Source organism: Marmota flaviventris, chromosome 18 (genome assembly GCF_047511675.1).
Source record: "Marmota flaviventris isolate mMarFla1 chromosome 18, mMarFla1.hap1, whole genome shotgun sequence".
NCBI lineage: Eukaryota > Metazoa > Chordata > Mammalia > Rodentia > Sciuridae > Marmota > Marmota flaviventris.
In genome coordinates, this window is record NC_092515.1 from 17,251,126 (window position 1) to 17,321,020 (window position 69,895).

At 45.0% G+C, this 69,895-nt stretch overlaps 4 protein-coding genes and 1 pseudogene across 6 annotated transcripts in view; 1 reads left to right on the forward strand and 4 right to left on the reverse strand.

Annotated features, from left to right (window-relative positions):
- Etv2 (ETS variant transcription factor 2) overlaps positions 1-990 on the reverse strand; it is a 2,650-nt gene extending 1,660 nt beyond the window's left edge. The window contains exons 1-4 of the mRNA XM_071604593.1: positions 905-990; positions 571-660; positions 384-473; positions 102-161 (exon numbers count right to left, since the gene is read on the reverse strand). Of these exons, the coding sequence (XP_071460694.1) occupies positions 102-161; positions 384-473; positions 571-640 (220 nt within the window). The 5' untranslated portion in view covers positions 641-660; positions 905-990. The remainder of the gene's footprint in view (positions 1-101; positions 162-383; positions 474-570; positions 661-904) is intronic.
- A 2,941-nt stretch (positions 991-3,931) lies between these two features.
- Positions 3,932-12,585, reverse strand: Rbm42 (RNA binding motif protein 42). 3 transcript variants are annotated; one of them, XM_027941298.2, is made up of 10 exons: positions 12,342-12,585; positions 11,957-12,101; positions 10,247-10,331; positions 10,068-10,142; positions 8,321-8,386; positions 8,066-8,220; positions 7,296-7,628; positions 6,921-7,038; positions 4,257-4,451; positions 3,932-4,164 (listed from the first exon to the last, which is right to left on the reverse strand). In XM_027941298.2, exons 1-10 carry the CDS (start codon positions 12,467-12,469, stop codon positions 4,052-4,054), a joined length of 1,413 nt encoding a protein of 470 aa, XP_027797099.1. In that variant the 5' UTR covers positions 12,470-12,585; the 3' UTR covers positions 3,932-4,051. The 3 variants fall into 3 exon arrangements, with proteins under 3 accessions (XP_027797099.1, XP_027797098.1, XP_027797101.1); XM_027941297.2 differs by having other exon boundaries at positions 8,066-8,241; XM_027941300.2 differs by lacking the exon at positions 8,321-8,386 and having other exon boundaries at positions 12,342-12,584.
- Positions 12,586-22,521: 9,936 nt separating this feature from the next.
- Haus5 (HAUS augmin like complex subunit 5) lies at positions 22,522-31,492 on the reverse strand. The gene is made up of 19 exons (XM_071604296.1): positions 31,349-31,492; positions 30,831-30,893; positions 30,710-30,742; positions 30,550-30,574; positions 29,839-29,944; positions 29,605-29,764; positions 28,481-28,550; positions 28,314-28,390; positions 27,630-27,687; positions 27,356-27,480; positions 27,105-27,168; positions 26,891-27,021; positions 26,512-26,674; positions 26,246-26,326; positions 25,999-26,144; positions 25,668-25,779; positions 25,451-25,583; positions 22,942-23,074; positions 22,522-22,815 (listed from the first exon to the last, which is right to left on the reverse strand). Exons 1-19 carry the CDS (start codon positions 31,444-31,446, stop codon positions 22,698-22,700), a joined length of 1,896 nt encoding a protein of 631 aa, XP_071460397.1. The 5' UTR covers positions 31,447-31,492; the 3' UTR covers positions 22,522-22,697.
- A 4,001-nt stretch (positions 31,493-35,493) lies between these two features.
- LOC139702655 (HAUS augmin-like complex subunit 5) lies at positions 35,494-41,759 on the reverse strand. The gene is made up of 7 exons (XM_071604189.1): positions 41,749-41,759; positions 41,057-41,169; positions 40,668-40,777; positions 39,375-39,436; positions 38,998-39,022; positions 38,326-38,431; positions 35,494-38,251 (listed from the first exon to the last, which is right to left on the reverse strand). The coding sequence occupies exons 1-7, from the start codon at positions 41,757-41,759 to the stop codon at positions 37,947-37,949; spliced, it is 732 nt and encodes a 243-aa protein (XP_071460290.1). The 3' UTR covers positions 35,494-37,946.
- Positions 41,760-57,301: 15,542 nt separating this feature from the next.
- On the forward strand, positions 57,302-58,258 carry LOC114097418 (ferritin heavy chain-like; annotated as a pseudogene).
- The last annotated feature ends 11,637 nt before the right edge of the window (positions 58,259-69,895 follow it).

Genomic DNA, 69,895 nt, shown 5'->3' on the forward strand with positions numbered 1-69,895 from the left:
CCTAGCCCCGATCCGCTTCAAAGAATGGGGAGGGGGATTCTAAACCTCTAGACCCAGCACCTTCGGACCCCTTCTCCCATCGCCCCTCTGCATACACTCACCTGCCCCCCATGAAGCTTCTGGATGTGCTAAGGAGGGGCTCCAGTCCAGCTCTGGAAATCCTGTGAGGGATTAGATCGCAGCTGAGTTCAAGAAAGGGCGGAAGATTTGGAGACCTCTTCAACCACCCACCCATCCACTGGTCTTTACATGTCAGGGGTTGGGAGTTATTCACTCAGGACTCAGGACCCTCTCTTTCTTTGACCTCGGGAGTCCGGGAGTGCCCCCTCTTCCCTTAGTCCTAGGAACCCAGCCTTCCTCCTCCAGGACACAGGGCTCCCAACCCGGGAGCGAACCTTTCCAGCATGTCTCCGCTGTCGGCGCTTCTCCTCGGAGTGCCAGTTCAGGGAAATAGAAGCCAAATTCAGCGCCTTCTGCAGACAAGAAGGATGTCAAGGCCGGTCAGGAGTCAGCAGAGGCCCTTACCCCCGCACCCTTCCCACACACAGTGTCTCAGTCCCAGCCGCCTACCCAACCCTGACAGCTGGTTCCCCGGAGGCACTTCCTGTGGTGATGCTTCATCCCCATTCCACAAGTCCATGGATGCTCCTTCTGAATATTCTGGGTAGGGAAAAGTGCAATGGGCAAAGGAGGACCCTTAGGGACCCTGGAATATGGGCCCCTGCCCTTGCCTCCCTCAGACCCAGGATCCAGCTTTTGTTCCTTCCTTCTATAGGAGTCTTAAGTCCTTTTTGTCACCGAGGCCCAGGAATCCAGGCCCCGTACTTCTCGGGAATCTAGAAACCCGGGTCCCTCCCTAACCCAGACACCCAGGCATCCATCCAGTCCCCAGTTCGTGGCTCACCTCTGGTGGGTTCCTCTGCCCGCAACCGGGGGTCTCAGCTCCATTTCATACCATGCACCCCCTCCCTCGGGAGCCTGGGCAGGGGGGAATTTTCCGAGACGTCAGAGCAGGGGGTCGCAGCTTGGGTCAGGTTGCAGGGGTTGGGGCGGGGCCGAGTGGCGCCCCCGGCCTCAGGGATGCCACTGGCTCTGAAGCTGTTTCATTGCCAGGGTGGGCGTTTTGAGCTTGGACGAGAGCTTTTGGGGGACAGCGGGTTGGGCGAGTCCCATCAGAGAGGTGTTTACGGGGTGATGAGGGCGGGGCGAGGGGCTTAGTGGAGAGGTGCTCAGACTTGGGGATTTGATCCTGCGACATGTGAGGTGGTGGGGGAGGAGGACCTGGGGTCAGCTGGGCTGCACCGGGCTTATCTGCAACAGGAAGAGGGATTTCCGGCCAGATACCCCCTTCCCAGCTGACGTCACAATTGGCAGGGTGAATGTGGGTTGGGGTGGGGTGGAAGGAGGAGAACCTGAATCCGAATCCCCCAAATCCCACCCCCCCAACAGGCTCAGCGGGGGAGGGCATCCTGGAGCTGCTCCCCAGGAGTGTCAATCATAAGAATAGTAACATCAACAACTTGAATGATAATCGCTAGTAATAACAATAGCTAACCTTAAGTGAAGGCCCATTGTATTTTATATGCCAGAGAATCACGTGCAAAGGTCCTTCATTTAATGAAGGTCCATTTTATGAGGTAGATACTGTTCGTCCCTATTTTATGAAGGAGGAAATTGAGGCAGACATCCTCCCACTTCTCTTTCCAAAGCCCATGTACTTCCATGCTCTAAGTTTGAAACTGGAAGATTTTGAGTATAAATTCAATGAGATATCACATGGAGTTATTAGAAGTGAGGATGACATTTTATGAAAGATGTCTCTGTGAAGAAATAAACACAGATATTCAGGGTTGAAGAGCTATAATGCCTGTAACTTGCTTAAAAAAATTAATACACATGAACATGTTTATCTGAAATTCATAAGTAGGTATTTCATATTGCTATTTGCTGTCTGGCAACCCTAAACTCAGGTAACCTGGCCTTAGATACTGTGTTTGTGCCAGACCTCCTATACAAATAAGTAAATATTTACTGCTAGAAAGAATCTTTTTTAATATGGAGTTACCAATATTCATTCAGCTTCATAAAATATTTGCCATTCTGGAGGCAGGAGTTGTGTGGAGAGCACTGCTTTCCTGTTCATTTTACAGAAGGGAAACTGACCTCAAGAGGGAGAGTCACTTGGAACTGGGATTAGAACCCAGTGGGAGCAATCCATTGAGCCCTGGGGTATAACTCCATCCATTCACTCCATGTATCTGAAGGGAGTCCTGGCCTCCTTTCCCTGAATTTTGGCCTCTTTCCTGTCTGTCTCCATGTGCTTCTCCCCTGGTTGGTGTCCTTAGCTGTGGGTCTCTGTTGCACCAGGACTGAATCCAGTGAGGTCTTGTCACTCAGTATCTCAGACAAGTCTTGCTCCCTCCCTTCTCTGAGTGTTCCCATCTTCTCCATCTCTTGGAGTTTTCTCCCCACCTCCCTTCTCATTGCAGTCTCTAATAGTTCTTATCACTCTGCCTGAGCTTTCCCCTCTCCCTCCATCTCTGTATCTTTGCCTGCTCTTCCTCTCCATCTCTGTGCATATCTCTCTGGGTCCTTGACAAGACTCCTGTGCTTACTTTAACAACCCTTCTTTCCGGAATCACTCTCTCTTTCCATGTCCTTCCTGTCCCAGAGGTTGCAGTAAGCAGATCAGGGATAGGAAGGGCTAGTGATAGGGAAAAGGGGTTTGAGGGTCCTGGAACTGGGAGGTCCAGCCCAGGTGGCAGGGGGCTAAGGGCACTTCCTGCCAAGGAGGGAGGCCCTCACCTCTCAGACCAGACTGGAAAATATGACGTCAGAGACGAGGCAGTAAGAGAGGGGAAGACAGGAACAGAAGAAATTTGATACCTCTCCTGGGTGATCTCCTTCCTGAGAGGCCTTCGTATTGCTGCTCCCAGCCCCCAGCCCCAGTCCTTCCCTGAGTTACCCCCTAGCCCAGGACTCTATGGCTGCATCCCTGGGAGATTTTCATTCCTTTCCCGCAGTCTAACCCTGCAAGCCCCTTAGAACCTACCCTAACCTCCTTCCAGACCTCCAGTGCTCAGTGGTGGTCCCTTGGTTTTCTAAACCCATAGTATGTGATGCCAGTCAGTTCCTGCTTGCTGCCTGAACTTTGTCCCAGCTTCTCTGCTGCCTTTAGGGTAAAGCCTAAGCTCTTAGCCTGGTGCTCAAGGTCCTGCTTGGACACCTCTTCAGCAGGTGGAGGCAAGCTCCAAGAAGGAAAAAGACTCAAGAGATACAGATATCTAGAGACAAGAAACAGAGGGCACTGAGAGACCCACGCAAGACAAGTTGGCTGACATATGGCAGAGTGAAGAAACTAAACAGCGAACCAGAGTAAGAATGGCAGGAAGAAAACCTGAGTGGACAGTTCTTTAGGAAGGCCTCCCTGACCCCCAGGTAAACACCCAGGGATCCCCCCTGCTGGCCCTGGCCAGTCTGGGCCTACTCTCTGACACTGAACCATGAACTCTGAGGAAGCAGGATACAGGACTGTTTGTCGTTTGTCACTGCTAATGATGCTGTCACCCAGCATCATCCAGGTCCTCGATGAGAGTTTGCTGACTGCTTAAAGCCTAAAGGCTGTGAGCTCCAGAAGGTAAGGTCTAGGAGACCTCCTATCTTGATGCTGATAACACAGGCTGGTGTGTGGAAACTAATCTGAAATCTGAGCCTCAGCTTGGCTGTTACCTTCCCAAAGCTTTCCTTCCTGCTCTGGAATAGGCGGCACTCAGTATGCACTTAAGAGGTTTTAAGTGGAGGTAATGGGCACATAGTAGGGGCTCAAAATGCTCATCTGGATGTCTGCCTGGGTAAAACTTCAAGGCTACTCACATTCTCAGGTGAGGGAAAAGCCTGGTACCCAAAGAGTTCTTCCAAGCACAGCCAGGGATGGAAATGAACGTAAATTTATTGAAACTGGTTTTGGGGCAAGTGTGTGGATAGTTGAGGGTTCTCCTCTGGGGAGGAGCCAGCGCCCGGCCGGATGGGAGCGGGTGCCCAGCCACAGACCCTATCTCAGTCCCAACTTCTTCTTTTCCTTCTGCTTCTTGCGGACCACATCCAGGTTCCGGTCCTTCCACATGCTCTTACGAAGCTTGATGGGGCGTGAGCCCACGTATTTCCCTGTGGGACAGGAGGACTTAAGGTCAGGCTTGGGGTAAGGCTTAGGCCAGATGCCTGCCATACCCACTGCCCCTAGGGAAAGCCTCACCCACCATTCATCTCACGCATGGCGCGCACATAGTCACTTGGGTCCTTGAAGCTGACAAAGCCATAGCCCTTGGTCTTGCCTGTGCGCTTGTCACGGATCACCTTAGCCTTAAGGAAGGATGGGAAGCGGCTGAAGGCACGTGCCAAGATGTCATCATTCACCTCATTGCCCAAATCCCCGCAGAAGATCCGGAAGTCATCTGGGGTTGGGAGAGAGAAGTCAGAGGAAGCAGATGCTGGCCCCTGTCCACCCTATTTTAATGACCCCATCTTCTCTGATGCATCCTTAAGCTCTCTTTCCTCTATTCCCAAAGTCTCTACTCTGGGATCCTTGGTGATAACAGCCAACATCTTTGCAGTATTTACCCTGTGACAAGTACCCTGGGGGGTTTACATATCTGATGCTCCCAACAGCCCTTTCACACTGAGGCACAGAGAGGTCAAGCGGCTTCAAACTTACACAACTAGAAGGTGGCAGATGGGACATGAGCTCTGGCATCTGGCTCCAGGGTCCTCACTTTTAACCTCTAACTGTATTGCTTTTTCTCACCCAGGACTGTCACACATTCCTATGAAGAAGCCCTGATTTCTGGCCTGGTCCTGGCCTTCCCTCTGAGACCCTGTTGTTCCTTGGTCTTCTGGACACCTCTCCAAGGATGTCCCCTGGGCCCGACACTCACCAGCCTCCCACCATGGCACCTCAGCACCACAGGCTTCACCTTTCTTCAGCTATGCAGAGGCTGCTCTAATTCTACCTTGAAATTAGAAACTGTGTGACTTTCTCCAAAGCTGATCTCAGCTGCCACTCTTGGGACTATCCCTGGGCAATATCCTAGGCCTGAGCCTAGACTGATCATGCTCTACCCCAATGAATCACTATCCCCAGAAAGCACATATCATTATTTTCTTTTTGGAGATAGGAAAATGAGGCTTGAAAGGCTAACTACCAAGGTCTCAGATCTAGGGTCCCAAACCAACACTGGACCCATCTGGGTCAAGGCTGCTTGGCCCTGACCTGGGGCAGGTATATTGTCCCAGGATAGGAGGCAAAAGTCAAGGACTGGGTGGGAGGTAAGTTTATTTTCTTCCTCAGCTATTGCTATGATTGCCCCAGGCTTCTGTGATGGTTAAGGACACTTTGAGAACAAGCTAGGCCATCCCAGGAGGAAACAATCTGACAAACTAAGAGGGTAGGAGCTTCTAAGACATTTGGCCTGGACACTTGAAAAAATTATACATAACACAAGGAGGTGGAGCATGCCTGTGATCCCAACAGCTTGGGAGGCTGAGGCAGGAGCATTACAATTTCAAAGTCAGCCTCAGCAACTCAGCAAGACCCTGTCTCAAAAGACAAAAACAAAAACAAACAAAACCCCAAACCAACCAACCAACCCCCCAAAACCAAACCAAACCAAACCCAAAGAGGTGGGAGGAAGACCATTCGCATTGAAAGTTAATACGTGGCTGCAGAGGTGCCTCCTGAGGCCAGTCAGTATGCAGGCTGGCTTCCCCTCCCAGCCAAAGCATCTCCGTGGACAGGCCTCTTCCCACCACTCTCTAATCACTCTTGCTGCTAAGGGTGACAATCCAGGGAAAGGGAAAGGTTCACAAGGGGCTCAGCAAGCAGAGGTACCCCCTAAAGCTTCACTTGCCCAGCTGGATCTATAGCTACCACCTGGGCCAGTGGGCAGGGTGCTGGTTGAAACCTAGACATGCCACTGACTTCTACCCCACCATGCCTCCCAGGCCTTACTTTATATGAATGAGCACTCATTTCTCCTGGGTTTGAGACTTGGTCAAGTGAATCCCAGGATCTAACTGTGCTTAGCCCAGATTATCTATAATTTATTTATTTAGGGTTGCTGGGGATGGAACACAAGACCCTGTATGACAGGCAATTGCTCTACCACTGAGCTGTGCCCCCTCAGCCCTCTAAGCCCTATTTAAACAGAACAAAACAAAAAAAATATAATGTAGAGACATAAAACTACATGTATCCTGGCTTGGGAGAAATAGCTGTAAGAATGTTTTGAGAAAACTGGGGATATATGAATACAAATTGGCTATAAGATGTCATGAAATTACTGTTACTTTTCTTAGGTAATGGTATTATGATATGAAAGCAAGGGTCTTAGAAGAAGATGAATACTAAGATATTTAGAAATGATGGAATAACTTCACTTATAATTTGCTTCAAATGACTGAGAAAAAGACAAGGGGCTGGGGTAGCTCAGTGGTAGAGCACTTGCCCAGCATGTGTGAGGGTTCCATCCCCAGCACTGCAAATCAACAACAAAAAATATACATACACAGAGGAGTAAAGTGAATGTAGCAAAATGTTAACTGGAATCTAGGTGGTAGATAAATCATTCATGTCATTCTGTACTTAAAATTTTTTTCATAAAAAGTTGGGGAAAAAAGAATGCTCTTTTTTTGTCTTTTAGCATGGCAGGTCTGTCATGAGTAAAAACAGGGGCCAGAAGGCCCTAGGTATCTATCACCCCCACCAAGTTCTGGACCGTGGTTGGGGAGGGACCTGCCCCTCAGAGCACAGTCTGGGTTAACTACAAAGAGCTGTGGAATTATCTGGCTCCCCTTCCCTGCCTATAGCCCAAAGAGGCAGCATGGCCTGTCCCTGGTTGATCAACACTCATGCTTTAGCCACTTACCTGCATCCCACTCCAGCAGGCTGGGGTCCTCCCAGCTACTCCCAGCTGCTGTGCGAATGCAGCGTTTCAATTTCTCTGGCTTCCCTTTCTTCTTGTCTTCACCCAAGGGTTCTGGGACCTGCAGAGGAAAGGGGGTGAGGTACCAAGGGCTTGGTGTTAGAGTGTCCTACTCTGCTTTGCCCCCAGCTGTCCTGCCTCCAGTTACAGGACTGGATATGATTCTAGGTATGGAATACTTGGGTCTACCTCCCTTTTCCCAGAGTCCTCCTACCCTCTGGAGAGAGGACTACGTGTTTTCCTGTGTGTGAAAACTAATGGGCTTCTGCCTATCCTCCTAGCCCTTTCTGTCCCCTTGTTGTTATGCTCCCTGCTTACCTCAAGAGCCATAAGGCCAGGAGGTGGCTCAGGCCGAGGGGGCCTGGGTCGTGGACGCAAGGACAGGAGCTCAGGAATGCGCAGTGGGGGCAGCAGGCCACGTACCACCTCCAGTGGGAGGGGCAGGGGCTCAGGTTCCGGCAATGGCATGGCCAGGGCCAGTGGGAGGCTGGGCCCAATGACTGCAGGGCCAGCTGGAGCACCTCCTGCACCCACAGCCACTGCTGCACTAGCCTCTTCCAGCCCAGCTGCTGCCGCCACCACTGCTTCTTCCTTCTCTTTCAGGCCCAATCCCAGGCCTAGGCCCAGCTCTCTGGGTGCTGCTGGCTCTTCCTGTGAGCAAGAGGAGGGCATGAGGGGGGTCAGATCACAGATCTGTATCTTACTTCCATTCCCATCCCACACAACAAAGTAAGGCCCTAAAGCCAGAGAGCAGGCAAAAAAGGGAAGTCTCTACTCAGACAGAAATGGAGAAAAATAAGCAGAGAGGAAGAGACAGGCAGACATAGGTAAAAACATCGAGACACAAAAACACGGACATCAGAGGAAAAATAGAGACAGAGACAGAAATAGACCCTCAGCCTGTTTCTCTCTACTCTTCAAAAAGGTTTGGCCATGGAAAAAAACCAGAGAAAGACAGAGGCAAACAAAGATTAAGAGAGAAAGTCAAAGAAATGAAGCCAGGCAAACTTAGACCTTTCACATGGGGTCAGGATCGAGGGTATCCCTGCCCACTGCACCTCTGATATTAGTTCCCTGTCCACACTCACCAGGGGAGGCCTCAGAGCAGCCATAGAGCCCAGGGGGGGTCCTGGGGCCCGAGCCATTGGTGGCAGCATCATAGGTGGTCCAGGGGGCCCAGGAAGAGGGGGTCCTACAAGGGCCTGGTGAGGGGGCCGCAGGGCCATTGGACGGGGAGCACCAGCTGCGGGAGAGAGAGCAGAATCTGTCAGGGTGTTAGTGGGGGAGTTGGAGGGCTTGGGGGAAAAGCTGTGTGGCAGGGATGATGACCCTGGCCCCCTCACCTGCTCTCTGTAGCACGTGGGGGACGAAGGCCGGACGCAGGATAGGGGCCCTCTGAGGGGCCACAGCTGTGGGAAAGAGAGATGGGGGTGTGTGTCATGGGGGACAGGGGCAACTGGGGCAAGGTGTGTGTGAGAGTACTCTCAGCATCCAAGAAATCCTGGAGAAGAGTCTGGGGACTCTTCTGGAAGATATGAAGGTTTTTCCATGGGTTCATTCAGCAAAAATGTATCCACAAGGATCTCTTGTGGGCCCCAGCCCTGTGGTGGGCAGTGCTAAGGACCCACTAATAGACCAAGAGTTCTCAGGGAGCTCCTGTTTCAAAGTAGGAGAGAACAGATGCATCACTAGAGACTGACAGCCCAGAATGGTCAGGGCTGAAATGAGGGAATGCTCAGGTGGAGGGATCAGGGATAAGAGAGGGAAGGCCAGGGAGCTGTCAAGAGTCCAGACGAGCCCTTTGAACCAGCCTAGACTAGATTAGAGGTTTCTTGGAGAAAGAGACCTGTGAGTTGAGACTTAAAGGATAATGAAGAGTTAGGCCAAGAGTTGAGTGGAACTGTTACTGGCAGGCAGAACTTTTATAAGCATACCTTTTTCCCTTTTCAGTTTAATAGGATTGTCATAAGGAAGTGGAGGGCCGGAGAGCATCATGACAAGGGTTGAAGGATCAGCAAGCTTTTAAACACAGCCTTCTTGGCTAAGCCACGGATGTCTTTTTGAGGATACGGGGGAGCCACAGTAGCGATGGAAGGAGCGGGAGGTGATTAAGTCAGCCATGCTTTTTTTTTTTTTTGCCAAAACCATAGTAAAGAGTAAGAAATGTCAGCTTTGGACACAGAGGCAGGAAGATTTCAAGTTCAAAGCCAGCCTCAGCAATTTAGTGAGGCCCTAAGCAACTTAGTGAGACCCTGTCTCTAAATAAAATACTAAAAAAGGGGTGGGGATGTAGCTCAGTGGTTGAGTGCCCTGGGTTCAATCCCTGGTACCAAAACAAAAAAGAGTAAGAAATATTAATACTTTTCATGTCATATAAAAAAAGTGTAATAGATTTAGAAAACATTATTAACAAACTTGACTTAACAGAGATCATACCAAAATTTTATATCTAAATGAAAAATAATGTCACAAAAACTGACAATGAACATAGGGGTTACCTGAAAAACAAAAGGTAGAAAATGGTAGAGTGGCCTGTGGAGGGGACAGGTTGGAAGATCACAGCTGAGTTACAAGGGGCAATGGAGAGAAGGGACTGCAACAAAAGCATGGCTGGAACATCTCAGCAATGTTCAGGGATCTTGGGGAAACAGAGGGGATCTCTCTCTGCAAGGAAGCAGGCCACACAGCGTCTGACTACTGGAAGAGGAGCTTGATGTTTGACCTGTTCATCCCCTCAACAGATACTGTGTAATGCTTTCTGTGCCACAGGTACCAAGACTTGTTCCCCTTGTGGAGCTGACATTTTAGAAGAAGCAAAAGATGATGATGATAATCACCAAAATAAGTAAACTGCATAGCTTGTTGTAAGGTGTTAAATGCTGGGGAGTAACAGAGGGGGGTTGGTTTGCAGGGACCAAATTAACTTGAGAAACTCAGAAAGGAAGTACATAGTAAGGTTTGTGCTTTAGAAAGATGATGATGTCAGGTGGGGATGAATGCAGAAGATTTAAAGCAGTGATTCAGGCAAGGGGCTGAACTGCCTAAACAATTATGCCTGGATATATGTGGGCGTCCTGGCTCCTGACTTACCTGCTCGCCGTAGGAACATAGCTTCTCGAGCCTCTGGACTGTCCAGGTGACTCCGATCAGCAGGGCCAAAGCCAACTGTTGGGAGGGAAGAGATGAGGATGGAGGGAGGAGTCATGGGCATCCCTTTTTGCTACCCTGTCTGATCTCCTGACCCCTTTATTTTGCCATTCTTTACTTACCTGGGCCCACAAAAGGAGGGCCACCAACCATGGGAGGAACTACTGTGGCTGCAGCAGCTGCCCGGGCCTCCAGAGTCTGTTGCACCTGTTGGGGAGGAGATTGGAGTGAGAGGCCTGACTTAGTGCTCCCTGGCTGGCCACTCTAGGAGCCAAGGCTTTCATCCTTCATGTTCTGTGTGGGGCTGGCTCTCTGTCAGGTCTCAGTTAAAATGTCACTCCTCAGGGAGGCTCTTAGAATCATGCTAGATAAAGCTGTCTTAAGCTTCTTCTAGCAGCAACTTCTTTCGTCACCCAGCTTCATACTCTCCACAGCACTTGGTACTATCTAAAATTATTTCCAATCTGTCCCCCGCATCTACCATGTCACCACCCTGGTTCCGGCCAACATTATTATCTTGCTTAGATTATACAGTAACCTCTTCCTCAGTTTCCTGCATTCTGCCCTTCTCTCCTACAGTCTATTCTCTAGACATACAGAGCCACCTTGTTATACCTAAGTTGAACGACATCATCTTTCTGTTTAAAATCCTCCAACAGCTCCCCATCTCAGAGTAAAAGCCCAGGTTCTTTTTTTTCCCTTCCTGTGGGGTGGGTGCCAGGGATTGAACTCAGGGACACTCCACCACTGAGCCACACCCCCAGCCCTATTTTGTACTTTATTTAGAGATAGAGTCTCACTGAGTTGCTTAGTGTCTCACTGTTGCTGAGTCTGGCTTTGAACCTGTGATCCTCCAGTCTCAGCCTTCATAGCTGCTGGGATTACAGACATGTACCACCGTGCTAGGCAAAGCCAAGATTCTCATGGTAAACCACGTGGTCCTACAAGATCTGGCATCAATCATCTCTGTCTTTATCTCCTCCCACTTACCTCTCTGCCTATTCCACTTTAGTCACTGATCTCCCTGCTGAACATGATCACTCACTTCACTAGCAGTTCTCTTCCTCCAGATATCTGCATGGTTCCCTCCCTTGTTATCCTTTATATCTTTGATAAATGTCACCTTCTCAGAAAGGCCTTCTCTGGGCTAATAAAATACTACTTTTCTTACCACACTTTGACTTCTCTCTCCCTAGTAAAACAAATTCCAAAAAGGCAATGATTGGTTTTGTTTTGTTCTCTGCTAAATGTCCAAGGCCTAGAATAGTGCCTGGTACACAGAAGACAACCAGTAATTGTTCTTTGATAGAATGGATGACTTTCACAGAATGAATGATGTTTACTTAGTTTTTTATTGTTGTTTTGAGGGTACAGGGGATTGAACTCAGGGCCACTCAACCACTGAGCCAAATCTCCAGCCCTGTTTTGTATTTTACTTAGAGACAGGGTCTCACTTAGTGCCTGACTTTTGCAGAGACAGGTTTTGAACTCTAGATCCTCCTTCCAAGATGATGGGATTACTGTGCCCGCTCAGTTTTAACAGTCCCTTTCCACTAGTCATATTTAGCTAGTTACTGAGCCCTTGAAATTTGACTGAGATTGACAAGAATTAGTTAACTTAAATATAAATTTTAAATAAGTACCGAACATAACCATCATTGCAGAAAGTTCTATTAGCTAACATGCTCTAAATGTAAGCTCCCCCAAAAAACAAATATTGTGCGTCGTGGCACATGAGATATTTGACATGCTAATTAAATTCACAAGCCAAAACGTCAACACCTATCTGTGTTCACACACTTGCTGCCTTACACGCCTTAGCTCAGCCTTACCTGCTGGTATGTGTTGGTCGCGATAATTGGGCGGATCACAGGAGCTGCTGGGACCTGCATCGCTTCGACCGTGGGGACCGTGGGCACCGCAGGCACTGCGGTTGGGATTCCAGTTACTGGAGCCCCCAGAACTTCCTGCTCAAACCTAGGGGAGCAGAACAGACACCAAAGATCAGGTCCTCGCACCAATTCTGGAACGCTGGGTACATCGCGACAGCGCCTTCATCCTTGACAACATCTCCATTTCACTACCCGCCCCTCCGCCCCGAAGATTCCACTTCCCCATGACAGAGTTATATCTCGAGCCTATCGCAGCCTGGAGGCGCCAAGGTTCAGTAGCTCTAGTTCTGGCATGGCTTTTATCACCCCCTCTCGCGGGCCTTACAGGGCCATCTCCGCCTCCATTTCCTTCAAGCGTTCCTCGCCGCTCTTGCCCGGGATGCCGGCACCAGGGCCCGGGACCACGGGTCCTCCTGCACCCGGGAGCCCCGGGGCTGGCATCGCCCCGGCCATTGCTGCAGCCGTCCTTGTCGCTGCTACTACTGTTTCTGCTCAGCGGTCGCAGAGGTTCCTGCCGTCTACTCTCTGGCTTCGTCAGGATGGGCGCCTGCGATGACGGTCAGCGAAAGCGACGAGCGCCAGGACGTGACGCCTCACGTCCGTGAGCAAGGGCCAATGAGATATGGCCACACCCCCAGGAAGGAATATAAGCCAATCAGAGCGCCGAAGGGATGAACTAACGGAAGAATCTGGGTCAATCGTAGAGCTGTGAAGAGAGGCGGCCACCCTTTCCAGGAGGAGCGCGGGCAAATGAGAACCAAGCAAAGTCAGTTGGTCCCGCCCTAATGTGGAATCTGGACCTTTGAGAATACAGGAAAGTTAGGAGGCCCCACCCGTGCCATAACCGAGTCCTACGCCAAGTTTGCAAACACGCTGAGATCCACGTCGGTCCCGGGACTAGGCAAGGCTGGAGGCCTAGCCAGGGACTGAGAACTCGGGCTCTGGATTAGACAGTCACACGTCTGTGACTTCCAGAAAAACTAGTGACGTCATGGGGGGGGGAAGCTCTGGGAAAGCGCCTGACCCGGAGACTTCCTGGAGAAGACATTTGCTAGAGAAAATGGGGAGATATTTTTTTGGGGGGGGTAGAAGGAACAATTTATGCCAAGGCCCAATGATCCAGAGTGTCAACTCAGAAGTGCATCGTGGGTTTGGTCTCTACGCCCTTTCTTGTGACATGGTTGACTTCTTCCTCTTTTAACTCCTCCTTTCCTCAAATCGTTTTATTATTTTCAAACATACACGACATTAGAACAGCATCACGAACCTCTCAAACACTACCAATATTCTACATTTCGGTTTCATTTATAGTTCTATCTTTATTTTTGTGGTACTGTAGATGGAACCCATAGCCTCGTGCATGTTAGTGCAAGCTCTCTACCACTGAGTTACATCCCCAGCCCAATTTAAATTATTTTTGCTAGAGATGTTCAAAGCGAATTCCAGACATCATTCATAAATGCACCAGTATGTCTAACAAATAACTATTTTAAAACAATTACATTAATTATGCTATTATTAGTTAATACCATCAAATTAATTCCTCGGTATCATCTAACATCCCGACCATTTTCAACTTTCCCTGTCTTGAAAATATCTTTGTATAATAATATTGTAAAATCAGGATCCAAATAAGGCCCACACAATGCATTTTTTTTCCTGTCAAAACTATTAGTTGCCTTGGTTTTTAAAGAACATTGTTGTTACAAGTCCATACTTTATTCAGATTTCCTTCGTGTTGACCTATTCTGTTCCAGCACCTTATTCAGGATACCATATTACATTTAGTTGTCATACCTCCTTGGTCTTTTCTTGTCAGTTTCTTGTAGTTTCCTTTTTTTAAAAAATTTTTATTTCTTAGTTGTAGTTGGACACAATACCTTTATTTTATTTATTTATTTTTATGTGGTGCTGAGGATTGAACCCAGGGCTCCACACGATGCTAGATGAGTGCTCCACCACTGAGTTACAACCCCAGCCCCATTGTAGTTTCATTTTTTTGATGATCCTGACAGTTTTTAGGAGTGTTGGCTCGGGTTATTTTGTAGAATGTATTTTAATTTGGAATTTGTCTGATGTTTTTTTCAAAATTAGGCTGGGGTTATGGGTCTCTTGGTGAAGGACCATTAAAAATAAAGTGTAATTATCATATATCAAGGGTGCATACTATCCATGCAACTTACCACTGTGGATGTTAACTCTGATAACTTGGCAGAGATAATGTTTATTATGCTTCTTCACTATAAAGTTAGTTAAAAAAAATGAAAGAAAACAAAACAATAAACTTTTCCATGTTCTTTAGAAAAAAAGTCACCATATGCAGCTGTGCTTAGAGTGGGGAGTTATGCTCCACCTCCTTAAGAGAGGGATAGTTACATAAATTATTTGAAATTCTTCTATAATAGACTACATATTGATATTACACTAGTATATAATAATATAATAATACATTAGTATTACATTAGTATATAAGACTGCAGTTCTTATATATTAGATGAAGAAAAAGACATTTTTTAGTATAAATGAAAGATACAAATATAAGTGGATATCCTGGGGCTGGGGTGTAGCTCAGTGGTAGAACTGAACTTGTTCTGACCTGCACAAGACCCTTGGTTCAACCTCTAGTACCATGAACACACAAAGTAATCACTGTTATTTGAATTGGAAATATCAGAATCAACTTGTGATTTTTCTCTTTCTAAAAAATGTGTTTCCCTATTGAAGATCTTAATATAATGACAACACAGTAATAGTGAGCAACCCTAGTGTTGGGCCATCTCTGACTAAAAGGAACCAGGGTCCCTTGGGACAACAGCCAATTCTAGATCTGGAGGAGGAAATGTGCACAATGTTTAAGGGTGATCTTGTACCAAAAAGAAACAAGTCCTCCAGGACTACTTTGGTAGAGTCAGAAGGAACCAGGAGCCAATCTGAAAGTGCTCTCACTGATAAAAGATAGAACTGGGGGGGGGGTGGGTTCTGGGGATTGAACTCGACCACTGAGCCACATACCCAGCCCTATTTTGTAGTTCATTTAGAGACAAGGTCTCACCGAATTGCTTAGTGCCTTGCTTTTGCTGAGGCTGGTTTTGAACTCCCATCCTCCTGCCTCTGCCTCCCAAGCAACTGGGATTACAGGTGTGTTCCACGCCCAGCAGACAGAATGTTTTGAACAACAAAGAGTATCTGCAGATAAATAAAAAATAACTGCAATAGTTTGAAGCCCATCGAATATACTTGGATGTGTAAATTCATAATGACACAAATATTTCATCAAAGATTCTCCAAAGTGTGATTGTCTGGGCAAAGGTAAATGCTCATGTGCCGCAGTCCGGCTGCAGCAAAATAACCGGGGGGTGGGGGGGTGGGGGGGGTGACGAATAACTTGTGTACCTTGATACAGCAGGAGTAGGAGCCCTTTATTGCAGGACAGGATCAGTATTTATACATTCCACACAGCTTATCTAATTAACATAAACTAGATACATCAGTCAACCAATCAGGAATCTCCACACTTAATGGCTCACTTTTGTTACTTCTCAAACCACTCCCTCTGGCATTTTGCCAGGCACCATCCAGACTTGTTTACAAACTCTAACATTCCCCTGGCAAAATGCCAGGTGTTATTTTGACTTGTTTACAGACTCTAACATTTCCCCCTTTTGTTTAATTTAAATAAGGACCATAGTGGTTTTTACAGAAACACCATAAATAACCTGCTACAAACAGAAAGGGAGGATACAAAATGCCACAATACCAAGCCAATTGATGGCTCCATGCAAGAAGCCCTTGGAAAAATTATACCAGCAATGACACTGTTAGCAAAGATATCGAGTTACAATTTGTTATAGATTACAGTTTGTTGTCTCAGTCCAGGTAAAGCAGTGTCTCAATAGATTAACTCACAGTCCAGGTAAATCACAGTCCAGGTAAGTTCTGCAGGCAGCTAGCTTAAATCACAGTCCAGGTAAGTTCTGCAGGCAACTAGCTTGATCCGAAGTCTCATCCGTTTCTCAGCAGAAGTCTCGACCGGTTTTCAGCAACACTGGAAATTCTTCCACCTTCGTCTTCACCTGCACTGGGAGGAAGGCAGGAACTCCGGATGGCTAAAGAAAATCCTGTAGCATTCCACTAAGAAAACAACCTTCTGAACAATTTAGTACATTATCTCAAGGTTTTTTTGCATTTGAAATAAGCATTAATAGTGCTCATTACTCATCAGCTTCCAGGTGTGGGAGAACCATTGTAGCTTAGTTATTGGCATTGAAAATGACCAAACATCAGGGACACCAGTAGTGTCTTCTGCTGACTGTAGTGCCTGGGCAGCCCCAGATGGCCCTGGGGAGTGTCCCGGACTCAAACTGCTACTGGGCACAGGGAGCAAGAGCCTGCGAGACTGTGCCTCCAGGTCAGGTCTAGATTTGGGTTCGCGGCAGTGGAAGAGCCAGCTCCCCCGCCAGGAGGCGGGGAAGGGCCAGTCGCCGCCGCCTCTTGGAAAATCCTTGCTGCGCTGTGACCGGCTTGCACACTCGGCAGCCGCCTCGCCACTTCACGCACACTCAGGTAACGAAAAGTATTTAGTAATAGCCTTTTGCTGCAACTTTTTTCCTGATAATCTTTCTTCTTCTGAACTTTCTTTTTCTTTCTGACTAGAGTTCCTGGGCTTCCATCAACACATGCCTTAAATATTCTTGGTTCCACTGGGGTGCCTCCTTCCCTTAGTAATTTACTTCTCACCCCTTCCATATTTTCATCATAAAGACAATACAATACACTGAGACAAAACAAGACACAAACATACTGCATCAATCTTCTCCATTTTCTCGAAATGGTCATTTTTCCTCTCGCCCTATCTGCCTAGGGACGAGCAGATTTGCTCCTGTCCTATCTATGGATGGGCAGCTTTTTTTTTCATCACTTACCCCCGAGTGTCCCGGGGCTCCCCGTAACGGGCCACCATCTGCCGCAGTCCGGCTGCAGCAAAATAACCGGGGTGGGGGGGGGGTGGGGGGGGTGACGAATAACTTGTGTACGTTGATACAGCAGGAGTAGGAGCCGTTTATTGCAGGACAGGAGCAGTATTTATACATTCCACACAGCTTATCTAATTAACATAAACTAGATACATCAGTCAACCAATCAAGAATCTCCACACTTAATGGCTCGCTTTTGTTACTTCTCAAACCACTCCCTCTGGCATTTTGCCAGGCACCATCCAGACTTGTTTACAAACTCTAACATTCCCCTGGCAAAATGCCAGGTGTTATTTTGACTTGTTTACAGACTCTAACACTCAAGTAATTTTTTTATGGTGATTACCCAAGAGGTGTTGCATGTTGCCTATGAACTGATGTATCAGTGTCCTTTTTCCCACAGCCTTGTCAACAAAGTTAGCTGTCAAAATTCTGGGTTTCCTGCAGTATGGAGATTCCTTAGAAAACTTGGAATGGAACCACCATTTGACCCAGTTAACCCACTCCTCAATATATAACCAAAGGACTTAAAATCAGCATAGTGTAGTGATGCAGCCACATCAATGTTTATAGCAACTTAATTCACAATAACTAAGCTATGGAAGCAACCTAGGTGCCCTTCAACAGATGAATGGATAAAGAAAATATGTTATATATACACAATGGAATATTACTGAGCCATAAAGAATGAAATCATGGCATTTACTGGAAAATGGATAGAACTGAGATTATCATGCTAAGTGAAATAAGCCAAACCCAAAAAACTAAAGGCTGAAATGTTCTCTCTGATATGTGGATGCTAACAGACAATAAGGGGTTGGGGAGAGAAGAATAGAAGTTCATTAGACGAAGGGAAGGGAGGGGACATGGAAATAGGAAAAACAGCAGAATTAATTGGACATAATTTTCCCATGTTCATATATGAACACACGACCAGTGTAACTCCACATCATGTATAACCACAAGAATGGGAACTTATACTCTACATACCTTTATTTTATTTATTTTTATGTGGTGCTGAGGATCAAACCCAGGGCCTCGAACGTGCTAGGCAAGTGCTCTACCACTGAGCCACGACCCCAGCCCCTTGGGTTGATTTTTTGCTGGTTTGGTAGATGGGAAATATATCAAAGCTTGGTTTCAATTTGCTTTTTAAAAAATATTTTCCTTTCTTTTTAAAAATTATTTATTATTTATATATTTATTTATTCATCTTACAGTAGAATGCATTTTGACATATAGTACACAAATGGAACACAACTTCTCATCGCTCTGACTGTTCATGGTTCAGAATCACCTTAGTAGTGTAACCATACATGTATATAGGATAATAATGTCTGCCTCTTTCTACTGTCCTTCTCACCCCCTCAACTCCACCCCTCCCCTCTACACAAACCAAGTATCCTTCATTTTCCCCTATCTCCTTGTCCCACTATGGCTCAGCATCCATTTATCAGAGAAAACATTTAGCTTTTGTTTTTTTGGGATTGACTTATTTCACTTAGCATGATATTCTCTATTTCCATTCATTTACCTGAAAATGCCATAATTCCATTCTTTTTTAAGGCTGAGTAATAGTTTATTCTGTATATGTACCACATTTTCTTTATCCATTCATCTATTGAAGGGCATCTAGGTTGGTTCTATAGTTTAGCTATTGTGAATTGAGCTGCTATAAACATTGATGTGGCTCTTACTGTAGTATGCTGATTTTAAATCCTTTGGGTATAAACAGAGGAGTGGGATTGTTGAGTCAAATAGTGGATCCATTCCAAGTTTTCTGAGGAATCTCCACACTGTTTTCCATACTAGTCTCACTAATTTGCATTCCCACCACCAATATATGCATGTACCTTTCCCCCCCACATCCTTGCCAACAGTTATTATTGCTTGTTTTCTTGATAATTGCCATTCTGACTAGAGTTGAGATGAAATCTTAGAGTAGTTTTGATTTGCATTTCTCTAATTGCTAGAGATGAACATTTTTTTTCATGTTTGTTGAACAATTGTATTTCTTCTTCTGTAAAATTTCTGTTCAGTTCCTTAGTCCATTTATTGATTGGGATTGTTTGTTTGTTGATGTTAAGTTTTTTGAGTTCTTTATATATCTTGGAGATTAATGCTCTGTTTGAGGTGTGTGTGGTAAAGATTTTTCTCCCATTCTGTAGGCTGTTTCCTTTGCTGAGAAGAAGCTGTTTAGTTGAATCCATCCCATTTATTGATCCTGATTTACTTTTTGTGCTTTAGGAGTCTTGTTAAGGAAGTCAAGTCCTAAGCCAACATGATGAAGATTTGGGCCTACTTTTTCTTCTATTAGGCTCAGGGTCTCTGTTCTACTGTGTATTTGATCCACTTTGAGTTGATTTTTGTACAGGGTGAGAGAGGGAGCGGTTCAATTTCATTCTGCTACATATGGATTTCCAGTTTTCCCAGCACCATTTGTTGAATATACTATCTTTTCTCCAATGTGTGTTTTTGGCATCTTTGTCTACTATGAGATAACCATATTTATGTGGATTTGTCTCTGTGCCTTCTATTTTGTACCATTCATTAGTCTACATGTCTATTTTGGCACCAATACCATGCTGTTTTTGTTACTATTGCTCTGTAATATAGTTTAAGGTCTGGTATCGTGATGCCTTCTGCTTCACTTTTCTAACTAAGGACTGCGTTGGCTATTCTGGGTATCTTATTTTTTTCAAATGAATTTCATGATTGTTTTTTCTAGTTTTGTGAAGAATGTCATTGGGATTTTTATAGGAATTGCATTAAATCTGCATAACAGTTCTGGTAGTATGGCCACTTTGACTATATTAATTGTGCCTATCCAAGACTATAGAAGATCTTTCCATCTTCTGAAGTCTTCTTCAATTTCTTTCTTAGTGTTCTGTAGTTTTCATTGTAGAGGTCTTTCATCTCTTTTTTTAATATTTGTTTTTTTTGGGGGATGTAGATATACATAATACCTTTATTTTACTTATTTATTTTTATGTGGTGCTAAGGACCAAACCCAGGGCTCTGCACATGCTAGGTGAGTGCTCTACCACTGAACCCCAGCCCCAGCCCTCTTTCACCTATTTTATTAGGTTAATTCCTAAGGTTTTTTTTTTTTTTTTTTTTTTTAGGCAATTGTGAATGGGGTAGTTTTTAGAATTTATCTTGCAGTGGATTCATTGCATATGTATAGAAATGCATTTAACTTATGGGTATTGATTTTATATCCTACTTTGCTGAATTCATTTAATGGTTCTATAAGTTTTCTGATGGAATTTTTTGGATCTTCTAAATATAGAATCATGTCATCAGCAAATAGTGGTAGTTTTGAGTTCTTTTCCTTTTAAAAAATTAAAGAGTATCCCTTTAATTTCTTCCGTCTGATTGCTCTAGCTAGAGTTTCAAGGACTATGTAAAATAGAAATGGTGAAAGAGGACATCCCTGTCTTGTTCCAGTTTTTAGAGGGAATGCTTTCAATTTTTCTCCATTTAGAATGATGTTGGCCTTGGGTTTAGTATAGACAGCTCTCACAATGTTGAGGTATATTCCTATTATTTCTAGTTTTTTTAGTGTTTTGAACATGAAGAGATGTTGTATTTTGTCCAGTGCTTTCTCAGCATCTATTGAGATAATCATATGATCCTTGTCTTTAAAGTCTATTGATGTGATTAATTATAAACATAAGTTTATTGATTTCCATATGTTGAACCAACCTTGCATCCCCATCAATTTGCTTTTCCCTTATTACTCTGGGCATCTTTTCTGAGAAATATATTTTGTGCATTTTTCTACAGACTTGGAATTTTCCTTCCTAGTCTGATACTATAGACACACACACACCCGTTTATGATATAAGTTGTAAATAGTTTTTCCAAATTGTCATTTCTTTATTTTCCTCATTTTTTTTGCCATGAAGTTTATAATTTATTTATTTTGGGGGGCACTGGGGATTGAACCCAGGGGAACTCTACCCCTGAACTAGATCCCCTGATCTTCTCATTTTTATTTTTGAGATAGGGTCTCGCTAAGTTATGCAGGCTGGTCTTAAACTTGCAATCCTCCTGTCTCAGCCTCTGAAGTCTCTGGACTACAGGTGTGCACCACTGTGTCTAGCGCAAGTTTATTTTTATGTAATCAATTCTGTTAATATTTTCCTTGATTGTGTCTAGATTTTGTCATATTTAGGAAATTTTGATCAACTTCTAGTTCATAAAGGAATTCACTGTCTTGAAGCTCATATTTCTATCTGAGGGAGAAAAAGGATAAAGTAAAATACATTGTATGTTAGAAGACGTACTAAGGAAAAAAATTAAGTAGGATGGGTGGATAAAGACCCTGGTGTTTAGAGTTCATGAGGGAGGTGGGGGTTGGGACCTGTGATAGGAGGGCGTGCCAAGACCCAGCTGTGGCAGGGGCATGTTAAGGATTGTGAAGAGGAAAGCGACATGTCATGACCAGGAAACAGTAGCCATGGAAAGGAGGAAAATTGGGAATGGGGTTGCTCTGGAGAGGAGTTGTGAGGAGGAAGGTGAGTAGCAAGTTTCAAGATCATAAAGGTGTCAAGTCTCCCTAATTTGTAAATTAGTGCACTACCAATGAAACTACCAGCTGTTTTTGTTTTTCTTCTGGCACTCGACATGTTAAGTATAAAGTTTGTTTTATTTGGAAGAAAAAATTAGCAAGAAGAGACAGGGAAACCTTGAAAAATACAAGCCCAAGAGGACAATCTCTTGTTTCAGAGACTAAAATGTATTACAAAAACTTTATAATGAAAATCCCATGGCAGTGGCACAATAGGGTTAGATACACACAGGTCTGGAAAGAACCCAGACACAATTTGATTAAGTGTGGAAATTTAGTGTATGGAAAGGTGATGTTTCAAGTCAGTGGCAGGAGTTTTACTTTATCAATGGAAGAATAATCCACACAGCAAAATTCCCGGGCTTTAAGAGAGCACAAATCCTGCTACCTAGGAAGTTTCCTCATCTCCACATTTGGTCGCTGCCACCTGCCCCTTTTTCAGAGGCAACTGCTTCTCTGACTGGGAATTTTTAGCAAGTGCTAAAAATATGGGATATATGCAAAATAAGACCATATTGAAGCTGTTTGCCAGGATAAATTCCAAATGGCTCAGATTTAAATGTGAAAAAAAAAAAAAAAAGAAATTTTAAAAACTTAGACTATCTTATCTCCTGACCCCATCCCCACTCCCATGGCACTGGGTTCCTCAGTGGCCCTCACACCAGCACATTCTAGTGGATACTGCAGCCTCCACCTGCAAACCCTTCCTGAGGCTCAAGTGACTCCGCATACCACAGTGCAGTTCCCTAGCACCTAGAGAAGGTGCTCAGTTATATTTTCTTGAGAGGGAAAGTGATGGACGGACTTTAAAGGGTACCTGGAGTATGGTCCATAGTATGCTATTCTCTTAGCTTTGGTTGAATGAAAGGACAAGGACAAGGGAATTGAGAGGAGCAGTGGAGCAGCCTGAGGGGAACTACGGGATAGAGACAAGGGGCTACAAATTCTGGCCATGCTTTCTTTTCAATGTTTTATTGGGGGATGTGAGGTGTTGGGGTGAACAAATGTGAAATTCTTGATTCTGGTTTGAAGCCCCTCTTTTTTTTTTTAATACCTTTATTTTCCGGGCCCCGCTGGTGCTAGGCGAGCACTCTACCGCTGAGCCACAATCCCAGCCCCTTGAGGCCCCTCTTCATCTGCACAGCTGTTGCAAAGCTCCCTGGGCCTGGACCCAGCGCAGCCGCCACTGGGGCAGGGACAGGCCCTGGCAGAGCTCCCCGGAGAGGGTGGCTTGGCCTGGCTGCTCCCACCTGGGAAACGGCATAGTGTCAGAGGGAAGGCCAGCCTTCTGACCCACTCTGGCCTTCCACCATCATGACCTGCGTCTTCACTTTCCACCAGGCTTAGTTCCCTCCCTCTCTGTGCCAGCCTCTCACCAGTCTGACAGGACTCCCTGCAGTTTAGGGACTCGCTCCAGTGCCTGTTTCAGCAAGTTCTCCAGCCTGTTCAGAGCCTGCCCCAGGTTCTCCTTCTGTTCCTTTTCCTGGGATGCCTGGATCTGCAGCAGCTCTGGAGGTTAGAAACCAGGGAGGCAGCTTTGAGGCCTCTGGCTTGCCGGAGCCTTGCAGCCAATAGGTCACCAAGTCTGCAGTCACCCAGTCTTGACCCCAGCATCTCTCCCAAACCTGTCCCTCTTCCTAGGTCCTCATGTCAGGGCAAAACCCCCCATCTCCACCAGGTCTCGTCCTGGATGCCTTCTTCCCTACCTTCATCAGGTCATGGCCACCCATTCAGCTTCCAAAGTTCATGTTTTTTGTCTCTCATTCCGTTTTTTGTTTGTTGTTTTTGCAGTACTGGGCATGGAACCCAGGACCTCGTGCATGCTAGGCAAATGCTCTGCCACTGAACTACAACCTCAGCCCATGTTTACTGAGTTTATTTCTCCTGTCTTCTTACTCCACTCTCAGCCTCCCTCATATTCCAGGCCTCAGTCTCTTACTCTGGTCACATTTCAGAGCACCAACCTGGCACCCATGACCGGGCAGTCATAGTCATCCTTCTGAAGCCTGAACCTGATCCTCTCTTTTTCCTGCTTAGAACGTTTCCCTAGGCCCCCCAAAACAGAGTCCAAGTCTTCAGCCTGGTATTTGAGTCTATATTATGTGGCCCCTGCTCACTATCCTTGGAAAAAAATCTGACCCAATCCCAAGGCCTGTGTGAGATACCATTTTCCCTTAGGCAGCCCTTTTTCTTTAGCATCCCTCATTGCAAGGCTTTCTCCTCAGCCTTCTCCAGTCTTAACTCTTGTGGTATTTCTCCCTAGGACTATGACTGGGCCTAGCCCCTCTTCATGTGCCCAGCTCAGAGCAGTTATAGATTATTAGCATGAGCAGATCTCTTGAGCCTGAATCCTGACTCCATCCTGCCTTACCTATGACCTTGATCATGATTCTTGTCCTTACTTTAGCTATATCTGTTGGTAAGTGGACTTAACTGAGTCATAGGTTTGTGGGGCAGGAAGCAGATTGGAGAGAGCTCTGGCAATTGGACCCACAGGGCTTGTTGACAGGTTTGAGGGCAGGTTGGGATCTGGGAGGAATTAAGGACAACTGCTCTGTTTTTAGCTCAAGCACCTGATGAGGAGGGTGGAATAATATACTGACAGGAGGAAACCAGGAAGAAAAGAAATAGAATTGCTCTTTGGAGTAGAGGGAAGTTATAGATATAAGGTTCAAGATGACCATGAAGTTGGGCATAGTGGCACATGTCTGTAATCCCAGTGGCTTGGGTGGCTGAGGCAGGAGGATCACAAATTCAAAGCCAGCCTCAGCAACTTAGTGAGGCCCTAAGCAACTTAGTGAGACCTTGTCTCTAAATAAAATATAAAAAGTGGTGGGGATGTGGCTCAGTGGTGAAGCACCCCTGGGTTAAATCCCTGGTACCAAAACAAATAAACAAACAAACAACAACAATAAAAAACCCCACAAAAAACAAAACCCCAAAACAACAACAAAAACAATGCTCATGAAGTAGGGACATGCTGTGATGTGTCTTGAACTGTTCTTATTTTTCCTATACACTGTTCCTTTTCCTTGGGGTGAGATGGAAGGCAGGGAGACCCAAACTCAAGGGTCTGAAAATGGTTTCTTCCTACTTGCCTGATGGTGTCCCTAATTCATCTCTCATCAATTCACCTCTTCCACTTATTTATATTTTGATTCCTTGCTCTGTGCTTCTACCATGGGTTTCTTGGGACTGGCCAGCTGTCTCCTTACTCCCCATCAAACTATTTGGGCTGGCATCAGGATATCTGTGAGTTTCTGTTTTCTTATCTGCAAACTGCGGGTCTTAATAATCCCTTCCCTCACAGTGAGGAGTCAAAGAGACGATGTATATACACACCCTACAGACACCAAGTGCTTGCTGCCTGCCAGGTACAGTTCAATGCCGTATTTGGGTCACCTGACTGAATCTTCCCAGCAACTCTCTATGACACTGTTACTTTGCTTACTCCACTGAGGAGGAAACTAAGGCATGGGGAGATCATTCGACAAGGGAAAGGGTTGACAAGAGAATCTTGGTACTTGTAACTCCATAGCCTAGTTTTTAACCACTCTATTTGGGGGTGATGAGTGAGTACTCGGCAAATGGATGGCAGTGTGGTCTAGTGGTCAGGAGCACAGGCTTACGTCAGACTACCTGGGTTCAAATCCCAGCTCTACCACGTAGGCAAACTACTAAGCTCTCTGTACCTCAGTTTCCTTCTCTGTAAAATGGGGAGAACAGCGCATTTACTACACGGGCTTGCCATGCAGCAAACAACTGGATGTGCTTCAGCACACAGGAAGCACTGACTAAGCAGTGGGTGTTGTCTGTTATTACTTGGGAGGCTGACGTGCTGAGAATGCTCAGGGAGGCTGGATGTGGGAAGCAGTGGAGGCCTACCCTGGGGGGATGGTCCCGATGGCAGATGGGTCTTCATGTGGAGCAGATCCCCACAACGGAGACTCTGCTGGTCCTGGAAGAATAGAAGGTCCTGATGAAGAGAGGCAGCCTTTGGGAGGAGCAGCTCTGGTGCCTGGAAGGAGGGGGAGAACAGTCACCTTGGGGTGAAGATTGGAGAGGGCAGGGGGCAGATAAGTCATAGAGGACAGGCACTTACCTTCCCTGTGGGCAGCCCCAGTATGTGGCTCAGCGCTATGAGGCTAGAGCCCTTTGGGCACATGGGGTGCAGCTGGTGGATGGATGGTAGGATCGTGGGCAGGGGCTTCAACCTGGGGTGGGGGAAAGTCCAGATTGGATAGAACACTGAAAGGCAGGTTTGAGTTCTAGAAGTCTGGGGGCCTAAGAACTTGAAGGCAGACTAGATTGGGGCTGGTGACCTAAGGGTGAGGTCTGAGCAGCCTGCAAACATTGAAGCTACATTTTTTTAAGGAGGTGAAGGGAGTGACAGTCACCCATGGCAGGGGAGACAGGGATGGCCTCAGTCTTACCCTTCAGGGCTGTGCCGCAGCAGGGTGCCCAGCAGAATGTGGGGCAGATGTCGGGCTTCCTCCTCCAGACAGCGAAGCAGCTCCTGGCTCTGAGGTACCACGGCCTCAGAGGTGGGGACAATCTTCCGCTGAACCAAAGCCAGTACCTGTTGGGAGGGAGAAAGTGGATGGGCAGCTTGCTTCCACCCAGCCTCACCCCTAGCAGATTTAGTCCCCCATTCTACACCTTCCCCCACACCCATCTCACCTCTCCAGGACTGCGGCATAGGCGTGTCTTGCTGGCTGAGTTGCCCTTGATGAGCAGGCGGATCTGTTCCTGGGTTTCCTCCTGGGGAACCAAGATGCCCTTCAGAATAGCTGTGTATCCTTCCCTCCTCAGACCCTATGCAAAGGGTCCTGCTTCCTCTTGGGAGTTTCACCCTGAGCTTCCTCTCCACTGGCAGGCCCAGTTCCTGTTCACAGGCTCTAAGCCTCCAATCTGGCCCTCCACCAGCTCCAGGCCCTGCCTCTCACCACCAGCTGGCGCCAGTGCAGGATCCGCTGCTGCTTGGCCTGCAGCTCCCTCAGCAGAAGCTGCCTCTGCCCAGCTGCATCCTCCAGTTCCTTAATCTGGGCCCTCAGGGCCTTGAGCTCTGCCCACAGTCCACAGCATCTAAGTCCCAGTATTAGCACTTTCCTGGGGGACAAGCAGAGAAAGCAAAAGAGAGAAAGGGGACTGAGACCCACACTGGGAGGAAGAGATCCGCAGGGATGCACAAGGAACCACAAACACTGGGAGACAAAGTGTGAGGAAAGGGAGGCAGGGGCAGCCACAGAGGTAGGACATATCCCAGGTCTACAGATGCCAGGGAGAGAGATGGTCTAGAGGCCTCTGCTGGAGGAACCCCCTTACCTCTCACTGGATCCCAGGGTACGTCTCTCTATCTCCTCGACCAGGCCCTGGAGGTGGCCAGTCAGGATTTGACGCTCCTTCAGGAGAGCACCCCGCTGGGTAACAAGTGCACCCACAGTCTGCCAGCCCTCCTGGGGTGGGTACAAAGTTTGTGTGGGCATGATCCATGGGGATGAGGGGACTAAATAGGTCTTGGGAAGGTACCTAGGGTTACCTGGATTAGATGCCCCATGGATGGCAAGGCCTGGCTGGAATCTGACTGGTCCGGTGCCTGGGGACTGGGGTGGGAGCAAAGCTGCTCAGGGAACAGCCCTGTATCCTTGCCTTGGTACTTGGAGGGAGCCAGTGACACCCACCTGCCACAATGGCACTGGGCTGCAGTTCTACCCCATGCCTGTTCCTGACCCTGTCCCAACTCACCCACCCACATGCCTGCCCTGAATGTAGGAACATTGTACTCCTTACCTGGACAGCTCCATATCTCTGAGCCCATCCCCTCTGCACAAGGATCGAATCTCTGCTTCTCGCTCTGCGGCCAGGTACTCCAGGGCAGCCAGGACATGGCCTGGAGGGTGGTTTGTCAGTAGGGTCTGGTGGATAAAGGTGAAGTCAGGGCGGGGGCAGGCTTGCATGATGGGACCCCATGGGAATGAGGTAGGGATGAAGACTTATGAGCAGGCACCCGATATTTTCACAGGTCTGGAGGGTGTGGCCTTTCCTGATGGTCCTGCCATCTCACCTCCACTGAGCCAAGCCACTGCTGGTATGAAGTTCCAAAGTGGTCATCCTGAGGGCTTCTGTTGGGGTGGGTTAAAGGGATAGAGAATGTTATAAGACAAATCAAATACCTCTGTGATTATTACCACCCCACACTAAAGTAGGGACTGTCCCCATTTTACATATGAGGAAACTGAGCCCATGTAGGCATGCTAGACTGGAGATCCTTAATTCTACAGTTTACAACCCTTGGGGCTTTTACATGCGTGCTAAACCTGGGATGCTTTTGTGACCCCAGCTAAGCCTCCGTGTCAGAGAACCCCTCACCTCCCTGCTTCCTTAGCTGGGAAAGGGTCTCTTCTGGTTACTTTGAGCCTCCCAGGCTTCCCCAACCCCATAGCTGTGACTATCACTTTCTGCTTCTTTTTCTAAAAATTTTTAAAGTTGTAGATGGACACAATACTTTTCTTTATTTTTATGTGGATCAAACCTAGTACCTCACACATACTAAGCAAGCACTCTAATACTGAGCTGCAAGTGTGACCATTGCTTTCTATAAGGGGTCATGGCTTGGGAACCGTGTCATGGTAGGGCCTGGACTTGATACAGCACAGAATCCCAGCAACCAAAGAATTAATACACAAGTGACTTTCTGCCTTTAAAGCAAAAGTTCTTTGGAGGGTTCCTGGGTCCTGGGAACACTTACAGGATGCTGCCACCCCTGGCTTGGAGAAGATTCTGCAGGAACTGGGCCCGGAGGACGCAGGCTGTTCGGACATCACGCTTTGGAGGAGAGGACAGAACATGATAGGGACCCAGATGCCAGACTGACCCCAGTCTTCTCACACCTTCTTCTATGGCCTAGGGTCTTACCAAGACAAGAGGCTCCAGGGCCACAGATGCTGATGTCAGGGGTCCAAAGGTCACATCCACTGTGGCCTTCCTGGAGGAAGAGTGCAGTTGGGGCAGGTTGTACCTGGGAGAACAGGTGTCTGTGCCCCACCCTTCCTACTGCCAGCCTGGCTAGTCACAGGTTTTGCTGAGCCTGGGTCTTAGGGGCCACCTCCAAGATTAAGCCACGGTTATGTCCTGGCAGGACTACTGCATGAGCCCCCTTCACTGGTCTTTCTGCTTCTCACCCCTGTAGTCTGTTCTCTACCCAGTGGTCAGAAATCATGTTTCATACAACCTGGGGAAGATGAAGTCACTGCTCAAAACCCTCCACGACAGTGGGACCTTTCCCTGACATGTTCAGAACGACAACGTGAATAACAGGCAGTCTTTCTAGCACTATACATAGCTTACCACATATAACTATCATATCTTCCATAAAAGGGTGATATAACTATTATCATATTCCAACAAATCTTAGAAATTGAGGTACAAAAAAGTTAAGTCCCTTGCCCAAGCTCACACAGTTATAAATGGCCAAGGTGGGGCATGAACTCCATCTACCAGTAAAACTCCCATGCCTCCAGGGCCCTCTGACTGCTTCTCCTATCTCACCTCTTCATCTTGTCCCTCCTGTCTTCAAATACTGAGCTGTATTTGCCTCTTGGCAGCTCTTCCTGAAGGCCAAGATTGGAGCCTGGCTGTTCCCTCTCCATGAATATTTGTGCCCCAACCCAGGTTACCTCCTCAGAGAGGCCTGTGCTGAGCACCCTAGCTTAGATAGCAAACACCTTTCCCTCGGTCACACAGTCTTTTCTTCATTGAACTTATTTCTCCCCAAAATGACAGAATCTGTTTCCTAGTTTGCAGTCAGCCTTCTCTGCATCAGAGCATAAGGTCCAGGAGCATAAACAGGGGCCTGTCCTATGTCTATTGTTGTTACCCAAGAGATGGTGCAAAACTAACTGGGCTTATGGGCCTTAGATCCTAGGGTTGGTTGTGCAGAATTCTGGAACCCAGTAAGGATCAGGTAAGAACATTGGGATCTCAGAGGTAAATGTGTGACCACCTGGTGAAAGCTGGTCTCTTGGGCAGATGAGGCCCACCTCTCTATGTCCTGTAGGCGCCTGAGCTGATTCTGCAGCTGCTGTGTGGGGACTCGCAGTCCGTGCTGCTGTCTTCGCAGGTTTCCAGCTTGGGCCCGGAGGAGGAGAGCTCGATACTGGGTGTCCCGTGTGCTCTGCAGCATCTGCTCCACAGCCAGGTCTGTGGGAGACACAGGGGTCAGCACTTTTCCCACCCAGCATTACAATGCCCACCTTCCTGGCTCCATGGGTCACCCTGAGCCTCAGCCTCTCGCTCCATCAGCTCCAGGTTCTGGTCTAACTCTTGGATCTCTGTGCGCAGGCGTGCCACTGCAGCTTCCAGCTCCAACTTCCGGCTGACCTGGTGAGATCAGGTATAGAGTCAGATGCTCGTCTGAGTGTGGCTTAGCCTGGCCTCACTACCTTTTGGGAGGCACCACATTCTTATCTACCAGGGGAGTGGTTAAGGGGTTTTTCTATGCAGATTCCTTGTCTGATATGAAGCACTGGTGTACCCTCTGGCTCCTCTTTTCCTCATGGATTGTTTCACTTATCCTCCCTGCAGGTTTTATTTTATTTTACTTTTTGTTTGTGCTACATTTCTGTCTCAGTGGTGATCTCCTCCCTGAGTCCCACACTGAGGAGTCCTGAGGTCTTCTGAAAGTATCCCCCTGAGTGTCATCTGGGTTCCTTGCACTAACTGGATCACAAACTGGCCTTTGCATCTCTTCCAAATCTGGCCCATGCTACTTCTCCCCTCATCAGTTTGATGCGGAAAACCTTCAACTGTGCCTTTGCACCAGTTCATTTCTGGCTTCCCCTGGACTGTAAGCCTAGGAATGCAGATATTAGGGCTGTTTTGTGACCCAGTGACCCCAACATATCCAGCACCAAGCAGGGCCTAGAGCAGAAGATGTACAAGTTCTTTCTTGGGTGAAAGGGAATCTTACAGCATAGGCTTCTCACCTCTGGACTGTCCTGGTGGCCATACCTGAAGAAACCATGCCAGAATTAGGATATGTGTGGGGCTTACAGAGGGAAGGACAGGAAGTGTGAGGCTGTGGGTGGGGACAAGGCCAGATGGGATTGGAGAAGATAGGATGGGACAGCATTGAGAATCACTTACCACAGTAAGTTTCCCCGGATCTTCTTGACAGTGCTATAGTGGAGAAGTGGAGGAAGAGGAGTTACTGTGAGACTTGCCTGTGCCCTCTTCCTGGCACCCTCCCCTGATCCCACTGGCTCACCTCTGACTATGCACATGCTGCAAGATGTAGGCCCAGATGTCAGCCCCCTGGCCCAGACACAGCCTGTGGGGACAGGGTGTAAGTTATGTCTGGGGCACAACCCAGGTGAAGGATGCTTATAGCTAGGGTGATGGTGAAAGGGAAAGTCTTTGCTAAGGAGTTCTCACTTCTGGGGGAAGGAAGGCCCTTCTTAGTCACAGAAAGGGTGATTTATCACTAAGTATGGGGGCATCCTCATTCCAGTAACTTCCAGAGGAGGATAAATTTGGTCGGCCCTGAAGAGCTCTCATGACTAGACAGGGTCCTCACTCCTACAGATTCAGTCCATTGTGGTGGTTATTGCTAAGGGGTGGGGTGGGAATGTGGGATCACGATCAGGGCCTGTCCCTCATATACAAGATGCTCTACTAGAACTTAACACTGCCACGATAGGAAGGAGCTGGCGGACTCAGCTGTTGGGTCTTCCCCGGTGGCGACTCTCTGAAGAACCGGAAGACCCAACGGCCCGCCCGACTCACCTGCGCAGGGTGGACTCCGGGGCCCGGGACGCCGCGGGCACCCGCATCTCTTCGGCCGCCCAGCAACGGAGTTCCCGCGCTTGCGGAACTAGCTCCATGACAGCGCCCAGCCGCGGCCGCCGCCTCCCGCCCACTCTTTCAAGCGTGGCGCCCTCCTCTGACGTCACGAGTGCGCCGGCAGCTAGGCCCCCGGGGCCGGAAAGCCCTGAGCCGCCGGCTGGAGAGCGGTCCCGCTGGTCCCGCAGCGCCCAGTGCTCCCGCGTGGGCCCCACTGAGGGAGGCACTGGCGCCCATTCATCATAAATAGGGATTTGCTGCCAGGTTGTTATGGTATAGATAGATGTGACGTGTCCCCCGAAACTCATGTGAAAGACGCCGAGGTGAAATGCTCGAGTTATGAGAGCCTTAGCCAACAGTGCGCTGATTAACTGGCTGGTAACTGCAGGCAGGAAGGGTGTGTCTCCAGGAGATAGGTCTCTGGGGTCCCTGGTGAACAGAGCCCTCTCTCTGCTTCCTCTTGCCACACTCTTTTCTGTCACCATGGGCCCAGAGCAATAGATTTGGCCATTTTCAGACTGAGACCTGTGAAACCAGGAACCCCTCTTCTGTGGGTTCTTATTGGATCTTTAGCTCACAGTGACAAAAAAGCTGACTAAAACACAGTGTTTAGTTACATTGTTGCATGTATTTGGTGGTTTGTTCATGAGGCAAGAATGAGGTCACCTTATCAGCAATGATATGAAGAGAAAAACGATGAATGGTAATACGGACAAAAAAATGCCTATGATGGCCAAGCAGAGGGTTATAATAGAGGTCTTGGATGCCTTGTCATATTCTCTGGCTTGATTGTAGCGTAGTAGCGTATCGTCTGAGTTTCAGAGGAGAGGGAACAGGAAATGATGAGTATTGAAGTGGGTGAGCTATGGGACTGTAAGGACCCAGAGTGGGGTCTAAACCATAGCTCAGGTTCCCTGGCACAGGAGGGAGAACAGGGAAGAAGCTGAGAGAGGGTCAGGGCCAAGAGGGAGAGGGAGGATGAGGATTGGCATCATGCAGATTCCCACCCAGTAAGAACAGATTATTGATGGAAGGCCTAGTGGGCAGCAGCAGAGGAGGGCTATGAGTGCTAAGCAAAAGTGGTCGTTGGCTGCTTCATTTTCTGAGCTCTCATCACTGCTTTGATGAGCCATTTATTCAACCACCTGGTGGGCAGAGAGTGGATTGGGTGAGTATGGCTTCTGGACTCTGCCATTCCTTCCCATTCCCTCACTTTTTACTCTAATGCATTTCTTCTTGGTTCCTATAAAATCTTCATTGACTCCCTTTAAACTTCTCATTGACTCCCTGAAATGCCCACTATGTCCTCTCTAACTTCTCTCTATGCTTGTTTAACAACTATACATGCCCTACTTCCCACCTTCTGGTCCTATAATTAGTCTCTCTCTCTGTAACCTATTTTCCTGGGTCCTAACACTTCCTCCAAGTTCTCCACAATCACTTTTAAGATTCTATCCATTGTTTCTATTTGGCACCTTCTACTGTCCCCCAACCCAAATCCCTGTTTCTGATGAGTCTTTCTCCCCCAAACATCAATTGATACCTTTTACCATTTTGGGGGGGGGGACCAGGGATTGAACTCAGGGGCACTCAACCACTGAGCCACATCCTCTGCCCTATTTTTTGAATTTCATTTAGAGACAGGGTCTCATTGAGATGCTTAGCACCTCATTTTTGCTGAGGCTGGCTTTGAAAGTGAGATCTTTCTGCCTCAGCCTCCTGAGCCAATGGGATTACAGGCTAGCACCACCATGCCCAGCTCTTTATAGCATTCTGTTCCTATAATGCTGCCATTGACCCCAAAGCAGCTTCCTCTTTTCCCTTTTAAAACACACATGAATAATATCCTCATATTATCACTTTTAATCTGACAAATCTTCATTATAAATTTTCTTCTAAACATCTCACACTATAAAATAATGCTCTCACAAATTCAATTATAATCTGCCCCACTTTTCCCTATGAATCATTCATTGGTCCTGCTCTAACCCTTTACTGTTCACTCATAAACTACTCAGTTGCCCCATCCAAACTCTCAGGTGGCTCCTCTAAGATTTTTTTTTTTGACTACTCTACCACCCTCCCCCGTCCCCTGCCATTTTTTTTTTTTTTTGAACTGGGGATTGAACCCAGGGGCAATTCACTGTGGAGTCACATCTGCAGCTCTTTATATTTTTCATTTTGATATAGGGTCTCACTAAGTTGCTGAGGTTAGTTTTGACCTGGCCATCCTCCTGCCTCAGCCTCCTAAGTCGCTGGGATTACAAGTGTGAGCCACCGAGCCCAGCTTCCTTTTTCCTTTTTCTCCATAGTTTCTTCTTTGTCCCCTTACAAATTAGTGCCCTGTGTCCTTCTGACACCTTCTTCCTACCTCCACCAGCTTCCTAATCTTTTCAACTTCTTCTCCATCCACTTTGAACAGCCTCCCTGTTCTCCTAAATCTCCAAATAGTTTTCTTTTTTTAAAATTTTTTATTGTTGGCTGTTCAAAACATTACATAGTTCTTGATATATCATATTTCACACTTTGATTCAAGTGGGTACCAAATAGTTTTCTATCCACTTGTAACAAACTCCTGCCCCATCATTCCCCCTCTACCCCTCCTCTCTTCTCACCTTAAACATGACCAGTAGGGCAGGTGGCTCTGGTATTGCTAGGACTACACAGAGGTTCACAGGAGTCACCAAGGATTGCCTGGAGACCAAGAAGACCCGCCTCCTATCCCATATTTCTACTTCCATTGGCTGATTCGAGGTGTAATGACGCTCAAGCCTAGAAGCTGATTGGTATAATGGCCTTATGCACTCACGTGATTGGTCAATACAGGATTCTGCGCTTTCACCTTCAAAATGGACGTATAAATAGGCTTCATCTTCTTGAACCTTGGCTAAACCATCTCACCAGAGAACCCCTTCCCTACTTGCTTCCTTAGCCGTGTAAGGGGGACCTTCTTTGGCTGCACTGAACCACTCAGGCTTCCCCAAACTCAATGGCCCTGACACCTGGCTGTCCCTGTCTAATGGGGCCCCGCTTGGGAGCCCAGTTATGGCAGGGCCTGGGCCTCATATAGCCCAGAATTCCTCATGTGAATAAGCAATAAAGAAGTGAATTCTGCCCGAAATCCAAATTTTTTGCAGGGTTCCTGGTTCCTGGGAACATTCACAGGTTGTGTGCTTCCCTGACTGGGAATCAGGAGGTTCTGCAGGAACTGGGCCCAGAGGGTGCAGGCTGTCGGGATATCACCCTTGGGAGGGGACACGATCAGGAACAGAGGTGGTCATCCTAAGAGCTTCTGTTGGGGTGGGTAAAGGGATAGGGAATGTTATAAGACAAATCAAATACCCCTGTAATTATTACCACCCCACTAAAGTAGGGACTGTCATTGTCCCCATTTTACATATGAGGAAACTGAGCCCATGTAGGCATGCTAGACTGGAGATCCTTAATTCTACAGTTTACAACCCTTGGGGCTTTTACATGCGTGCTAAACCTGGGATGCCTTCGTGACCCCAACTAAGCCTCCGTGTCAGAGAACCCCTCACCTCCCTGCTTCCTTAGCTGGGAAAGGGTCTCTTCTGGTTACTTTGAGCCTCCCAGGCTTCCCCAACCCCAATAGCTGTGACTATCACTTTCTGCTTCTTTTTTTAATTTTTTAAAAAAAGTTGTAGATGACACAATATCTTTCTTTAGATTTATTTATTTTTTTTCCATGTCTTTCTTTTTTTATTATTAGTTGTTCAAAACATTACAAAGCTCTTGACATATTTCATACATTTGATTCAAGTGGATTATGAACTCCCATTTTTACCCCGTATACAGATTGCAGAATCACATCGGTTACACTTCCACTTATTTACATACTGCCATACTAGTGTATGTTGTATTTTGATGCCCTTCCTATCCTCTACTATCCCCCTCCCCTCCCATCTTCTCTCTCTACCCCATCTACCGTAATTCATTTTTCTCTCTTGTTTTTTTCCCCTTTCCCTTCACTTCCTCTTATATGTAATTTTGCGCAACAATGAGGGTCTCCTTCCATTTCCATGCAATTTCCCTTCTCTCTCCCTTTCCCTCCCCACTCTTGTCCCTGTTTAATGGTTATCTTCTCATGCTCTTCCTCCCTGTTCTGTTCTTTGTTGCCCTCCTTATATCAAAGAAGACATTTGGCATTTGTTTTTTAGGGATTGGCTGACTTCACTTAGCATAATCTGCTCTAATGCCATCCATTTCCCTGCAAATGCCATGATTTTGTCATTTTTTAGTGCTGAGTAATACTCCATTGTGTATAAATGCCACATTTTTTTTTTATCCATTCATCTATCGAAGGGCATCTAGGTTGGTTCCACAGTCTAGCTATTGTGAATTGTGTTGCTATGAACATGGATGTAGCTGTATCCCTATAATACACTCTTTTAAGGTCTTTGGGGAATAGACCGAGAAGGGGGATAGCTGCGTCAAATGGTGGTTCCATTCCCAGCTTTCCGAGGTATCTCCATACTGCTTTCCAAATTGGCCGCACCAATTTGCAGTCCCACCTTTTCCCCACATCCTCGCCAGCACTTGTTATTGTTTGACTTCATAATGGCTGCCAATCTTACTGGAGTGAGATGGTATCTTAGGGTGGTTTTGATTTGCATTTCTCTGACTGCTAGAGATGGTGAGCATTTTTTCATGTACTTGTTGATTGATTGTATGTCCTCCTCTGAGAAGTGTCTGTTCAGGTCCTTGGCCCATTTGTTGATTGGGTTGTTTGTTTTCTTATTGTTTAACTTTTTGAGTTCTTTGTATACTCTGGATATTAGGGCTCTATCTGAAGTGTGAGGATTAAAAATTTGTTCCCAGAATGTAGGCTCCCTATTTACCTCTCTTATTATTTCTCTTGCTGAGAAAAAACTTTTTAGTTTGAGTAAGTCTCATTTGTTGATTCTTATTTTTAACTCTTGTGCTATGGGTATCCTATTAAGGAATTTGGAGCCCGACCCCACAATATGTAGATCAGAGCCAACTTTTTCTTCTATCAGACTCAGTCTCTGTTTTGATATCAAGCTCCTTGATCCATTCTGAGTTAACTTTTGTGCATGGTGAGAGAAAGGGATTCAGATTCATTTTGTTGCATATGGATTTCCAGTTTTCCCAGCACCATTTGTTGAAGATGCTATCTTTTCTCCATTGCATGCTTTTAGCACCTTTGTCAAATATAAGATAGTTGTAATTTTGTGGATTGGTCTCTGTGTCCTCTATTCTGTTCCATTGGTCCACCCGCCTGTTTTGGTACCAGTACCATGATGTTTTTGTTACTATTGCTCTGTAGTATAGTTTGAAGTCTGGTATTGCTATACTGCCTGTTTCACTCTTCCTGCTTAGAATTGCTTTTGCTATTCTGGGTCTTTTATTTTTCCAGATGAATTTCATGATTGCTTTATATATTTCTATAAGAAATGCCTTTGGGATTTTGATTGGCATTGCATTAAACCTATAGAGAACTTTTGGTAATATCGCCATTTTGATGATGTTAGTTCTGCCTATCCATGAACAGGGTATATTTTTCCATCTTCTAAGATCTTCTTCTATTTCTTTCTTTAGGGTTCTGTAGTTTTCATTGTATAAATCTTTCACCTCTTTTGTTAGGTTGATTCCCAAGTATTTTATTTTATTTTTTTGAGGATATTGTAAATGGGGTGGTTGTCCTCATTTCCTTTTCAGAAGATTTGTCGCTGATATACAGTAATGCCTTTGATTTATGCATGTTGATCTTATATCCTGCCACTTTGCTGAATTCATTTATTAGCTCTAGTAGTTTCTTTGTAGAACCTTTTGGGTCTGCTAGGTATAGGATCATGTCAATCGCAAATAGTGATAATATAAGTTCTTCTTTTCCTATCTTTATGCCTTTAATTTCTTTCGTCTGTCTAATTGCTCTGGCCAGTATTTTGAGAACTATATTGAATAGAAGTGGTGAGAGAGGGCATCCCTGTCTTGTTCCAGATTTTAGAGGGAATGCCTTCAATTTTTCTCCATTCAGAATGATGCTAGCCTGAGGCTTAGCATAGATAGCTTTTAGAAATTGAGGTACAAAGAAGTTAAGTCCCTTGCCCAAGTTCACACAGTTATAAATGGCCAAGGTGGGGCATGAATTCCATCTACCAGTAAAACTCCTATGCCTCCAGGGCCCTCTGACTGCTTCTCCTACCTCACCTCTTCATCTTGTCCCTCCTGTCTTCAAATACTGAGCTGTATTTGCCTCTTGGCAGCTCTTCCTGAAGGCCAAGATTGGAGCCTGGCTGTTCCCTCTCCATGAATATTTGTGCCCCAACCCAGGTTACCTCCTCAGAGAGGCCTGTGCTGAGCATCCTAGCTGAGGTAGCAAACACCTTTCCCTCGGTCACACAGTCTTTTCTTCATTGAACTTATTTCTCCCCAAAATGACAGGATCTGTTTCCTAGTTTGCAGTCAGCCTTCTCTGCATCAGAGCATAAGGTCCAGGAGCATAAACAGGGGCCTGTCCTATGTCTATTGTTGTTACCCAAGAGATGGTGCAAAACTAACTGGGCTTATGGGCCTTAGATCCTAGGGTTGGTTGTGCAGAATTTTGGAACCCAGTAAGGATCAGGTAAGAATACTGGGATCTCAGAGGTAAATGTGTGGCCACCTGGTGAAAGCTGGTCTCTTGGGCAGATGAGGCCCACCTCTCTATGTCCTGTAGGCGCCTGAGCTGATTCTGCAGCTGCTGTGTGGGGACTCGCAGTCCGTGCTGCTGTTTTCGCAGGTTTCCAGTTTGGGCCCGGAGGAGGAGAGCTCGATATTGGGTGTCCCGTGTGCTCTGCAGCATCTGCTCCACAGCCAGGTCTGTGGGAGACACAGGGGTCAGCACTTTTCCCACCCAGCATTACAATGCCCACCTTCCTGGCCCCATGGGTCACCTTGAGCCTCAGCCTCTTGCTCTATCTGCTCCAGGTTCTGGTCTAACTCTTGGATCTCTGTGCGCAGGCGTGCCACTGCAGCTTCCAGCTCCAACTTCCGGCTGACCTGGTGAGATCAGGTGTAGAGTCAGATGCTCCTCTGAGTGTGGCTTAGCCTGGCCTCACTACCTTTTAGGAGACACCAGACTCCTTATCTGCCAGGGGAGTGGTTAAGGGTTTTCCTGTGCCGCTTCCTTGTCTGATGCAAAAGCACTGGTGTACTCTCTGGCTCCCCCTTTTCTCCTGAGATTGTTTCTCTTATCCTTCCTGCAGTTTTTTTTTTTTTTTTTTTTTTCTGTGTTAGTGATACATTTCCATCTCAGTGGTGAGATTTTCCCTGGGCCCCACACCAAGGAGTCCTGAGGTCTCCTCAAAGCCTCCCACGGATGTCATCTGGGTTCCTTGCACCAATTGGATCACAAACTGGCCTTTGCATCTCTTCCAAATCTGGTCCATACTACTTCTCCCCTCACCAGGTTTGATGGGACAAACATTCAACTGTGCTATTGCACCAGCTGATTCCTGCCCCCCCCCCCCCCACCACAGCATATCCAGCACCAAGCAGGGCCTAGAGCATAAGATGTACAAGTTCTTTCTTGGGTGAAAGGGAATCTTACAGCATAGGCTTCTCACCTCTGGACTGTCCTGGTGGCCATACCTGAAGAAACCATGCCAGAGTTAGGATATGTGTGGGGCTTGCAGAAGGAGGGCAAGAAGTGTGAGGCAGGAAGTGTCAGGCCAGAGACCTCCACCCAGAAGACCGTTGTCATAAATTCAAAAATTCTGTTTAACATAATTGTTCTTAGAGTATCAGTGTGAGGCTGTGGGTGGGGACAAGGCCAGATAGGACTGGAGAAGATAGGATGGGACAGCATTGAGAAGCACTTATCACAGTAAATTTCCCCGGATCTTCTTGACACTATTATAGTGGAGAAGTAGAGAAAGAGGAGTTACTGTGAGACTTGTCTGTGCCCTCTTCCTGGCATCCTCCCCTGATCCCACTGGCTCACCTCTGACTATGCACATGCTGCAAGATGTAGGCCCAGATATCAGCCCCTTGCCCAGACACAGCCTGTGGCGACAGGGTGTAAGGCTATGTCTGGGGCACAACCCAGATGAATGATGCTTATTGCTAGGGTGATGGTGGTAGGGAAAGTCTTTGCTAAGGAATTCTCACTTCTGGGGGAAGGAAGGCCCTTCTTAGTCACAGAGAGGGTGAGTTTCTCACTAAGTATGGGGGCATCCTCATTCCAAATGGGGTGCTCCATTTCTCCAGTTACTTCTAGAGATGAGGTGAGAGGTGGTCTGCCCTGAAGTGTTCTGATGACCAGACAGGGTCATCACTCCTATAGATTTAGTCTCCAATGTGGTGGTTATTGGCAAGGAGTGGGCAAGGAGTCAGTATCTGCTGCTGTCCCTGAAATCTGGGATGCTCTTCTTGAACTTAATACTGCCAAGATCGGGAAGCCCCAGTAATGTGGTGCTGGGTGAGGGTGAGAACCCTCAGTGAGCTGTGGGGTCCTGTCAGTGACTCTCTGCAGAACGGGGAGACCCTATGCCCACCAGATTCACCTGGGCAGCATGGATTCTTTGGCTGCCTAGCAACCCAGTTCCCACGCTTCCTGTACTAGCTCTGAATCAGGCCAGAGACCTCCACCCAGAAGACCCCTGCCATAGCTAAGCTTCAAAAGTTCTGTTTAACATAATTGTTCTTATAGTATCAGTAAGAATTTCTACAACAGAGTTTTCAGGTGGAGGGTGTGTTTGCAGAGACAGAGTGGACTCAAGGTCTTCAGCTGGGGTCTGGAGCCTACACAGAGGCGTTTGCATCTCAAAGGACTACAGTCAGATCCTGCAGAGCCAGCCAGTGGAAAGAAAGGGGAGAAGGACTCTCCCTTTCCCAGACACTAATTTTCGGAGTGTCCTTGATTTGAATTGGGTACCCAGAACAGTGAAAAAGCTGCTTTTATGTGAACTTCTACAGATTGTGAGCCTCTGAGCTCCTCCCCTTACACATTGGATACAAAGTTTTAAAACTTTCTGAACTCAAAGTTCAAAGGGGTGCTTTGACGGAGGCAAAAAAATAAAAATAAAAACCTTCGAACCTGGCTGCAGCCAATAAACCTGCTTCCTGCTTATTCCTAGGAGACGTGCCTCTCCTGTCCTTCTTCAGCTCTCTGACAGCGCCTGGCCCCAGCCGCCGCCTCCCGCCCCCTCTTTCGAGCGTGGCGCCCTCCTCTGACGTCACTAGTGCGCCAGCAGCTAGGCGCGCGGGGCCCTGAGGACCGAGAGTCCTGAGCCACCTGCTCGAGGGCGGTCCCGCTGGTCCCGCAGCGCCCAGTGCTCCCATGTGGGCCCCACTGAGGGAGGCGCTGGCGCCCGCTGGCCTCCCGTCCGCTCCGCTCACCGCCAGCTGTTGGTGAAGAGGCAGAGGGTCCTCAGTGCCCTCTTCAGGTCCTGGAGAAACGGGGCTGGCATTCGCAGGGGACCCGGCACTCACTGCTCGCGAGTTTCAGAAGCAGCGAGTCCCAAGGCTGAGCGCAGGTAGAGCAGAGAGCGTGGCCCCAACCTCCCCGCGCTACGCAGCCTTTCAGGTCCTCGCCTTTGCTCCCCGAGTCATTAGTGATCCAGGAGCTGACTCTGTGCTGCGCGGTGACCAAGACCGCCCTGGTCCCCACCGTCAGGAACTCACCGTTCAGTGGGGGAGGTGGGCGCTTCCCTAGGTAGGGATGGTAGAAAATGAGCAGCAGGGGTGGGTCATTTTGCGACAGATAGAGCTCTGGGCGTTCTGGAGGGCGCAGAAGCCTAGAGCAGAGATGTGGCAGTTCAGTGGGAGCTGGCGCGAGGTCCAGAGCAGAGAGAAACACAGGATTTTGGGATTCTGGCAAGTGGTTATGTAGTGGGAAAGGAGGGCAGGACACAGCGAGATCTGGAAGCAGCACTTTATTAGTGGGCATGGCTCAGAGGGCTAATTCCCAAAGTCTGGCCCCAAGTGCAGTAGGGCTTATGGTTTATACATAAGCAGGTTTGGGGCAAATTGAGGCAGTGGATTGGTGCAATTCTACTGGAGGATGCACCTTAGGTTCCTTATGTGGGTACAAGCTTGTCAAAAGACTAGGGAATTTCAGCTCATACTGCTTGGTGACTTCCACTGCATTAAGCCTGGGCGGGGTGGGGGTTGGTTCTTTTGTCCCAGTTATTTTGTTTTCTGCTTCTGCAAATGTGGTCATTTTGTTATAGCTACCTGACGGCCACCTCAAGCCTCTCTGGTTAAATGCCAGTAAACAGAGCTGCTGTGTACCAATGTGTGAAACCAGAGCCTTCAGCTCTTAAGGGACTAAAGTTTCCATTTTGTTCTACTGTATTACCTTTTTAGGTACCTACCTCTTTCTCATCCATTATGCTTACCTAGGTTGCCACTCTGTCCTCATTGTCCAGGACAGAGCCTGACTCTTTAGTTATTGGCGAAATAAATGGGGGTAAGGTGATGGCATGTGACTACAGTTGGATACCCAAGGAGGAGGCTAGGCCAGGATGAGAGGTGTAGAACAAGGGCAGGGCTCGACCAGCGTGAGGCTGAGAGGCAGGTCAGCGGACACTGCCTGGATGGGTCATGAGGCTGGACTGTAGTGGTGGGGGCATCAGGGAGAGGCTCAGAGGTTCAGGGTTCCTGGATGGGGTGAACCTTGAAATGGGGTCCTGAGAGCAAGAGCAGCTTTGGGGAGAAGCAAGGATCAGTGTGTGACCCTGTGGGTTACAGGTGTCATGGAGACATCCAAGGCTCGGGCCTCTCAGATCTAAGGACAAGGGACCTTGCTTGCCACTGATATAGCAGGTTTGGAGAGAAGCTGAAGATTCCTTTGACTGCTTCTCAAAGATTGAGGAGCAGAAGAGAGCGTCAAAGGTTGATGTAATTTGGTGGGCTTCCAGGAATAAAAATTGGCAGTGTTGACTCCTGGATGTCTGCTTTCTCCACAGCTGTCATTCCCCACAACCATCTCCACCCTCAGTCCTGTGTAGTGTTGACTACTTAAAAATCAGTCAGTTATACACCATGTCTGCCTTGGGTCTATGAGCTTTTCTGAGGGCTTTGAAGATGAGTGAGAACTTTCAAATGTATTGGCTGTTAAAAGAATGCAAAGAGAAGTCACAGGGTTGGAAGAAATATTTGCAAAACTCATACCTGATAAGGGATGTGTATCCTGAATATCAAAGAGCTCTTGAATTCAACAGTAAGAAAAAAGCAATAAAACTAATGGGCAAAAGATATAAACAGATACCTCACCAATTGCATTACATATGGCACATAAATATACAAGATTCTCAAATTCATCAGGGAATTGTTAGTTAAAACAATAATGGGATGCCACTAGATATCAATTAGAGTAGCTAAAACCTAAAACATTGACAACACCAAATACTGGTGGGGATGTAGAAGAACAGGAATGCTCATGCAGTGGTAGCAGGAATGCCAGATGACATGGCTGATTTGAATGAGGGTTTGTAAATTCATCATAGAACTAAACAGTCTGACCACACAATCCAATGCTTCTGAAGGATATTAGTCATATGTTATGGCATACTCTTTTGTGTGTGCGCGTGCGTGCTAGGGATTGAACCCATGGCCTTTGTGCATTTGAGGCAAGCACTCTACCAACTGAGCTATATCCCCAGCCCCATGAACTGGCACAGTCTTGTTCCCTTTTTGGTTTGTTGACAGAAGCATAACACCAATTTCTAGAGAAACTTTTTATTTTTTATTCTTTTGGATGCCACGGGAATTAAACTAGTGTTAGGCAAGTGCTCAACCACTGATTTTACATCCCAAACTCAATAAAATCTCTTTTTAATATACTAGCTATATACATTATATTTCATGTGTTATGTGACTGCATATTAAATTTACTTGATTATCAGAGAATGTGGTCATGGTAGACTCTTGTGATTCTTGGGTGGCCTAGTATCTAACTTTCCCCCTACCTGGGAGGCCTTCATCTCCTAAAAGAAAGCCCTCCTCATCCTGTCAAAAGAGATAATGGTTAGATCCTCTTTCAGTTTTCCATGTACCAGCTTAACTGCTCTAGCCTGGTTGTTCCTATATCTGATTAATCTTGTAATTATACCCAATTTATAATAAGATTCTTAAACATCTCTTAAAGTATTATTGTCAAAAGTATTATTGCAGAAAAGAGAATGGTAAAAGTTGTAGAATAAAAACAACTAAAAATTTTTGGCCACTTACACTTCTGCTTAAAATGGAGTAATAGGGATCAAATTAAATTGTCTGAACAAATTTGTAAAATGAGCTAAAATGTATGACACGACAGTCTTGAAGCAATGCATAGCAGGCAATAAAGGATGGTGACCCTTGAGAAGAGAAGCAGAGAAGGGTGAGCCTTGGCTGACTGCCTGTAGAGGTTCTAGGCTTCAGTGCAAGGAGCAGAGACTGAGCAGACCTCATCTTCCTTAAACTGAGAAGGAGCGAGGAGTGCACAGAAGGCAGGACCATTTGAGTTCACAGGGTGTGGTCCTGGAGAGGAGAGAACAGGCCTGGAAGGGAACTGCACGGGGTTCCCCACCAGTATTCTGTAGAGTGTGTAATGATACAAGCATGTGCAGGAGGAAACTCCCTGAGGGGAGAGGAAGAAACATCTGAGACTAGTAAAGGGAACAATCTTCAGAGCCACAATGGCCAAGGAACATGGATGATACTACCTACTGAACACCTTGTAGTCAGTGGGTACTGGGAAGAGATTGTTACTTTAGTTGCAGGGAAAGATTAACCCTAGAACAAATCCTTCTTTGAAACTGACTAAAAATGATTAAAGGTGTGAGGCATGGTGGTGCAGGACTGTAATCCCAGCAGCTTGGGAGGATGAGGCAGGAGGATAGGGAGTTCAAAGCCAGCTTGGGCTGGGGATGTGGCTCAAGTGGTAGTGCGCTCGCCTGGCATGCGTGGGGTGCTGGGTTCGATCCTCAGCACCACATAGAAATAAAATAAAGATGTTGTGTCCACTGAAAACTAAAACATAAATATTAAAACTTTTTTTTTCTCTCTCTTTTAAAAAAAGAAAAAAGCCAGCTCCAAAAACTTGGTGAGGCCTTAAGCACCTCAGTGAGATCCTGTCTCTAAATAAGATGTAAAAAAGTGCTGGAGAACTGGGTGCAGTGACCTAAGCTTGTGATCCTAGCGGCTTGTGAGGTGGAAGCAGGAGGATCTTGAGTTCAAAGCCAGCCTCAACAATTTAGCAAGGAGCTAAGCAATTCAGACCATGTTTCTGATGAAATATAAAATATGGCTGGGGATGTGGCCCCGTGGTTAAGTCCACTGAGTTTAGTCGCTGTTACAAAAAAATTATACATACATTGATGGGGAGGAGACTTAGAAGAATGAAGCTATTAGTTACGTGCATTCTTGAAAGAATTTTCAAGAATATCTATAGAAATGTATATATTCCATTAATGCATTCCACTATTGTTGTGTATTTTTAAAAATTTTCAGTTTAAGAAAAAAAAAAAAAAAAGAAATGTATGTATTCCAGAACCCAACAACAAAATTAACATTATCTGTTAGCAACGCTTAGGATGTGGCTCAGTGTTGGAATACTTGCCTAGCATGTGGAAGGTCCTGGGTTCATTCCCCAGCACACATACACACACACAAAAAAAAAAAAAAAAAAAAAGAAAAGAAAAGAAAACAAAACATATCAGTAAAAATCATAAGGCATGTAAAGAAGCAGGGAAATATGTCTCATAATGAGGAGAAAATCAGTAAGTTAAAACTAAGCCATAATATACATAGATGATAGAATTGTAGGCAAAGATATTAAAACAGCTCTTATAACCATATACTATGTGATGTAAGTGCTAGAGGATATTAAACATTTATGTATAGGCACGAAAGAGAAAAATACATGTATTTCCACTTTAACTTCTGGCAGTGAAAAGTCAACATTTGAAGTGAAAAAAAAAAACAAACAATGGCTAGGCATAATAACAGATTCCTGCAGAAGACAACGTTAATGAAGATATACATATTATTTATCTTTTCATCCCTTTTATGACTAAAATATGTGATGAGAACAACTTGGTGGAGGAAGGGTTTATTTTGTCACATGGTTTCCAAGGTGCCCATCCATGGTAAACAAGCACCCTTGACCTGGGCCTGAGGTGAGGTTGAACATCATGGCAGGAGGGCATTTCTGAAGAAAGCTGCTCAGCTGAGGCAGATCGGGAAGGAGAGAGAGAGAGAGAGAGTGAGCACGAATCTAACAGGTGCCAGACAAGAGAGAATCCCTAGGGACACACCCTCAGTGACTAACTTTCTCTAGCCATGCCCACCTGTCTTCAGTTACTACCAAGTAGTCCATTGAAATTATGAATCCATCAAGTGGATTAATCCATGGAGGACGTTACAGCTCTCAGAATCCTATCTCTCACCTCTGAACATTGCTGCTTTGCCCAACACATGAGCATTTCAGTGGACCATTCCTAGATGCAAACTGTAACAACACATAAGAATAATAAAAACTACTCCAATTGAAATATTGAAATGAAAAGATTGAAAAAGAACAAAGAGAGGAAAAGATTGCAAAAAGTATCAGCGAACTGTGGGAGAACTTCCACCTGCCTAATACACATGTAATTGGAATCCCCAAAGGAGAAGGGAACACAGAAAGATATTAGGAGAAATATTGACTCAGAATATTCCAGATAAGATGCAAGTTACAACCCTTCCAAATCCAAGTATCCCAATGAATCCCATGCCCAAGAGAAACAGTTCACTACATATGGTGATCAAATTCTCAAAACCAGGGACAAGAAGAAAATCTTAAAAGCAGCCAGAGGGAAAAGGACGATTACAAGAGACAATGACAGCACATTTTTAATTGGAAGCAAGGCAAAGAAGAAAGCAGTGGAAGCCTGGTGGCATGGCGGCACACATCTATAATCCCAGTGGCTTGGGAGGCTAAGACGGGAGGATCACGAGTTCAAAGCCAGCCTAAGCAATGGCCAGATGCTAAGCAACTCAGTGAGATCCTGTATAAATAAAATATAAAAGAGGTGTGAGGATGTGGCTCACATGTATTGGTTGAGTGCCCCTGAGTTCAATCCCTGGTACCCCCCAACCCTCAAAAGAGAAAACAGTGGAGAAAACACATGTTGAAAGTACTAGAAGAACTAAAAAGTTGACAAAAATATCTTTCAAAAATGAGGGGAGAAAAAAAGAAAAGACAATTTCAGATATACAAACCCTAAAAGAATTCATTATCAGCAGACTTGCATTAAAAAAAAAAGTTTCAAAAATCTCTCCAAGTCGGAGGAAAAAGATGTCAGATTTGAATCTATAAAAGGGAATGAAGAGCACTGGAATGGGAATAAGTATATCCACATTTTAAATTATTAAAATATCTCTGAAAAGATTATTGGTCAGTTTAAAGCACAAAATTGTAGTATGATATATAATACACATAGATGAAAAATATGTGAAACAATAGCACAAAGGCTGGGAGTGGAAGAATGGAAATACATTCTCTAAGGTTCCTACACTGTTGGACAGGGAAATATGACAGATTTCTGAGAAACCTTGGTCTGATCCAGTTTTTTCCCTTTTTAGGTTTTCATTCTAGGGAATGACTGTAGCATGTATTGGGATTGCACCATCCTGAGAGAAGGAGGAACCAACCAGAAGAAGGTGTGTTTCTTTTAGCGGCCCCTTTGGAGCAGGGTGTTCTTCAGGGCTTTATCCCCTTGAGTCATGCGTCCCCTGTTATAAAAGCTGGAGTGAGAGGCTTTCTGGGCTTCCTCCTCGATGGTGTAATTGGGGCACACAGACAGGACTCCACTACCCAGGCCAGCTTTCCTGAGCCTTGGGGACTGTTTCACAATGACTCTTAGGCTTCTATTGTTCCTTGCTGCCTATCTGCAAGCAGTACGTCTACTTCATGTAACCCGTGTGTGGCAGTGTCTGAGTTTAACAGTGCACAGTGAACGTGCTTTCCAGCTCTGTATGAAGTGTCACAAAATTACTTGAAACACAACTGATAATTTCAAGAGTTAAAAATACTACAACAGCCACAAAAATGATGAAACAAAGATGTATAGTCAATAAGCCAACAGAGGAGGAAGGAAATGAAATAAAATAATATTCAATTGAAAGAGAGATTGAAAAAAAATGGAAAAAGAGAACTAAAGATACATGCACTGAATAGAAAACAGGAAAACAGCATATTTAAATTGGACCATATCACTGAATTACATAAGAGGTAATGGCCTAAACATCCTAATTAAAAGACAGAAGTATTCCGATGAGATTAAAAAGTATATGCTAATCATAACAAGCACGTGGAGTTTAAAAGCCAAAAGAAGGGGGCTAGGGTTGTGGCTCAGTGGTAGAGCACTCACCTCACAAGTGCAAGGCCCTGGGTTCGATCCTTGGCACCACATATAAATAAATAAAATAAAATTATTGTATCCAACTACAACTACAAAATAAATATTAAAAAAAGTCAAAAGAGGGGCCTGGTGTGATGGCCCATGCCCGTAATCTCAGCACTGTGGGAGGCTGAACCATGAGGATTGCAAGTTTGAGGCCCACTCTCAGTAATGTAGCGATGCTTGAAGTAACTTAGTGAGACCCTGGTGCCGCCCTGTCTCAAAATAAAAAATAAAAAGGACTGAGGATGTGGCTCAGTGGGTTCAATCCCTGGTACAAAAAAAAAAAAAAAAAGTAAAAATATAGAAAAAGATGAACTATTCCTTTCTTAGAGAATTGTCATATTATCAAGCAATCCTACTTCTAAGTGTGTGTATATATATATTTAAAAATAGGGTATATATATTTAAAAATAGGGTAATTCAGTTAGAGTTTTGTAGGGTGGGCTTTAATCCAATTAGTCTTGTGTCCTTATAAGATTTTAGGACACAGATAAAACAGAGGGATGACTGCAAGATGGTAGTCATCTGCAAGCCAAGGAGATGGACCTTAGAAGAAACCAAACCTGCTGATGCCTTGATCGTGGACTGCCTGTCTCCATAATGGTAAGAAGTTAAATTTCTGTATTTTAAGTTACCTAGTCTTAATGTTTTCTATTGGGAGCCCTAGCAAATGAACAGTGTTCCTGTTCCTGAATGATTTCTGGACACCACTCCAGTTGCTACAAAGCCCTCAGGGTGAACTGGAGCAGAAAATCACCATTCACACAGCAGGGAAATAAGACTCATCAGAAACAGTGACCCACAGTTTGCCCAGCCTTCTAGTTGGACAGCCCTGTGAGATGGGACTTCCTGCTACTAAGCTTGGGGAATTTCTTATTAACTTTTTTTTTTTTTTAGAAAGAGAGAGAGAGAGAGAGAGAATTTTAATATTTATTTTTTAGTTTTCGGCGGACACAACATCTTTGTATGTGGTGCTGAGGATCGAACCCGGGCCGCATGCACGCCAGGCAAGTGCGCTACCGCTTGAGCCACATCCCCAGCCCTCTTATTAACTTTTGATAATAAACACTTGATTAGCCTTTACAAATCCCAACAGACCTGCCAGCAGTCGTCACAAAAAGCCATTACAGGCCTCACTGACATTTAAGGATACCCTGAAGGTTCCCCATCACCCCACAGTGACCTCATGCAAGACTTTCCCTTTATGTTCACCAAGGCCAACTAATCTCCCTCTGTCCTGCTGATGTGCTTCACACTAAAACCCTGACTTGCTAAATCAAATATGATGTCTCCTTAACATTCTACAGGCAGCTGAAAGCATCCTCCCCAAACGCACATGAGAGAGAGCCTTCAGTGGTTCCCAGTGAGAACACATGTGCCCCATGACACAATCCAAGACAATCCCTAACACCTGCAGTGACTTCTTATTCCATCCACACTGCCATGTGTAAGATCTCCTTGGCATGGAAGAGGAGATTTTATAAATCTGCAATTACTTAGGGACTGGTTCCTGTGATCCTCTCCCTGACCACCCAGGATACCCTCAGTGATCCACTCTGACAACCCCAGCTGGTCCTATCTGGTCTGCATGTTGCTTAAAAAGGTCACTGACAACCCTTAGTGAGCCACTTTAACAGCCCACTTGCCCTGACGTAGCCAGTGTCTGCCAATGTGGCTTTGTCTGTCCTGACATGGCTCCTCTGTCTCAACCAGACCCCTTCACCCATTACAACTTCACCATTCTTCCATAATAACCCCAAATATTCTAGCATATCCCAAAACATCCTTCCTTGCCCTCCTCAGTGTGATGGAATCATCTCCTCACCCTCTTGTCAGAATGCCTGTCTGCTCTGCCCAAGCGTTATTTCTTCCCTCAAACTGTGCTTGTCCCAGTGTACTCTGAGCAACAGAGCCAATTATCTCTGTACCCCCTTTACCCAAGACACCCTGTCTCTCCCTCACCCCTGCACCATTCTTCCTGTCTAGTGATGGTGCACATCAGGGGATAGAACTCATCTCCCAGTGGAGCTTCTGCCCTCTTAACTCCTGGACCAGGTCTCCACCCAGCATCCATATTAGCTGGATACTGCTTGAGGCATTTGGCTTTTTGCTGCCAAGCCTTGGCTTTGTGGTTTTTTTTTTTTTTTTTTTAGTCATTGATGGGCCTTTATTTACTTATATGTGGTGCTGAGAATCAAACCCAGTGCCTCACACATGCTAGGCAAGTGCTCTACCACTGAGCCACAACCCTTGGCTTTGTTCTTGGTCTCCTCCATGAATATCCACAATCCAGGAGGAAGTGTACATACCAAATAGACAGAACTGAATCAAATTTAGGTACCCAATTGGTGTGTTGGAGAATCAGGTTGTCAGAATTGCTTGGTTGGTGTGTGGAGCAATCTCCCCACATTTCCTGGTGTCGGGCTGTTGTTTGAATAGTGAGCAAGAGTAGGAAGAAATCTTTTTTTCCTGATCTCAAATGATTTGTCTCTTCAAACACTGAGGAGCAGGTGTCTCATTCATCATCAATAGGTATTTACTGCTAGGTTTTCATGGTATAGATAGTTATGACGTGTCCCCCCAAACTCATGTGAAAGAGGCTGAGGTGAAAAGATCGGGTTATGAGAGCCTTAGCTAATCAGTGCGCTGATTAACTGGCTGGCAACTGCAGGCAGGTAGGGTATGTCTCCAGGAGATAGGTCTCTGGGGTCCCTGATGAACAAAGCCCTCTTGCCACACTTTCTTCTGCTACACTCTTTTATGTCACTATGGGCCCAGAGCAATAGATTTGGCCATTCACAGACTGAGACCTGTGAAACCATGAACCCCATATAAACATTTCCTCTTCTGTGTTGTTCTTGTTGGGTCTTTAGCTCACAGTGGCAAAAAAAAAAAAAAAAAAAAAAAAAAAAACAAACAAAAACAAAAACAAAAAACAAAAAACTGACTAAAACACAGTGTTTAGTTACATTATTGCATGTATTTGGTGGTTTGTTCTTGTGGTGAGAATGAGGTCACTTCTTTAGCAATGACATCAAGACTATAATGAAGAGTGGCACAATCAACAAAATAATGGCTGCAATGGACAAGTAGAAGGTTATTTCAGAGGTCTTGGCTGCCTTGCCATATTGTCTTTTTTGATTGTAGTTTGCTGTCTGAGTTTCAGGGGAGAGGAAACAGAAAAAGATAAGCATGAAAGGGTATATGAGGCTGTGGGACTGTCAGGACCCAGTGTGGGGTCTGAATCATAGCTCAGGTTCCCTGGATGCGATGGAGAACAGGGAAGAACCTGAGTCAGGGTCAGGGCCAAGAGGGAGAGGGAGGATGTGGTTTGGCATCATGGAGATTCCCACCTTGTATGAAAAGATCAAGGCTGGAATTCCTAGGGGCCAGAAGCAAATGATAGCCACGATTGATAAGATTAAGTAGTCATCGGGCTTCCTTCCGTCATGTCCTGCCATCCTTGAGATTATCGGTCATTTATTCAACCACCTGGTGGGCAGAGAGTGGGTTGGGTGAGTATGGCTTCCGGACTCTGCCATTCCTTCCCATTCCCTCACTTTTTACCCTAATGCATTTCTTCTTAGTTCCTATAAAATCTTCATTGTCTCCCTTTAAACTTCTCATTATTGACTTCCTGTAATTCCCATTATGTCCTCTCTAACCTCTCTCTATGCTTGTTTAAAAATCTTCATGTCCATTAGTACTCCCCACTTTCTGGTCCTATAATCTGTCTCTCTCTCTCTCTCTGTAACCTATTTTCCTATCACTTCCTCTAAGTTCTCTACAGTCATTTTGATGACTCCCACCATGGTTTTTCATTTGGCTCCTTCTACTGTCCCCCACCCCAAATCCCTGCCTCTGAGGAGTCTTACTCCCTCAAACTCAACTGATCTCTTACAGCATTTTTTTTTATCTATAATGCTGCCATTGTCCTGAAGGCAGCCTCATTTTCGCCCTGTAAAACAAACTGTAAATAATATCCACCCACTATCACTTTTAATCTGTAAAACCTTCATTATAAATTAATTACTCCCCTCTAAATCTCTCCTGCTATAAAATAATGCGCTCACTGATTCTTATATAATCTCCCCCACTTTTCCGGGTGAATCCTTCATTGATCCTGCTCTAACCCTTTCCTACTAACCCACCCAAATCTTTGTCTACTCTAAGACTTTCTTTGAATACTGTAAACTCTGACTCCTTTCCCCTTATTATCTATCTAGTCTATTCTCTGACCCCTTATAAATTGGTGTCCCGTGTCCCTCTAACAACTTCTTTCTACCCCCGACCAGCTTCCTGATCTTTTCAACTACTTCTCCATCTACTTTGAATAGTCTCTCTGTTCTAAATCTGTGCCCCCTCCAAATACTTTTCTATGCGCTTGTTAACAAAATCCTCTCCCCATCATTCCCCACACCCCTTCCCCTCCTCCCCCTCCTGCCTGCTCACCTTAAACATTACCATTAGGGCAGCTGGATCTGGCCTTACTTGGACTACACAGAAGCTCGCATAAGTCACCGGCAATTGCCATGGAGACCAGGCAGGCCCCACCTCCTATCCCGTTTTTCTACTTCTATTGGCTGGTTGCAGGTGCAATGATGCTCCAACCTATAAGTTGATTGGTACAGTGGTCTTGTGCACTCACGTGATTGGTCAATACAGGATTCTGCGCTTTCACTTTCAAAACGGACGTATAAATAGACTTCATCTTCTCAAACCTTAGCTAAATCTACTCACCAAAGAACCTCTTCCCTACTTGCTTCCTTAGCTGTGTAAGAGCCTCTTCTGGATGTTCAGAGATTCTGAGGTTTCCCAAACCTCAAAAGCCTGATCACCTGGCTGTCACTATCTACAACGGGTCCCAGCTTGGGAGCCCTGGCGGGGTTGGGCATGGGCCTCCTATACCCCAGAATTCTTTGTAGGAAGAATAAATAAATGACTTTTTGCCCCCCCCCCGCCCCGCCCCAATCCACGTTCTTTGTAGTGTCCATGGGGCCTGCGGATGCTCATGGTAAGATTCCTTCTCTGGCCTGGAGAATCAGGAGGTTCTGAAGGAACTGGGCCTGGCAAAGGCAGGCTGTTCACATATCTCGCTTAGGAGTGGAAAGGATGTGGCCAAACCCAGGCATCTGCCTGGCCCCAGACTCCTTACTCCTACTCCCATGGCCCAGGACTCTCACCAGGATCACAGGATCCAGGGCCACAGCTGCTGATGTCATGGGCCCAAAGGAAACATTCACTTTGGCCTTCCTGGAGGAAGGAGTGCAGTTGGGGCAGGTTGTACCTGGGAGAACAGGTGTCTGTGCCCCATACCCTCCTACTGCCAGCCTGGCTAGTCACAGGTTTTGCTGAGCCTGGGTCTTAGGGGCCACCTCTAAGATTAGGCCACCCTTATATCCTGGCAGGACTACTGCATGAGCCCCCTTCACTGGTCTCTCTGCTTCTCACCCCTGTAGTCTGTTCTCCACCCAGTGGTCAGAAATCATGTTTCATACAACCTGGGGAAGATGAAGTCACTGCTCAAAACCCTGCACGACAATGGGACCTTTCCCTGACATGTTCAGAATGACAACAGTGGAGAACAGGCAGTCTCTTTAGTGCTATAGGTGATTTAACTCACCTCATTATCATACCTACTCTAAAAGGTTGGTGTGAACATTAGCTGATTCAATCAATCTTAGAAATTGAGGTACAAAAAAGTTAAGTCCCTTGCCCAAGCTCACACAGTTATAAATGGCCAAGGCGGGGCATGAACTCCATCTACCAGTAAAACTCCTATGCCTCCAGGGCCCTCTGACTGCTTCTCCTACCTCACCTCTTCATTTGTCCCTCCTGTCTTCAAATACTGAGCTGTATTTGCCTCTTGGCAGCTCTTCCTGAAGGCCAAGATTGGAGCCTGGCTGTTCCCTCTCCATGAATATTTGTGCCCCAACCCAGGTTACCTCCTCAGAGCGGCCTGTCCTGAGCATCCTAGCTCAGGTAGCAAACACCTTTCCCTCGGTCACAGTCTTTTCTTCATTGAACTTATTTCTCCCCAAAATGACAGGATCTGTTTCCTAGTTTGCAGTCTGCCTTCTCTGCATCAAAGCATAAAGTCCAAGGGGTTAGGGGCTTGTCCTGTGTCTACTGTGTTCCCGTAGACATGGTGTTCTTGATGTACAGTTGGTACTATTCCTGGCACTGGAAATATAGGTATGTAAGATGACCAAACTCCCTGGTCTTATGAACCTTAAATCTATGGTTGGGTGTTCAGAACTCTGGAACCCAGTAAGGATCTGGGAAGAACACTGGGATCTCTAGGGAGAATGTATGGCCACCTGGTGAAAGCTGGTCTCTTGGGCAGATGAGGCCTACCTCTCTATGTTCTATACGTGTCTGAGCTGATTCTGCAGCTGCTATATTGGGTCTCGAAGTCCATGCTGCTGTCTTTGCTGGGCCCCAGTTTGGGCCATTAGGAGAGCTTGATGTTAGGTGTCCCATGTGCTCTGTAGCACCTGTTCCACAGCCACCCAGCATTATATTGCCCCTCTTCCTGGCCTCAGCTGTCATCCTGAGCCTCAGTTTCTTGCTCCATCAGCTCCATGCTCTGGTGTAACTCTTGGATCTCTGTCTGCAGGCAGGCTGCAATGTGGCTTCTGGCTCCAACTTCTGACAGCCCTCGTAGGATCAGGTGTAGGGTCAGATGCTCGCTCTGACTGTGGCTTAGCCTGGCCTGACTACCTTTTGAAAGGCACCAGGCTCCTCAACTGCCAGGGATGAGGAGTTTTCCTGTGCAGAAGTACTGGTATACTCTTTGGCTCCCTCTTTCCTCCTGAGCTTGTTTCACATCCTCCCAGCTTGTTGTCTGTCTGTGCTAGTGATACATTTCCATCTCAGTGGTGATCTCTTTCTAACTCCTACATTGAGGTGTCCTGAGGTCTCCTCAAAGCCTCCCCCTGGATGTCATTTAGGTTCCTTGCACCAATTGGATCCCACCCTAGCCTTTTCATCTCTCCAAATCTGTCCATTCCCCTTCTCCCCTCACTAGCTTTGATGGGGCATACCCCCAACTGTGCCATTACACCAGTTGATTTCTGGCTCCCCCTGGACTGATGGCCTAGGAATGCAGGGATTAGGGCTGTTTTGTAACCCTTTGACCCCAACATATCCAGCACCAAGCAGGGCCTAGAGCAAAAGATGTACAAGTTCTTTCTTGGGTGGAAGGGAATCTTATAGCATGGAATTTTCCCTTCTGGACTGTCCTGGTGGCCATACCTGAAGAAACCATGCCAGAGTTAGGATATGTGTGGGGCTTGCAGAGGGAAGGGCAGGAAGTGTAAGACTGTGGGACAAGACCAGATGGGACTGGAGAAGATAGGATGGGACAACATTGAGAAGCACTTACCACAATAAGTTTCCCTGGATCTTCTTGACACTGCTATAGTGGAGAAGTAGAGGAAGAGGAGTTACTGTGAGACTTGCCTGTGCCCTCTTCCTGGCACCCTCCCCTGATCCCACTTGCTCACCTCTGACTATGCACATGCTGCAAGATGTAGGCCCAGATATCAGCCCCCTTTCCCAGACACAGCCTGTGGGGACAGGGTGTAAGTTTATGTCTAGGGCACTACACAGATGAAGGAAGCTCATTCCTAGGGTGATGATGGTAGGGAGTGTTTGCTAAGGAGTTCTCACTTCTGGGAGAATGAAGGCCCCTCTTAGTCACAGAAAGGGTGAGTTTCTACAAAAAATGGGGGCATCCTCATTCCAAGTGGGGTGCCCATTTCTCCAGTTACTTCCAGAGGTTGGGGTGAGAGGTGGTTTGCACGGGGAAGTGCTCTCAGACAGGACCCTCACTCCTACAGATTCAGTCTCCAATGTGGTGGTTATTACTAAGGGGTGGGGTGGGAGTGTGGGGTCGCTGTCAGGGTTTGTCCCTCAAATCTGGGATGCTCTTCTTGAACTTAATACTGCCAAGGTGGGGAGGCCTCAGTGAGCTGTGGGGTTCTCGCTGTCAGGGACCCCTGGCCCCCCTGACTCACCTTTGCACCGTGGACTCCAGGCCCGGGACGTCTCTTGGCTTGCTCCGCAATGCAGTTCCCGCGCTTCCTGCACTAGCTTCACGAGGCACCCTTTCAAGTGTGGCGCCCTCCTCTGACATCACGAGTGCATCATTCACGTAGCCGATAGTGTGTTGATATGTGTGTTGACACACACACAAGGTACTGCTCAGCCTCAGGAGAGAAGGAATCTTGCCCACCTTACCCCATCGATGAATCCCAGGGCAGAATATGATATAAGCTAGTCATAAAAAAGACAAATATTGTGTATTTCCAATTTTACGGGGCACCAGGAGTAGTCAGAGTCCTAGAGATGGATTGCAGAATGTGCCTGTCTGGGCCTGGGGTGTGATGGGGAGCCGCTTCAGAAAACGCTCTAAGTGAGAATTCAAATCAATGAGAGCTTTATTTACCTGGCCAGGGACTGTCACCCACCTGTAGAGACTGAAGCTCTGAGGGAGAACAGCAATTTCCTGGCCTGTATCCTGGAAACTTAAAGCCGAAAAACTTAAAGCCAAAAAACACAACCACAGGGGCTTTCCTTAGCGTCACACAAGCAAGCCAGTCGTAGAAGCTAAGACAGCACTTAGCACAGCAACTCACAATTGCACCTTGGGTTTGAGCAGGTGTTAGATAACTGTATCCTGAGTTCAAGCAGGTGGTTAGTGGGGTCTAGAATCTACTTCAAAGTCTTGGGTCATCAAGACCACCATATCCTGGGTTGAGTACATTTTGTGGGGTACAAAGTATGGAAAACAATATAAGAAAACAGCTTTCATTTCAGTTTCTCAGAAACAGCTCTTGTAACAGTTTTTTTTTAATAGAAGGAAGCAAAGTCTTGGGCCTGTCTACGACAGTTCTTGCTTTATAATTGTCTTATGTCACTTATCAAAATCTTATATCAATAATCTGTATTTTTTTACTAATATCTATAATCCATAACTTACATTCTTATTGATTGTATTTATCAGTTCACACCACAACAAGGGATGGGGAAACAGGGACTAGTTCTTTAACAGGTATAGTGTTTCACTTTTAAAAAGATGAAAATGGATATGGGAACTGGTTGCATAACAATATTATGTATTTAACACTGTGCAGAAAATATGGCTTCTTCTAGTCTATAGAACCCATTTCTAATTCTGGAATTGTGTCCCCAGGCTTAAGACAGATTCTCTGGACCCAGTTATATTCTCCTCAAATCCGTAAGGTGAAGTGGTAAACTCCAGTACTTCAGATTATTGTCTGTATTGTAGGTAGGGCCTTTAAAGAGGTAATTCAGTCAGAGTAGAGTTTTTAGTATTTTCTTTAATCAATTTTACTTGTATCTTTATAAGAACATTAAGACATAAATGAAACAGAGGGATGACTGTGTGGGGACACAGCAAGATGGTAGCCATCTGCATACCAAGGCGATGGGCATTAGAAGAAAACAGACTTGCTGACACCTGGATCTTGGACTGCCAGACTCTATAATGGTAAGAAATTTAAGTTCTGTGTTTTAAGCTACTTAGTCTGTGATGTTTTGTGATGTGAGCTCCTGCAAAATGAACAGTGCACCTGTTCCTGAATGATTTCTGGACACCTATCCAGCTGCTGCAGAGCCCTCAGGGCGAACTGGGGAGCAGAAAATCACCATCCACACAGCAGGGAAATAAGACACATCAGAAACAGTGACCCAGACCCGCAGTTTCCTGCTTCAACAGTGCTTGGACGGAACCCGTTGCTCGACCCTCACCCCGGCCGGCTGCTCAGAGCCAGCAGCCCTTTGCCACCTCTTCATAGCTCCCTTGGATGGCCCCAGGCCTCCGCCATCGCTCCAGCACCGGGCCTCTCCTCAGCCATCCCCCATGACTATCATGTTCCCCTCGCAGGTGCGCCAGCACTACCACCACGACTCGAAGGCCGCCATCAACCACCAGCTCAACCTGGAGCTCTAGGCCTCCTATGTCTACCTGTCCATGTCTTACTACCGTGACCGTGATGATGTGGCTTTGAAGAACTTTGCCAAATATTTTCTGCACCAATCTCATGAGGAGAGGGAACATGCCGAGAAACTGATGAAGCTGCAGAACCAACGAGGAGGCCGACTCCTCCTTCAGGAAATCAAGAAACCAGACCGCGGTGACTGGGGGAGTGGGCTCAGTGCCATGGAGTGTGCTTTGCACTTGGAGAAAAGTGTGAACCAGTCACTTCTGGAACTGCACATACTGGCCACTGACAAAAATGACCCCCACTTGTGTGACTTCATTGAGACTCTTTACCTGAACGAGCAGGTGAAATCCATCAGAGAACTGGGTGACCATGAAACCAACTTGCACAAGATGAGAGCCCCAGAATCTGGCGTGGCAGAGTATCTCTTTGATAAGCACACCCTGGGAGACAGTGATAACCAGAGCTAAACCTTAAGCTGACTTACCCATAGCCATGGAAGTGACTTCCCTGGTCACCAAGGCAGTGCATGCATGTTGGGGTTACCTTTACCTTTTCTATAAGTTGTACCCAAACATCCACTTATGTTCTTTAATTTGTACCATTCCTTCAAATAAAGAAATTTGGTACCCCCCCTCCCCCCAAAAAACAGTGACCCACAACTTGCCCACCCTTCTAGTTGGACAGCCCTGTGAGAAGGGACTTCCTGCTACTAAGCTTGGGGAATTTCTTATTAACTTTTGATAATAAACACTTGATTAGCCTTTACAAATCCCAATAGACCTGCCAGCAATTGTCACAAAGAGCCATTTCATGCCTCTCTGTCTTTCAAGGACACCCTGAACCCATCACCTCACAGTGACCTCATGCAAACTTTCCCTTTATGACAATATGTCCACCAAGGCCAGCTAACTCCCTCTGTCTGGCCAACACTTTTCACACTAACACCCCTGCAGATGAAATCATCAAACACACATGAAAGACATGTGTGCCCCAAGACACAACCCCAGACCCATTCATAAGATCTCCTTGGCATGGACAAACATTTATAAATCTGCAATTACTTAGGTTCCTGTGATCCTCCCCCTGACAACCCAGTATACCCTCAGTGATCCACTCTGACAACCCCAGCTGGTCCTATCTGGTCTGCATGTTGCTTAAAAAGGTCCCTGACAACCCTTAGTGAGCCACTTTAACAGCCCACCTGCCCTGATGTAGCCAGTGTTTGCTGATGTGGTTTTGTCTGTCCTGACATGGCTCCTCTGTCTCAATCTGACCCCTTCACCCAATCTGTGAGCAGTATGTCTACTTCATGTAACCCGTGTGTGGCATTGTCTGTCTCACCAGGCACAGGCAAGAGTTTAACCAGTGCACAGTTCACCCATTACAACTTTACCATTCTTCCATATTAACCCCAATGTTCTGGACATTCCCCATCACATCCTTCCTTGCCCTCCTCAGTGTGATGGAATCATCTCCTCACCGTCTTGTCAGAATGCCTGTCTGCTCTGGTCAAGTGTTATTTCTTCCCTTGAACTGTGCTTGTCCCAGTGTACTCTGAGCAACAGAGCCAATTATCTCTGTACCCCCTTTACGCATGACACCCTGTCTCTCCATTAGGCTCTCACCTCTGTCCCTTTCTTCCTGTCTAGTTATGTACAACAGGGGATAAAACTCATCTCCCAGGGAGCTCCTGTCCTCCCAACTCCTGTAACAAGTCTCTACCCATCATCCTTATTGGTTGGACACTACTGGAGTGTGTGACTCTTTGCTGCAAGGCCTTAGCTTTTTTCTTGGTCTCCCACAAGAATATCCAGAATCCAGGAAGAACTGTGGGTTCCAGGTAGAAAGTGTCAGACTTAAGTCAAAATAGGATACCCAATTGGTGCCTGCTCAAGAATCTGGTGTCAAAATTTGCTGGTTGATATGTGGAGCAAACTCCCCACATATCTGAGTGAGACTGTTTGAGTAGTGAGCAGGAGTAGGAAGGACACTTTTTTTCCTGATTGCAAATCAGTTGCCCCTCCAGACACTGAGGAGCAAGTGTCCTATTCAGCCCAAGTAGATATATACAGCCAAGGTGTTATAGTTTAGATATGAGGTGTCCATCCAGAAAGCTCATGTTAGACACTGCAAGAATGTTTAGATGTGAAATGATGGGGTTATGAGAGCCTTAAACTAATCTGTGTGCCACTCCACTTGAATGGATTAACTAGGTGGTAACTGTAGACAGGCAGATTTCTGGGGTCCCTCGGGGACAGAGCCTCTCTTTGCCATGTCCTTAATGCCATGTCCTGAGCTGCTTTCTGCGATCCCACTCTTCCACTGTGGTGTTCTCTCTCCTCTTGGGTCCAAGCGGTAGGATCTGCTTTCTATGGACTGAGACCTCTAAAACTGTGAACCCCAAATAAACTTTTCTTTCTCTATATTGTTTTTGTCAATTCTTTTGGTCACAATGATGAAAAAACTGGCTAAAACACAAGGTTAAGTTGCACTGTTGTATGTATTTGCTGACTTGCTTATGAGGAGAGAAGGCGTTCACTTCATAAATGATAGGAGTAATAACGCGTGTAGTGGGACCAGGCCGAAAATAATGCCAGCGATGGCCCAGCAGTATGCTCTTGCAGAGGCATCGGCTGCCTCGTCATATTGTTGATTTTGATTGTAGCGCATTGTCTGAGTTCAGGGGAGAGCAAACAGGAAAAGATGAGCTTAAAGCGTTATTGGATAGGGGTGAGCTATGGGAGTATAAGGACCAGTATGGGGATCTGAACCTACAGGAGGTGCCATAGCTCAGGTTCCCAGCGCAAGAGGAAGGAGGAGGAAGAAGCTGAGTCAGGGTCAGGGCCAGGAGGCGGGGTGGGGGGGTGGTGGGAGTTGGCATCATGCAGATTCCCACCTTGAGAGAATAGTTTAAGGATAGAAAGCCTACAGGACAGCATATAATGATAGACAAGAGTGCTAAGAAACAGTAGTCATCGGATGGATCATTTTCTTGGTTTTCAGAGATCTCATCATCAACCATTTATTCAGCCACCTGGGGACAGAGAGTGGGTTGGGTGAGTATGGCTTCTGGACTCTGCCACTCCTTCCCATTCCCTCCCTTTTTACCCTAATGCATTTCTCCTTGGTTCCTATAAAACCTTTAAAATTCTCATTGATTCCCTATAACTCCCACTATGTCCCCTCTAACCTCTCTCTATGCTTGTTTAAAACTTTCACGGCCATTAGAACTCCCCACCTTCTGGGCCCTATTATTCTCTCTCCCTGTAACCTATTTTCCTGGGTTCTAAGACTTCCTCCATGTCCGATACAATCGCTTTGAAGATTCCCTTCATTGTTTCTCATTTGGTGCTTCTACTGTGGCCCATCCCAAATCCTTGCCTCTAATGAGTCTTAACTCCCCTAAGCCTCAACTGATCCCTTACAGCATTTTATTCCTGTAAGGCTGCCATCCTCAAAGCAGCCTCCTCTTTTCCTCTGCAAAACCCCCATGTATAAGATTCTCACAATATAACATTTAATCTGTAAAGCCTTCTTTATAATTATTTGTTCCTTTCTAAACTTCTCACTATATAAAACTTCTAATTCCACAATAACTCTCTTACTGATCCTTTTACAATATCTCTCACTCTTACAATATCCATCCTTATGAATCCTTCATGATCCTACCCTAACCCTTTACTATTTATTCTCTCATAAACTCTTTGGTTTTTCCACCCAACCTTTAAGTTGGCTGCTCTAAGATTTTCCTTGATCACCTGTAAACCCTAACTCCTTTCCCATTTTTATCTGTAGTCTCTTTTCTGACCCTTATACATTCATGCCCTGTTTCCCTCTAACAACTTCTTTCTACCCCCAACCAGCTTCCTGATTCTTTCAACTTTCTCTATTCACTTTGAACAGCCTCCCTGTTCTCCTAAATCTGTCCCCTCTCCAAACACTTCTCTATCCATATGTAACAAACTCCTGTCCCCATCATTCCCTGATACCCCTCCTCCTTATCCTCTCTGCTCACCTTAAACATGACCAATAGGGCAGCTGGATCTGGCATTACTAGGACTACCCAGAAGCTTGCAAGAGTCACCAGAAATTGCCATGGAGACCAGACAGGCCCCGCCTCCTATCTATTGGTTGATTGTAGATGCTCAAACCCAGCTGCTGATTGGTGTAATGCTACTCTCTCAGATGATAGGTGTATCCTTGTTTATCCTTGGTTTCACCTTCAAAAGGAACCTGTAAATAGACTCTATCTTCTTGAACTTTTTATTTTTTTATTTTTATTTTTAGTTGTAGATGGACAAATGCCTTTATTTTATTTCATTTTTTAATGTAGTGCTGAGGATCATTTTACTTGAGTTTTTATTGTTTTTTTTTTTTAAAATATATTTTGGGTACAAACCTAGTTAGATGATATGCTAATGTTTTCTTCTGGTCTGTAGCTTCTTCTTTTCTTTGCTAACCATAAAATCTGTAGAGCTAAAAGTTTTTAATTTTGATGAAGTCCATTTTTTTTTCTTTTATAGATGTGCTTTTGGTATTGTGTTTAAGAACTGTGCTTAACCCAGGATCAGAAAGATTTTCTCCTGTTTTCATCTAAAAGTTTAACAATTTTCCATGTTATATTCAGATCCATGAATCCATTTTGAGAGAATGATTGTATTAGATGTGATGTTTAGACTGAGACTATTATTAGTTTTTTTGCATATCAATGTTCAGTTACTCCAATACCAATTAAATGATGATGCTTTCCTTGATAAATTGTCTTTGTACTTCTCTTGAAACTAAATTGACTATATTTATGTGGCTCTATTTCTGCACTCATTCTGGTGTGTTGTGTTTTTATCATTAGCCACTGTCTTATTAGTAGCTTTGTGGTTAATTCTTAAAATTGGGTATTTTGAGTACTCCAGCTTTATTCTTTTTCAGAAAGTTTTGATAATACTTATATAGATCTACAAATAATTTATAAATAGTCTAATTTAATTCATATTAAAATCCTATAAATTTTTAGGATTTTAATATGAATTAAATTAGACTATTTGGGGAGATGTTGAGGCTTCAAATATATGAACATGATAAGTCCATTTATTTAGGTATTTTAAAATTTCTTTAATCAGCAGTAGTAGTTTTAAACATACATTTTGTATACATGATATTTTTAGGTACATACACAAATATTTGACTTTAAAGGAGCTAATGAAAATATTATTATTTAAAAATTTAATATTAAATATGTAATTTAAATATTAGAATTTAAAATTATAATTTTAAAATTTTAGATTTTTTGTGTGTTGATATCACATCATACAATCTTGCTAAACTCATTAACTCTAGAAGTATTTTTATTTTTTCAAATTTTAATTTGTTATAAATGACAGCAGAATGCACTACAATTCATATTACACATATAGAAAGCACAATTTTTCATATTTCTGGTTGTACACAAAGTAGAGTCACACTATATGTGTCTTTATTCATGTACTTAGGGTAATGATGTCCGCGTCATTCCTCCATCTTTCCTATCCCCATGCCCCCCTCCCTTCCCCTCCCTCGGCTTTGCCCTGTCTAGAGTTCATCTAATCCTCCCATGCTCCTGCCCCACCACAATATGAATCAGCCTCCTTAAATCAGAAAAAAAACATTCAGCATTTGGCTTTTTGGGATAGTCTAACTTCACTTAACATTTTATTCTCCAACTCCATCCATTTACCTGAAAATGCCATGATTTTATTCTCTTTTAATGCTGAGTAATATTCCATTGTGTGTTGTATTCCTAACGACTAAAACACTCAGGGTCACTCCAGGTGAACTGGGCTGCATGAAATAACCAACAAGAGACAGAGACACCTTTTTCTTTGAGGTCCTGTGACAGCTTCTCTGACCTTAAGGGTCTGCAGAAAGACAGCAAGCGAGCACGTGCTGAACCCTTTTATTGAGGAGAAGCTATTCAAATGAGGCAAGGGGTCGGGTTTCAGGGGATTGAGTCTAGCTTTGTGATGTCTGCTGTCAGCAGGTTGACTGCCATCTAGGAAGGCCACACCCAAAGGCAGAGCAAGAGCAGGGGACACACAATGGGTGTTTCCATGGAACATTCTACCCCAAACAGGACATAGGGGTAATATCACAAAGGAACAGGTGAGCGTAGCTCAATCCATGGGGCGACACACCTACGTCTGAAGATGCCAAACTTCCAGAACCAGGGCAATGTCCAGGTCACTACGAGATGTAGTGACAATCAACTCCAGGATGGAAGATGTGAATCATTCAGAGTGGCTTCCCACAATTGTATTTATATACCGCATTTTCTTTATTCAATTGTCTATTAAAAGGCATCTAGGTTGGTTCCATAGTTTGGCTATTGTGAATTGTGCTGCTATAAACATTGATGTGGCTGTGCCACTGTAGTATGCTGTTTTTAATATATATATATATATATATATATATATATATATATATATATATATATATATACACACACTAGATATTAGTGCTCCAACTGATATGTGTGTGATAAAAATTTGTTCCCCAAATGTAATCTCTCTGTTCACCTCACTGATTGTTTCTTTTGCTGAGAAGAAGCTTTTTAGTTTGAATCCATCCCATTTATTGATTCTTTTTTTTTAAAATTTTGTTTTTAATGTTTATTTTTTAGTTTTCGGCGGACACAACATCTTTGTTTGTATGTGGTGCTGAGGATCGAACCCGGGCCGCACGCATGCCAGGCAAGCGCGCTACGGCTTGAGCCACATCCCCAGCCCCCCATTTATTGATTCTTGATTTTAATTCTTGCGCTACAGGAGTCTTTTAAGGAAGTCAGGGCCTAATCCGACATGGTGGAGACTTGGGCTTACTTTATCTTCTAAAAGGCACAGGGTCTCTGGTTTTTCTTAGGTCCTTGATCCACTTTGAGTTGAGTTTTGTGCATGGTAAGAGGGGCTTACTTTCATTTTGTTGTATATGGATTTCCAGTTTTCCCAGCACTGTTTGTTGAAAAGGCTATCTTTTCTCTAATGTATGTTTTTGGTGCCTTTGTCTAATATAAGATAACTGTAATTATGTGGGTTAGTCTCTGTGTCCTCTGTTCTGGGCCATTGGTCTACCAGTCTATTTTGGTGCCAATACCATGCTGTTTTTGTTAATATTTCTCTGTAGTATAGTTTAAGGTCCGGTATAGTGATGCCACCTGCTTCACTCCTCTTGCTAAGAATTGCTTTAGCTATTCTGGGTCTCTTATTTTTCCAGATGAATTCCATGACTGCTTTTTAAAATTTCTATGAGGAATGTTATTGGGATTTTGATTGGAATTGCATTAAATCTGCATAGTGCTTTTGGTAGTATGGCCATTTTGACAATATTAATTCTGCCTATCCAAGAGCAATGTAGATCTTTCCATCTTCTAAGGTCTTCTTTAATTTCTTTCTTTAGCATTCTGTACTTTTTGTTGTAGAAGTCTTTCACCTTTGATTGTATATTAAGTTGTATAAGATTGTATATTAAGTTTGATTGTAGATTAAGTTGATTCCCAAGTATTTAATTTATTTTATTCGAGGCTATTGTAAATGGGGTAGTTTTCCTCGTTTCCCTTTCAGAGGATTTGTCACTGATATGCCTTTGATTTACGGGTGTTGATTTTATATCCTGCTATTTTGCTGAATTCATTTACTAGTTCTAGAAGTTTTCTGGTGGAATTTTTTTGGGTCTTCTAGGTATAGAATCATATCATTAGCAAATAGTGCTAATTTGAGTTCTTTTTTCCTATCCATATCCCTTTAATTCTTTCATCTGTCTAATTTCTATGGTCAGTGTTTCAAGAACTATGTTAAACAGAAGTAGTAAAAGAGGGCATCTCTGTCTTTTCCCAGTTTTCAGAGGGAATGCTTCCAATTTTTTTCCATTTAGAATGATGTTGGCCTGGGGCTTAGCACAGATAGCTTTTATGATGTTGAGATATATTTCTGTTATCCCTAGTTTTTTCTAGTGTTTTGAACATGAAGCAGTGCTGCATTTTGTCGAATGCTTTGTCTGCATCTATTGAGATGATCATATGGTTCTTATATTTAAGTTTATTGATATGATGAATTACATTTATTGATTTCCATATGTTGAACCAACCTTGCATCACTGGGACAAACTCCACTTGATTGTGGTTTACTATCTTTTTGATATGTTTTCATATTTGATTTGCCAGAATTTTATTGAGAATTTTTGCATCTATGTTCATTAGAGATATTGGTCTGAAGTTTTCTTTTTTTGACGTGTCTTTGCCTGGTTTTAGAATCAGGGTGATATTGGCCTCATAGAATGAGCTTGGAAATGCTCCCTCTTTTTCTATGTCATAAAATAATTTGAAGAGTATTTGTATTAGTTCTTCTTTAAAGGTCTTGTAGAACTCAGCTGTGTATCCATCTGGTCCTGGGCTTTTCATGGTTAGTAGGCTTCTGATGGCATCTTCTATTTAATCACTTGAAATTGATCTGTTTGAATTTGTCGATGCCTTTGATATTTTCTATTTTATTAGAGTACAAGTTTTCAAAATAATTTCTAATTGTCTTTTGTATTTCTGGAGTGTCTGTTGTGTTATTTTCTTTTTTATCACATTAGTAATTTGAGTTTTCTCTTTCCTTTTCTTCATTAGCATGGCTAAGGATTTGTCAATTTTATTTATTTTTTTCAAAGAACCAATTTTTGTCAATTTTTTCAATTGTTTCTTTTGTTTCAATTTCATTGATTTCAACTCTGATTTTAATTGTTTATTGTCTTCTACTGCTTTTGGTGTTGATTTGTTCTTCTTTTTATGGGGCTTTGAGATGTAATGTTAGGTCATTTATTTGTTGACTTTTTCTTCTTTTTTTTATACCTCTATTTTATTTATCTATTTTTATGTGGTGTTGAGGATCGAACCCAGGGCCTCACACCTGCTTGGCAAGTGCTCTACCACTGAGCCACAACCGCAGCCCTGACTTTTTCTTCTCTTAAGGAATGAACTCCACGCAATGAACTTTCCTCTTATTATTGTCTTCATAGTGTCCCAGAGATTTTGATACGTTGTATCAGTGTTCTCTTTTACCTCTAAGAATTTTTTAATCTCCTCCTTGATGTCTGGCAACCAATTGTTCATTCGGTAGCATATTATTTAGTCTCAAGGTGTTGGAGTATTTTTTATTTTTTATTTTATCATTGATTTCTAATTTCATTCCATTATGATCTGATAGAATGCAGGGTCATATCTCTACTTTTTTATATTTGCTAAGAGTTGCTTTTTGGCATAATATATGGTCTGTTTTGGAGAAGGATCCATGTGCTGCGGGGAAGAAAGTGTATTTGCTCGTCGAGGGATGAAATAGTCTATATATGTCAGTTAAGTCTAAGTTATTGAATGTATAGTTTCTTTGTTCAGCTTTTGTTTGCAAGATCTATCCAGTGGTGAAAGAGGTGTGTTAAAGTCACCCAGAAAGTTCATTGCGTGGAGTTCATTCCTTAAGAGAAGAAAAAGTCAGGGCTGCAGTTGTGGCTCAGCTTATTGTGTTGTGGTCAGTTTGACTCTTAAACTTGAAAAGAGTGAGTTTGATGAATGTAGACGCTCCATTGTTTGGGGAATATATATTTATAATTGTTATGTCTTGTTGATGAATGGTTCCCTTAAGCAGTATGAAATATTCTTCTTTATCCCTTTTGATTAACTTTGGCTTGAAGTCTACTTTATTTGATATGAGAATGGAAACTCCTGCTTGTTTCCGCAGTCCATGAGAGTGGTATGATTTTTCCCAACCTTTCTCCTTCAGTCTGTGGATGTCTATTCCTATGAGATGAGTTTCTTGGAGGCAGCATAGTGTTGGGTCTTTTTTTTTTCTTTCTTTCTTTCATCCAATCTGCCAGTCTATGTCTTTTGACTGGAGAGTTTAGGCCATTAACATTCAGAGTTATTATTGAGACATGATTTGTATTCCCAGCCATTTTTGTTTATTTTTCTTATTTAACTTGACTTGTTTTCTCTTTTGATTAGTTTTTCCTTTAGTGTAATACCTCCCTCTGCTGATTTTCATTGTTGTTTTTCATTTCCTCTACATGGAATATTTTGCTGAGGATGTTCTGTAGTGCAGGATTTCTAATTGAAAATTCTTTTAACCTTTGTTTATCATGGAAGATTTTTATTTCATCATCAAATCTAAAACTTAATTTTGCTGGATTATTGGTTGGCATCCATTTTCTTTCAGAACTTGGTATATGTTGTTCCAGTATCTCTTTGCTTTGAGGGTCTGCATTGAAAAATCTGCTGAGATACCAATTGGTCTCCCCCTATATGTGATCTGATTCCTCTCTCTCTTGTGGCCTTTAGGATTCTGTCCTTATTCTATATGCTAGACATTTTCATTATAATGTGCCTTGGTGTCAACCTGTTGTAATTTTGTACTTGGTGTCCTGTAAGCCTCTTGCATTTGATTTTCCGATTCATTCTTCATGTTTGGGAAATTTTCTGATATTATCTCCTTGAAGAGATTGTGCATTCCTTTGGTTTGAAACTCTATGCCTTCCTCTATCCCAATAACTCTTAGATTTGGTCTTTTGATACTGTCCCATAATTCTTGGATGTTCTGTTCATGGTTTCTTACTATCTTCACTGTGTGGTCAACTTTATTTTCCAGGTTGTATACTTTGTCTTCATTATCTGATGTTCTGTCTTCCAAGTGATCTAGTCTGTTGGTGATGCTTTCTATTGAGTTTTTTTTTTTTTTTTTTGGTTTATTGTTTCGTTCATTTCTAGGATTACTGATTTTTTTTTTTTCAGAATCTCTATGTCTTTCTTGAAGTAGTCTTTTGCTACCTGTATTTACTCCCTTATCTCTTTGTTACAGTGATCAATTTTTGCCTCTATTTGCTCATTTAGGTCGTTCTTTAATTCACAGATCATTTTAATGATGAACATTCTGAACTCCTTCTCTGAAATTTCATCAACTGCACTGTCCATGGGTTCTGGTATTGTAGTATCCTGGTTTGTTTGGGGCACTTTTCTCCCTTGTTTTTTCATGTTGTCTATGTGACTTCCTTTCTTGCAGTGTGGATCTGAAGTATTACAGTTTCTATCCTATAATCTTGTAGTATCTTTGCAGATTATCTGTACCTCACCTTGGTATTGGGCTTCCAGACCCTGTCAGTGTCCCACTGCAACTGTAGGTGGTGGCAGCGATAGCTGGAGGTAACTTGAGATAGTGGTGGGGGTGTCCCAAGACGGATGCAATGTCTTTCAGAGATGGAGTTGAAAGGGTGGGCCTTACACTGGTTTTGGGATGCCTGCTCCAAGATGCAGCTGCTTCTAGGCCCTGTCTGTTGTCCCAAGGTAGGGGCTTCTACTTGGGGAAGGCTATGGGGATAGCTGCAGTGTCTCAAGATGGAAGTAGATTTAGTCCTGGGCTCCCAGGTGGTCGTGGGGTGAAACCAGGCCTATGCTGGGCCTGGGCTCCTGTGCAGTTTGGTGGAGGGGCCTGAGCTCTGGGGAGTCTGCCAGTGTCAGAATGGACCCAGGCCTACTCTGGGCCTGGGCTCCTGCGCAGGTCACCAAGGAGGATCTTGGGTTTTTCTTTCTACACAGAAAATCCTGTCATCTGAAAATAAGCATAGTTTTATTTCTTTTTTTAAAACCTGTATGCCTTTTGTTTCTTTTTTCTGACTTGTTGTGCTGATTAGGACTTCTAGGCAGAGGCTGGATAAAAGTAGTAAGTGTAGATAACCTGGCCTTGCTGTAAATTGCAGAGAGAGACCTCTACTCTTTCACTTTTACATATTATGTTAACTGTAGGTTTTTTGTAGATGTCATTTATCAGGATAAGGAAATTCCTTTTAGTCCTAATCTGCTGAATTTTTAATGTGAATGACATTAAATTTTCCCGAAAACTTTGTTTGCGTCCATGGATATGATCATCTGATTTTCCTTCTCTAAAGGGTTAACACAGTGGATTTCATTTTTGATTTTTCAATATTGAACCAGCTTTGCATTCTTGGAATAAAAGTCCAGTTGGTGATGGTATAGTCTGTTTACATACTTCTGATTTGTTAATATTTCACTGAGGATTTTTATATCAGTCAGTAGTACACTGATATAGTGCTTAATCTCATTTTAGCAT

Excerpts from the sequence above, each read along its gene's own strand:
- Rbm42 (XM_027941297.2), bottom strand. The coding sequence starts at position 12,469 with ATGGCCGGGGCGATGCCAGCCCCGGGGCTCCCGGGTGCAGGAGGACCC. Across the intron at positions 8,242-8,320 it reads CCACGTGCTACAGAGAGCAG|ATTCTGCTCTCTCTCCCGCA; the intron begins GTGAGGGGGCCA and ends ACACCCTGACAG. Across the intron at positions 4,452-6,920 it reads CCTGCTGGAGTGGGATGCAG|ATGACTTCCGGATCTTCTGC; the intron begins GTAAGTGGCTAA and ends TCCCAACCCCAG.
- Haus5 (XM_071604296.1), bottom strand. The coding sequence starts at position 31,446 with ATGGAGCTAGTTCCGCAAGCGCGGGAACTCCGTTGCTGGGCGGCCGAA. Across the intron at positions 27,481-27,629 it reads AGTGGCTTGGCTCAGTGGAG|ACCCTACTGACAAACCACCC; the intron begins GTGAGATGGCAG and ends TTTATCCACCAG. Across the intron at positions 26,675-26,890 it reads ACCCTGGGATCCAGTGAGAG|GAAAGTGCTAATACTGGGAC; the intron begins GTAAGGGGGTTC and ends CTTGTCCCCCAG.
- LOC139702655 (XM_071604189.1), bottom strand. Across the intron at positions 40,778-41,056 it reads CCCACCTCCCCCACTGAACG|CTGGCGGTGAGCGGAGCGGA; the intron begins GTGAGTTCCTGA and ends CTTCACCAACAG. Across the intron at positions 38,432-38,997 it reads GCCACCAGGACAGTCCAGAG|GTCAGCCGGAAGTTGGAGCT; the intron begins GTGAGAAGCCTA and ends TGATCTCACCAG.